The 71,734-nt window shown below is 45.2% G+C and overlaps 2 protein-coding genes and 1 non-coding gene across 3 annotated transcripts in view; 2 read left to right on the forward strand and 1 right to left on the reverse strand.

Moving 5' to 3' along the window:
- Positions 1–41,001: 41,001 nt before the first annotated feature.
- CSTL1 (cystatin like 1) lies at positions 41,002–51,506 on the forward strand. The gene is made up of 4 exons (XM_038750214.1): positions 41,002–41,074; positions 47,199–47,371; positions 49,119–49,235; positions 50,983–51,506. The coding sequence occupies exons 1-4, from the start codon at positions 41,002–41,004 to the stop codon at positions 51,058–51,060; spliced, it is 441 nt and encodes a 146-aa protein (XP_038606142.1). The 3' UTR covers positions 51,061–51,506.
- Positions 51,507–54,535: 3,029 nt separating this feature from the next.
- On the forward strand, positions 54,536–54,672 carry LOC119935332. The gene has a single exon (XR_005453222.1). It is a non-coding gene; the product is annotated as a small nucleolar RNA SNORA7 (small nucleolar RNA).
- Positions 54,673–63,827: 9,155 nt separating this feature from the next.
- The window catches only part of LOC119930774, a 21,134-nt gene continuing 13,227 nt past the window's right edge, over positions 63,828–71,734 (reverse strand). The window contains exons 15-23 of the mRNA XM_038749433.1: positions 70,855–71,021; positions 70,670–70,770; positions 69,609–69,739; positions 68,866–68,916; positions 68,592–68,781; positions 68,391–68,514; positions 66,493–66,595; positions 65,289–65,390; positions 63,828–63,972 (exon numbers count right to left, since the gene is read on the reverse strand). Coding sequence (XP_038605361.1) covers positions 63,845–63,972; positions 65,289–65,390; positions 66,493–66,595; positions 68,391–68,514; positions 68,592–68,781; positions 68,866–68,916; positions 69,609–69,739; positions 70,670–70,770; positions 70,855–71,021 — 1,097 coding nt within the window. The 3' untranslated portion in view covers positions 63,828–63,844. The remainder of the gene's footprint in view (positions 63,973–65,288; positions 65,391–66,492; positions 66,596–68,390; positions 68,515–68,591; positions 68,782–68,865; positions 68,917–69,608; positions 69,740–70,669; positions 70,771–70,854; positions 71,022–71,734) is intronic.

Raw genomic sequence — 71,734 nt, forward strand, 5'->3', positions numbered from 1 at the left:
TGTCTGGGACAGGAGGCTCCAGACCTAAGGGGGATAGGAGACTGTCAGCTCATTGTGGGCAGGGAATGTGTATGTTTAGTCTTATATTGTAATAATAATAATGATAATGTTGGTATTTGTTAAACACTTACTATGTGCCAAGCACTGTTCTAAGCACTGGGGGAGATACAAGGTAATCAGGTTGTCCCATGTGGGGCTCACAGTCTTCATCCCCATTTGACAGATGAGGTAAATGAGGCTCAGAGAAGTGAAGTGACTTGCCCAAAGTCACACAGCTGACAAGTGGCGGAGCAGGGATTTGAACACATGACCCTGACTCCAAAGCCTGGGCTCTTTCCACTGAACCACACTACTTCTCATATTGTACTCTCCCAAGCACTTAGTAAAGTGATTTGCACACAGAAAGGGCTCAATAAATATGAACGAATTGAATTGAATTGAGATACACTGGTCTCATCTGTGCAGTCTCTCCAGTTCCCTGGGCTACCATTATATTATTGTCTATTTCCCCTCTAGACAGTGAACTCATTGTGGGCAGGGAAAGTGACTGTCAATGCTGCTGCATTGTGCTCTCCCAAGCACTTTGTGCAGCCCTCTACACATAGTAAGGGTTTACTCAGTAGCATTAATGGTGAATAGAGATAATGCACTAATCCGCAGGGGTGAACAATGAATGGATGATTCCTGTCAGAGACCAATAGGATTTCTTTAAACATGAACTGTTATGGCTAGAATCAGAAAGGATCATTGCTGTAGGGTCTGGGTGGGTGAGGGGGCAGGGTGGTCAGATAGTAAGGAAGTGGGATTCGGGGTGAGGAGACCTGGGTTCTAGTCCCAGATCTGCCAGTGACCTGCTGTGTGACACTGGGGAAGTCACTGAATTGTTCTGTGCCCCTGTTTCTGTTTCTGTGCCCCCATGCCCCTGTTTCCTCATTTGTAAAATGGGGTTAATAGTACCTGTCTTTTCCTATGTCCCATAGTTGGATGACTAAAATGAGAAAGATGATATGAAAACGTTATGGGGAAAAAACAACAACAGAGTACACAAATCAAGGTATACTTACTATTAAAAAGAAGAAGCAGTAGGCCTGGGAGTCAGAGGACTTGGGATTTAATCCTGGCACCGCCACCTGTCTACTGTGTGACCTTGGGCAAATCACTTCCCTTCTCTGTGTCTCAATTTCCTCATCTGTAACATAGGAGTTAAATCTTATTCCCTCTACTGAAACTATGAGACTCATGTAGGACAAGGACTGGATCCAACTTGAATTTATTCAATCAATCATATTTATTGAGTGCTTACTGTGTGCAGAATACTGTACTAAGCACTTGGAATGTACAATTCAGCAACAGATAGAGACAATCCCTACCCAACAACAGGCTCACAGTCTAGAAGGGGGAGAGAGACAACAAAACAAAACAAGTAGACAGGCATCAATAGCATCAAAATAGATCAATAGTATTATAGATACATATACATCATTAATAAAATAAATAGAATAAATACACATCATTAATAAAAAAATAGAATAATAAATATGTATAAATATACACTAGTGCTGTGGGGTGGGGAAGGGTGTAGAGCAGAGGGAGGGAGTAGGGGCGATGGGGAGGGGAGGAGGAGCAGAGGACAAGGGAGGCTTACTCTGGGAAGGCCTCCTGGAGTAGGTGAGCTCTCAATAGGGTTTTGAAATGGGGAAGAGAGCAAGTTTGGAGGACGTGAGGAGGGAGGACATTCCAGGCCAGAGGTAGTATTTGGGCCAGGGGTCAGTGGCAGGACAGGCTAGAACGAGGCACAGTGAGGAGGCTAGCAGCAGAGGAGAGGAGTGTGTGGGGTGGGCTATAGAAGGAGAGAAGGGAGGAGAAGTGGGGGGGAAAGGTGATGGAGAGCTTTGAAGCTAATAGTGAGGAGTTTTTACTTCATACCAAGGTTGATAGGCAACCACTGAAGATTTTTGAGGAGGGAGGTGACAAGTCCAGAGTGTTTCTGTACAAAGATAATCCAGGCACTAGAGTGAAGTATAGACTGAAGCAGGGAGAGACAGAAGGATGGGAGATGAGAAAGGAAGCTGATGCAGTAATCCAATCGGGCTATGATAGATTGTAACAACAAGGTAGTGGTTTGGATGGAGAGGAAAGGGTGGATCTTGGCAATGTTGTGAAGGTAAAACCTGCAGGTTTTGGTTACAGATTGGATGTGTTGGGTGAATGAGAGAGCCGAGTCTAGGATGACGCCAAGGTTGCAGGCCTGGGAGACGGAAAAGATGGTAGTGTCATCCACAGTGATGGGAAAGTCAGGGGAAGGACAGGGTTTGGGAGGGAAGATAAGGAGCTCAGTCTTAGACATGTTGAGTTTTAGGTGGTGAGTGGACTTCCAGGTGGAGAGCGGACTTCCAGGTGGAGATGTCCTGAAGGCAGAAGGAGATATGAGCCTGGAAGGAAGGAGAGAGAACAGAGGAGGAGATGTAGATTTGGGTGTCATCTGTATAGAGATGATAGTTGAAGCCGTGGGAGCAAGTGAGTTCATCAAGGGAGTAAGTATAGATGGAGAACAGAAGGGGACCAAGAACTGACCCTTGAAGAACCCCTAGAGTTAGGGGTTGGCAAGGAGGAGGAGCCCACAAGGAGAATGAGAATGAGCAGCCAGAGAGATAACATGAGAACCAGGAGAGGAGGAGTCAGTGAAACCAAGGTTGGATAACTAGACTGAGAATGAACAGCCAGAGAGATAAGAGGAGAAGGGAGATTATCTACCCCAGCACTTAGTATACTGCCTGGTACGGTATAAGTGCTTAACAAATACCACAGTTATTATTATTCCTGGGGAGTCTGGCCACATGTCCTAGTTCAGCTGGAAGAGACCTGACTTTCTGAAGGTGGTACTGTGGGGACTGTGAGAGACAGCATGGCCTAATGGAAAGAGCATGAGTCTGGGAGTCAGGAGTCCTGGGTTCTACTCCCAGCTTTGTCACCGACTAGCCATCTGACTGTGGACCAATCACTTAACCTCTTTCTGCTGCAGTCATCTATGGAATGGAGAAAAGATGCCTCAATTCCCACTTCTTACATTCTGACTGCATGTGGAAAGGAACTGTGTTAGATTTTATTGTCTTGAATCTACCCCAGTTTTTTGGCAGAGTGTAAGGGCTTAATAAATATCATCATAATAACAATGATCCAATTTGATCAAATGAGATAAATGTCCCAGGACCGGGTCTGATCCGACTGCCCCTACTGCCCTTACTTACCAGAAGTGTTTGGGTGGCCATGACTGCTTGGAGCATGCTCAGTACATGCTCAGTTTAGGCTCCATGGCATTATGAGACTTGTAGAACAAAAATCCCAAGATTTATACTGAAGGTGTTTCATTCCCAAATCCACCCTTACCTCATTCCCTTCTTCCCTCATTCCAGATCCTGAAGCAAATGGATCCACCCTGTAGTTGGTTTTTCTTCTGTTTTGTTTTGTTTTTTAACAGAAGCAGAAGTGGAAAGAAACAGGTAGCCCTCAAATTTTCAGTGTGATTGGTATCTGAAAACCACATCTTGAAGAGGAATCTATTTTCTCATAGAAACATTATTATAAATAGGGAATCGTGCCCTCAACCAAGATGGGAGGGCCCTGCGTTTAACAAAATGACTCAGAGTTGTTTACTCAAACTAGTAAAGATTCACACTACCTCTACCATTATGTAATTATATTAAGTCAGAGAGGTTCCACAGAAAGGGTGTCAACTTTTCATTCAGAGGAAGGACAATGAGGCAGGTGTGTTAATGAGGTTTCCTGCCCCCTGACATCTCGTCCTCTTTAAACTTTCTTCCCTTCCCCTGCGATAATAGCTTGTTAAATTGCTTCCCCATTTCTCTGCAGCTCCTGTGCTCTGCCATCAAGCTGCAAGCCCTGAGCTGGTGCCATAAAGGAGGGTAGCACTGAAAAATGGTAGAGAAGCAGCTTGCCTTAGTGGATAAAACAAGGGCCTGGGAGTCAGAAGGAGCTGGGTTCTAATCCCAGCTCCACCGCTTGTCTGCTGTCTGACCTTGGGCAAGTCACTTAACTTCTCTGTGTCTCAGTTGCTCCATCTGTAAAATGAGGATTAAAAGTGTGAGTCCCACGTGGGACAGGGACTGTGTCCAACCTCATCTACTTGTATCTGCCCCAGCTCTTAGAACAGTGCTTGGCACAAAGTAAGTGCTTAACAAGTACCATTATTATTATTAGGTTTGTATATTTCAAAGTGTAACCGCCATTCATCATCACTCTAAATATCTTAGAGTGTGTCTGTTGTTTGACAGTTAAGAAGTCACTTAACTTCTCTGTGCCTCAGTTTCCTCATCTGTAATTTGGGGTTTAAATCTTACTAACTCCTAGTTAGACCATGAGCCCCATGCAGAGCAGGGACTATGTCCACCCTGACTATCTTGAATCTATTCCAATAGATAGTAAACCCTTAACAGGTACCTTTAAAATATCAGTGGTATTGAGTGTTTACTGTGTGCAAAACACTGTACTAGGCATTTGAGAATTTGTGTGGCCTATTGGAAAGAGCACTGGCCTCGGAGTCAGAGGATCTGGATTCTTATCCTGGCTCCACCACTTGTCTGCTGTGTGACCTTGGGCAAGTCACTTAACTTCTCTGTGCTTCAGTTTCCACAGCTGTAAACTGGAAATTCAATACCTTTTCTCCCTCCCCATTAGACCTGTGTGGGACAGGTGCTATGCCCAACCTGATTATCTTATATCTAGCCTAGAGTTTAATACAGCACTTGTCACATGGGTAGTGCTTAACAATGCCACAATTACTATTATTATTACAATACAATAGAGTTGGTAGACACGATTCCTGCTGGTAAGGAGCTTGCAGTCTATAGGAGGAGACAGATATTAAAATCAATTACAAATAGGGCTTCATTGGCTGGGCACACTGGTGGTTGCTCCAGCAAGTATGCAGAGAGATATTCTGTTTTGCTGGGATCTCTCTTCATCTCCTCCCCACCTACCCTTTTGCCAAACCTGGGCTCACACTGGTGTTTAGGGCTGTAGTCTGTAATCCCTAGGTAGATTGCCTGGGGTCCCTAATTTGAGAAGAGCACTGGGGCGCTCTCCTCACCATTGACTTTAAAGCACTCCTTCACCTTGCTCCCTCCTACCTCACCTTGATTCTCCCCTACTACAACCTAGCCTGCACACTTCGCTCCTTTAATGCTAACTTTATCACTATGCCTTGATCTTGCCTGTCTCATTGTCAACCCCTTGCACACATCCTGCCCCTGGCCTGGAATGTGAGCCCGCTGTTGGGTATGGACTGTCTCTATATGTTGCTAACTTGTACTTCCTAAGTGCTTAGTACAGTGTTCTGTACACAGTAAGCGCTTGATAAATATGACTGAATGAATGAATGGAATGTCCTCCCTCCTCAAATCCAACAATGGTTCTCCCCTCTTTTAAAGCCTTATTGAAGGCATGTCTTTAGGGAAGCCCCCCACTTTCCTCTTCTCCCACTCCCTTCTAAGTCACCCTGACTTGCACCCTTTACTGTCCCCCCCTTCCCAGACCCACAGCACTGTCTGGCCAAATGAATAGCTAGGAAAGGGGTCCAACTCTATTTTCCCTCCTGCATGGTGGGAGAGTGTCTCCCTCTGCGTACCCACACTGGGTTGTGACATTTCTTTCCTCACCCAAGTCAAGTATGTTTTTGTTTCAACAGCTGTGATCCCCACAGCCACAGACAAACAGATTCTCTTCCCATCCTGAAAGTCTTCCCTGGCCTGCCACTGTTTCCATTAACTCCCTGCAGTGTCACTCACTTTCAAGAATAAGCATATGGAAACCTGCATACAGGCCATTTACAGGTGGGATGGCCATATGGAGAAACAAAGTGGTGGGACAGATGGAGCTAGTGCACATCCCGAACACATCCCCTCCTAACACAACTATAACTATTTCTCCTCCCTTATTGACACCCATGCCCATCACCCCCGCCAGCTCTTCCGTACATTCAACTCCCTTCTCAGACCCCTGGTTCCTCCCCCTCCTCCTTCCCTCACCCCCAACGATCTGGCCTCCTACTTCATTAACAAAATTAAATCCATCAAGTCCGATCTCCCCAATGTCACTTCCCCCACTTCTCCAACCCCCCGGCTCTCAACACTCTCTGCTACTCTCCCATCCTTCCCAGCAGTATCCTCAGAGGAGCTCTCCTCCCTCCTCTCAAGTGCTACTCCAGCCACCTGTGCTTCAGACCCCATTCCCTCTCATCTCATGAAATCTCTCGCTCCATCCCTCCTCCCCTCCTTAACTTCCATCTTCAACCGCTCACTCTCCACTGGTTCCTTCCCCTCTGCCTTCAAACATGCCCATGTCTCTCCCATCCTAAAAAAAACCCTCTCTTGACCCCACCTCACCTTCTAGTTATCGCCCCATATCCCTCCTACCATTCCTTTCCAAACTCTTTGAACAAGTTGTCTACACGTGCTGCCTCGAATTCCTCAACACCAACTCTCTCCTCGACCCCCTCCAGTCTGGCTTCCATCCCCTACATTCCATGGAAACTGCCCTCTCAAAGGTCACCAATGACCTCCTGCTTGCCAAATCCAACGGCTCATACTCTGTCCTAATCCTCCTCGACCTCTCAGCTGCCTTCGACACTGTGGACAACCCCCTTCTCCTCAACATGCTATCTGCCCTTGGCTTCACAGACTCCATCCTCTCCTGGTTCTCCTCTTATCTCTCCGGTCGTTCATTCTCAGTCTCTTTTGTAGGCTCCTCCTCCCCCTCCCATCCCCTTACTGTGGGGGTTCCCCAAGGTTCAGTGCTTGGTCCCCTTCTGTTCTCGATCTACACGCACTCCCTTGGTGACCTCATTCGCTCCCACGGCTCCAACTATCACCTCTAGGCTGATGACACCCAGATCTACATCTCTGCCTCTGCTTTCTCCCCCTCCCTCCAGGCTCGTATCTCCTCCTGTCTTCAGGACATCTCCATCTGGATGTCTGCACACCACCTAAAGCTCAACATGTCCAAGACTGAACTCCTTGTCTTCCCTCCCAAACCCTGCCCACTCCCTGACTTTCCCATCTCTGTTGACGGCACTACCATCCTTCCCGTCACACAAGCCCGCAACCTTGGTGTCATCCTTGACTCCGCTCTCTAATTCACCCCTCACATCCAAGCCGTCACCAAAACCTGCCGGTCTCAGCTCCGCAACATTGCCAAGATCCGCCCTTTCCTCTCCATCCAAACCGCTACCCTGCTCGTTCAAGCTCTCATCCTATCCCATCTGGACTACTGCATCAGCCTTCTCTCTGATCTCCCATCCTCGTGTCTCTCCCTACTTCAATCCATACCTCATGCTGCTGCCTGGATTGTCTTTGTCCAGAAACGCTCTGGGCATGTTACTCCCCTCCTCAAAAATCTCCAGTGGCTACCAATCAATCTATGCATCAGGCAGAAACTCCTCACCCTGGGCTTCAAGGCTCTCCATCACCTCACCCCCTCCTACCTCACCTCCCTTCTCTCCTTCTACAGCCCAGCCCACACCCTCCGCTCCTCTGCCGCTATTCTCCTCACCATACCTCGTTCTCACCTATCCCGCCATCGACCCCCGGCCCATGTCATCCCCCGGGCCTGGAATGCCCTCCCTCTGCCCATCCGCCAAGCTAGCTCTCTTCCTCCCTTCAAGGCCCTACTGAGAGCTCACCTCCTCCAGGATGCCTTCCCAGACTGAGCCCCTTCCTTCCTCTCCCCTCGTCCCCCTCTCCATCCCCCCATCTTACCTCCTTCCCTTCCCCACAGCACCTGTATATATGTATATATATTTGTACATATTTATTACTCTATTTATTTATTTATTTATTTATTTATTTATTTTACCTGTACAAATCTATTCTATTTATTTTATTTTGTTAGTATGTTTGGTTTTGTTCTCTGTCTTCCCCTTTTAGACTGTGAGCCCGCTGTTGGGTAGGGACTGTCTCTATATGTTGCCAACTTGTACTTCCCAAGCTCTTAGTACAGTGCTCTGCACACAGTAAGCGCTCAATAAATAAGATTGATTGATTGATTGATCCCCCAGGTAGGCCAAGGACAGCATTCTCATCGACTGCATCCTAAAGTGAGATTATAACTCAGCTCCTTAGTAGTAGTAATAATAATAATAATGATAATCAATCAATCGTATTTATTGAGCGCTTACTATGTGCAGAGCACTGTACTAAGCGCTTGGGAAGTACAAATTGGCATCACATAGAGACAGTCCCTACCCAACAGTGGGCTCACAGTCTAAAAGGGGGAGACAGAGAACAGAACCAAACATACCAACAAAATAAAATAAGTAGGATAGAAATGTACAAGTAAAATAAATAAATAAATAAATAAATAGAGTAATAAATATGTACAACCATATATACATATATACAGGTGCTGTGGGGAAGGGAAGGAGGTAAGACGGGGGGATGGAGAGGGGGACGAGGGGAGAGGAAAGAAGGGGCTCAGTCTGGGAAGGCCTCCTGGAGGAGGTGAGCTCTCAGCAGGGCCTTGAAGGGAGGAAGAGAGCTAGCTTGGCGGATGGGCAGAGGGAGGGCATTCCAGGCCCGGGGGATGACGTGGGCCGGGGGTCGATGGCGGGACAGGCGAGAGCGAGGTACAGTGAGGAGATTAGTGGTGGAGGAGCGGAGGGTGCGGGCTGGGCAGTAGAAGGAGAGAAGGGAGGTGAGGTAGGAGGGGGCGAGGTGATGGAGAGCCTTGAAGCCCAGGGTGAGGAGTTTCTGCTTGATGCGCAGATTGATCGGTAGCCATTGGAGGTTTTTGAGGAGGGGAGTAATATGTCCAGAGCGTTTCTGGACAAAGATAATCCGGGCAGCAGCATGAAGTATGGATTGAAGTGGAGAGAGACACGAGGATGGGAGATCAGAGAGAAGGCTAGTGCAGTAGTCCAGACGGGATAGGATGAGAGCTTGAATGAGCAGGGTAGCAGTTTGGATGGAGAGGAAAGGGCGGATCTTGGCAATGTTGCGGAGCTGAGACCGGCAGGTTTTGGTGACGGCTTGGATGTGAGGGGTGAATGAGAGAGCGGAGTCGAGGATGACACCGAGGTTGCGGGCTTGTGAGACGGGAAGGATGGTAGTGCCGTCAACAGAGATGGGAAAGTTAGGGAGAGGACAAGGTTTGGGAGGGAAGACAAGGAGCTCAGTCTTCGACATGTTGAGCTTTAGGTGGCGGGCGGACATCCAGATGGAGATGTCCTGAAGGCAGGAGGAGATGCGATAATAATAATAATATGTTAAGTACTTACTGTATGCCAAGCATTATATAAAGCCCTGGGGTAGATAAAATACAACCAGATCAGACACAGTTCCCGTCCCTGCTCAAAGGGTCTGGGGGAACAAGTATTTAATCCTTACTTTACAGGTAAGGAAACTAAGGCACAGATAAATGAAGCTACTGGCCCAAGGTCAAACAGCAGGCAAGTGGCAGAGCCAGAATTAGAACCCAGGTTTCTTGACTCCCAGGTCTGTCCTCTTTCCACTAGACTATGCAGGAGCAGAGATTGTGTCTTTGTATATTATGGACTTGCATCTGTGACCTTTGGACATTTGATATTTGCCCCACCCTCAACCGCACAGCACTTATGACATCTTTAAATTATATACTATGAATTACTTATGTATTCATATTAATGTCTGTCACCCCCACTAGACTGAAAGCTCATTACGGGCAGGGAACGTTTCTGCTAATTCTGTTATACTGTTCTCTTTCAAGTACTTAGTACAGCACTCTGCACATAGTGAGCACTCAATAAATACTTTGATTGATGGATTGATTATATTCTTCCAACTTGCAATACATCGCTCTCTTCAGAGAAGACACCCATTACAGCACTCTGTACATAGTAGGTATTCAGTACAGTGCAAGACACACAGTAGATGTCCAGTATAGTACTCTTCATGCAATAGGTGTTCAGTACAATCCCTTCACAGAGTAGGCACCTAGTATAACTGTGAATACAAGGTAGGACCTCAGTATAGTGCTCCACACACAGTAGGTGATAAATATGGTGTTCTATCCATAAGTGCTCAGTACAATGTTTTGCATACAATAGTAATTATTGCCGTATTTGTTAAATACTTAGTGTGTGTCAAGCTCTGTATTTAATGCTGGGATAAATACAAGGTAATCAGGTCTTACATGTGACTCAGTCTAAGTAGGAGGGAGAGCAGGGATTGAATCCCCATTTTGCAGATAAGGGAACTAAGGCACAGAGAAGTTAAGTGACTTGCCCAAGTTTGCACAGCAGGTAAGTGGTGTCAGGATTAGAATCAATCGATCAACCTATCAGTCAATCCACTAATCATATTTATTGAGCACTTACTGAGTGCACAGCACTGTACTAAACACTTGGGAGAGCACAATAAAACAGAGATAGCAGACGTTCCGTACCAACAATGAACTTACAGTCTAGAAGGTGAGATGGGCATGAATATAAATAAATTAATTATTGATACATATAGAAGTGCTGGAGGGCTGAGGGAGACATGAATAAAAGGTGTTTATCCAAATGCAAGGGTGATGCAGAAGAAACTGGGAGAAGAGGAAATGAGGGCTTAGTCAGGGAAGGGCTCTTGGAGTAGATGTGCCTTTAATAGATTTTGAAGGTAAGGAGAGTGATTGTCTGTCAGATATGAAGAGGGAGGGCATTCCAGGCCAGAGATGGGATGGAAGTGAGAGATTGGTGGAGAGATAGATTAGATCAAGGTACAATGAGTAGGTTGGAATTAGAGGAGTAAAGTGTGTGGGCTAGATTGTAGTAGGAAAGCAGTGAGATGAGGTAGGAGGGGGTGAAGTGATTGAGTGCTTTAAATAATACTAATAATAATAATAATGATGGCATTTGTTAAGTGCTTACTGTGTGCTAAGCACTGGGGGGATACAAGGTAATCATATTGTCCCACATGGGGCTCACAGTTTTCGTCCCCATTTTACAGGTGAGGGAACTGAGGCACAGAGAAGTGAAGTGACTTGCCCGAAGTCACACAACTGGTGGTTAAGTGGGGATTAGAACCCACGACCTCTGACTCCCAAGCCCGGGCTCTTTCCGCTAAGCCATGCTGCTTCTGTGGGGAGTTTCTGTTTGATACGGAGGTGGATGGGCAACCACTAGAGTTTCTTGAGTGGGGAAATATAGCCTGAATGCTTTTGTAGAAAAATGATCTGAGCAGCAGAGCGAAGTATGGACTAGAGTGAGGAGAGACAGGAGGCGAGGAGGTCAGTAAGGAGGCTGATTCAGTAATCAAGGCCTCTGGTCCTATGACACCCAGGCCCATGTGTCTTTCCATTAAGCTCATTATAGGCAGGGATTCTGTTGTACTCTCTCAAGCACTTAGTACAGTGCTCTTCATAGTAAGTGCTCAGTAAATGCCACTGATTGATTGATTAAGCTGTACTGTTCATTTGTTAACTGTAATTCATTCATTCAATCATATTTATTGAGCACCTACTGTGTGCAGAGCACTGTACTGTGCACTGTACTGTGTGCAGAGCACTGTACTGTGCACTGTACTGTGTGCAGAGCACAGTCTGGAAGCAACTTGGCTCAGTGGAAAGAGTCCAGGCTTGGGAGTCAGAGGTCATGGGTTCTAATCCTACTCCTCCACTTGTCAGCTGTGTGACTTTGGGCAAGTCACTTCACTTCTCCTTGCCTCAGTTTCCTCATCTGTAAAATGGGGATTAAGACTGGGAGTCCCACGTGGGACAACCTTGATTACCTTGTATCCCCCCCAGCACTTAGAACAGTGCTTGGCACATAGTAAATGCTTAACAAATACCAACATTATTATTCTTAGAAGGGGGAGACAGACAACAAAACAAAACAAGTAGACAGGCATCAAAACAAGTAGACAGGTGACCCCAGAGCTTAGAACAGTGCTTGGCACATAGTAAGTGCTTAACATGCCATCATTATTATTGTATTATTATTAAAAAGCAAATTGCGTGGAAGGTGAGAAGAGGGGTGGAGTGGTGGGGATTTGGCTTGAGTTCAACCTGATTGCCTTGTATCTCCCCCAGTGCTTAGACCAGTGCCTGGCACATAGTAAGCACCTAGTAAATACCACATTTATGATGATGATGATCATGATGGTGGTGGTGGTGGCGGCAGCCCCCTGACCTCTTTCTTTGGCGGGAAGCGACGTCCTTCAACGGGTGATGACCCGTCCCACCCAACCCCGCGGCTTGGGCTGGACCATTGGCCGTTGGGGCGGGGACACCACGCCCAACACGCTTAGTAGTAATGGCATATACTGACCAACTCCTGAGAGCAATGCACTGAACTTTTGGTACTTGGGAAAGAACTGTAGAAGGTGCCCAAATAATTCTCACATACTAACTGCCTAATAAATACTACTCATAATTGTGGTATCTGGTGCAGAGCACTGACCCGAGCACCTACTCTGTGCAGAGCACTGTCCTTAGCTCTGGATGGAGTTCCCTGCTAAGGGGGTGACCGGACCTCTCCCTTCACCTCATCCAGTGAGAGGACCTTCCCTTACTTCCTGAGCAGGCTGCCTCTCTAGGCCTGCAGCCTCGTTGTGGTCAGTGGGTCGCTTGTAGTCAGGACATCATCATCATCATTATCAATCGTATTTATTGAGCGCTTACTGTGTGCAGAGCACTGTACTAAGCACTTGGGAAGTACAAGTTGGCAACATATAGAGACAGTCTCTACCCAACAGTGGGCTCACAGTCTAAAAGGGGGAGACAGAGAACAAAACCAAACATACTAACAAAATAAAATAAATAGACTAGATATGTACAAGTAAAATAAATAAATAAATAACACTCTTATTTACACTCTTCTGGTGGGTCAACTAGCATAGTGTGCCCTAGTGGAAAGAGCACGGGCTTGGGAGTCAGAGGTTATGGGTTCTAATCCCCGCTCTGCCACTGGTCAGCTGTGTGACTTTGGGCAAGTCACTTAACTTCTCTGTGCCTCAGTTACCTCAGCTGTAAAATGGGGATTAAGACTGTGAGCTGCAAGTGGGATAACTTGATAACCTTGTATCTTTCCCAGTGGTTACAATAGTGCTTGGCACATAGTTAGCACTTAACAAATACTATCAATAATAATAAATAAATATAGGTCCAGAAGTGTTCTAAGTGCTGGGGAAGATACAAGATCATCAGGTCAGACACAGTTTCTGTTCCACACTGGGCTCACAGTAAGTAGGAGGGAGAGCTGGTATTGAGTCTCTATTTTACAGATGTGGGAACTAAGGCACAGAGAAGGTAAGTTACTTACCCAAGGTCACAAAGCAGGCACATTGCAGAATCAAGATTAGAACCCAGGTCCTCTGACTCCCAGACCAATGCTCTATCTCTACTAATGAGTGAGTGAATGAAAAGGGCACTTTGGGAGCCAGTGTTGGAAGGTGCATTGAACACTGAGGAGGATCTTGGCTAGAACGAGCAGGGAAGCTATATCATCGATCGTATTTATCAACAATCGTATTTATTGAGCACTTACTGTGTGAAGAGCACTGTATTAAGTGCTTGGGAAGTACAAGTTGGCAACATATAGAGACAGTCCCTACCCAACAGTGGACTCACAGTCTAAAAACTAAATACTGGATGGCACACTACTGCTACAGCTGATGGCAAGACCGCACACTTCCACCTAGCAGGACCAGCCAGGACTGATGAGAGATTTTCTCCTGCCAGAGAGACAGCTGATCTGCACCCATCCACCACTTGTTATTTGTCCAGTCTATGTTGGGCTGAAGCTCCTAGGCCCTTTAGAAGAAGCCCCGTGAGGTTCTGAAAGTGGGCAGGCTCGGATTTTGTAGCCCAAGAAGCCCATGCTTTGTAACGATGAACACCCAGTCCCTCCTGGCTCTGGCCTTCGAGAGTCATGTTCCTAATCTGACTCAGAGACCTTGGAAATTGAAGAATGTCCTCAGAGCTTTCAGTCTCCAGGGTCTGGGTCTTCCCCCTTTCATTTCTACTTGTATCCTTCCTCTGGGCAGGGAGTTTCTCTTAAAGCTTCCTGAGAAGCTTCCTGGAAAGAGCATGGGCTTGGGAGTCAGAGGACTTGGGTTCTAATCCTGACTCTGCAGCTTGTCTGCTTTGTAACCTTGGTCATGTCATTTCACTTCCTTGGGCCTCAGTTACTTCATCTACAAAATGAGGATTAAGACTGTGAGCCTCATGTGGGACAGGGAGTGTGTCCAACCTGATTATCTTATACTTAGTATATTGTTGGGGACCTAATAGGCACTTAATAAAAGCCATAACAAAAGAGAGAGGCAGACCAAGAGGAAAGACAACTGTTAGAATAACCTTGCAGGTAGCCACCAAGTCAGGGAGCCAGGCCCCAAGGATTGAGAAGCATTGTTGGGTTCTGGACCCCTTGATGTGTTTGTTAATAATAATAATAATAATAACGATGGCATTTATTAAGCACTTACTATGTGCAAAGCACTGTTCTAAGCCCTGGGGGGGTTACAAGGTGATCAGGTTGTCCCACGTGGGGCTCACAGTCTTCATCCCCATTTTACAGATGAGGTAACTGAGGCCCAGAGAAGTTTAGTGACTTGCCCCAAGTCACACATTTGACAAGTGGCGGAGCTGGGATTTGAACCCATGACCACTGACTACAATCAATCAATCAATCAATCATATTTATTGAGCACTTACTGTGTGCAGAGCACTGTACTAAGCGCTTCGGAAGCACAAGTTGGATAATAATGTTGGCATTTGTGAAGCACTGACTACATGCAGAGCACTGTTCTAAGCATTGGGGGGGACACAAGCTAATCAAGGTGTCCCATGTGGGGCTCACAGTCTTCATCCCCATTTTACAGATGGGGTAACCGAGGCTCAGAGAAGTTAAGTGACTTGCCCAAGGTCACACAGCAGACATGTGGTGGGGTCGGGATTCAAACCCATGACCATTGACTCCAAAGCCCGGGCTCTTTCCACTGAGCCACGCTGCTTCTCAAAGCCCGTGCTTTTTCCACTGAGCCACGCTGCTTCTCTATTGATTTGTTTGTTTGTTGGGGGCAGGGAGTGGAAGAAGAAGGAAGGGAAGAGTAAACACACATCTGCCCCTTCTGGGTTAGAAGTAAGCCCACTAAGGGAAGATCATCTAGCAGAATCCAATGTTTCTGGCATGATTAGTCTTCTCAGGGCTCCTGGGTGGTCAGGCTGAGGTGGCAGTAGGTCTGTTTTAAAGCTGGAAAACTTGAGAGGCAGAGACACCTCTTAAGTTACAAACCACATCAAGATAGACCTGTAGCACAAACTCAGGAATTCTGGTTCCCAGAAACAGATTTGACCTACCAGGCAAGGTTGCATCTAGGCAACTGCAGGACTCACAACCCCTAGAAATTGTAAACTCAGTCCAGTCCAAGGAGACTCTCACCAGAGTCTCTAAAAATCGCCACACAAAGCATGGGAGGGAGGCTTGGGTTAAAACACGCACATGCAAACACAAACACACACACACACATTCACACACACTCACAAACCCACTCACAAAATTTTGGGAAGGTGGGCAATAATTAATTTTAACTCCTTCCTTTGGCATTCCCAATTTTAAAGTTATGGTGGTTCCCACGTTTCCTCAGTGTTTTTGCACAGGTGGGTAGCCTGCAGGGTGCTTTACAAACAGAGAATATACAAATTTCAGCTAAACATTTTTGAGCTTTTGCCCAGAATATAAATTGTGGTTTATCCACATTCACAGCTGTGACGCCAAATGTCCTAATTGGCTATTTCTAATCTGTGGTTTTTAATTTTGTCTTTGTAAGATGAGAATTGTTCATCCGCTTTGCTTACAAACTGAGACATAACATACACAGCCACTCATCTGAGCCTCTCAGCTCAACAGAGAACGTTCTCAGATCAATGGACCATGTGCTGTGTAGTTAGCAGAATTCAGTGACACCATTCATCTCTGAGCAGCCAATGGGGAAGATTTATGTAGGGTTTGGCCAGGTGCAGGTAGGAATATGACTTTGGTCTTCTTCATTCTCCTAACAATCCTTAGCATCCACTGCCTCCACAAAGTAATTCATATTCGTTTTTTTATGATGCTTCTTAAGCACTTCCTACATGCTAGGCCTTGTACTAAACAGTGGGGCTGAGGTAAGCTAATTAAAATGGACACAGTCTGTGTCCCAAATGGGGTTTAGCCTTAACTTAGTCTGAAACTGAGGCACAGAGAAGTTAAGTGGTTTATCCAAGGTCACAGAGCAGACAACTGGAGGAGTCAGAATTAGAATGCAGGTCCTTCTGGCTCCCAGGCCTGTTCTCGGTCCACTAGACCACATTCCTTCTTTGTATTTGCATGTCTTCTGCTATATGTGTTTACAGAACAGAGTCACCAGCCATTAATGCTGATGGGAACAGATTCTTTTCTTTTTGACTTACAACAATATCTAGAGGTTTTGATACTGGTGCAAGAATTTCTCCTCTACCTGATGCAGAGCAAAAAAATCCCGTTTTGTAGTCTGAAGTCACGCTGTAGTTCTGAGACTAAATGGGTAAAATGTTCTTCAGAAGACATTCCCCTAGTTAAATTCCATCGATCCTGGTGGTATCACCCCAACAACCATTATTTAGGTAACTCAGGTAAGTTATTCATGTAATGTTCATACCTAAGGTCGTATCTTCTAGACTGTGAGCCCACTGTTGGGTAGGGACATGTTGCCAACTTGTACTTCCCAAGCGGTTAGTACAGTGCTTTGCACACAGTAAATGCTCAATAAATATGGTTGAATGAATGAATCTCCTCCAAGGGGCCTTCCTTGATTAAGCCATTATTTACCCCTGGCTTTCTTTCCCTTCTGTGCCATCTCTGCACTTGGCTTTATGACCATTGGGCATTTGATATTTACCCACCCTCAACCCCACAGCACTTAGGTATATAACTATGAATTATATGTTATAAATTATTTATTTAAATTAATGCCTGTTTCCTCTTCTAATTAATGATGGCATTTGTTAAGCGCTTACTATGTGCCAAGTACTGTTCTAAGCACTGGAGAGATACAAGGTAATCAGGTTGTCCCATGAGGGGTTCACAGTCTTAATCCCCAGATGAGGTAACTGAGGCACAGAGAAGTTAAGTGACTTGCCCAACGTCACACAGCTGACAAGTGGCGAAGACGGGATTAGAAACCTCTCAAGCCCGGGCTCTTTCCACTGAGCCATGCTGCTTCTGGCCATAAGCTCATCGTGGGCAGGAAATGTATCTACCAACTCTGGTGTTATACTCTCCTAAGTGGTTAGTGCAGTGCTCTGCCCAGAGTAAGCACTCAAGAAATACCATTGACTGATTTATTTGTTGTGGGCAAGGAATGTGTCTGTTTATGGTTGTACTGTACTCTACCAAGTGCTTAGTACAGTGCTCTGCCCACAGGAGGTGCTCAGTAAATACCACTGAATGAATCAATGAATGTATTGATAGACAGTGTTACTCTCACACACGAAGCCCAATTCCCTTCCACAAAGGGAAATACCTCTCATCTTGGCATTTGCAAGTCAATTGATAATATTTATTGAGCGCTTCCTGTGTGCACAACACTGTACTAAACTCCTGGGAGACTGCAGCATAAAATATAGCCATAAACTAAATCCATCATCCTGGGATGGTTTATTGCTGTGGAAATGTATGAATCCTGAAAACAGTCAATGGGGCCAAAGACAAATGAACAGAAAGTTGAGGGCCATATAGAGATTCCATTGTATCCTTTTGAACATACCATTCTGGTGTTGTCATAGCAACCGGCTGAGTGCTTTTGATGACCAAGATGTATTAATCAAAGTTAAGAAGTTGGGACCTTTTTCGGGAATGTGTTCTCCAATGGAATAGAAACACGCAGCAAGATTCCAGCAATTACATTCTTCACGCTACTCTGGGTTTGATTTTGAATATCCATAGGGGTGGCAATCTTGTTTAGCATCAGACATCTCCTAAACACTGGAAAACAGGAAAATAAGGGGGAAGTAAGGAGCTTGAGTAATCTTTCACTTTAGAGGGAAAGAGGACTGTCTCTGCAGAAAGCCTGGTTTAATTAACTGATAAGCATCAGGCACCGCTTAAGTGGTGTAAACGAGTTCTGGGAACTTGTCTTGGTCTCTTGAATCGTGTCTTCAGGCTGTGAAGGACTCTGCCTCTCATAGGAACAACTTCTCGGGCATGAAATGGGATCGGGGCCAGGTATTGATCTTTTCATGGGGGCACTGGCGTTGGCCTGGGTCCAGTGACAGACAGAAGAAATACAGACCCAGCTTTTGGGAGAGTTGGACATTTCAAAGTGAGTCATGGCCCTCTGGAGGGTGATAGCATCAAACCTGACCTTTTTATGTTTTGTCTTTTCATTCTCTGGAAAGAACCAGAGAATCAGAGACCAGAGACCAAAACCAGACTTTCAGTCACTTTGAAGTGAGAAAAAAGAGCTGCTACCTCCCAGTGCCAAAAGATATGATTATTACTACTATAATTATTATTATTAGTAGTACCGTCATTATTATCATTATCGTTATCATCATTATCATGTTTGTTAAGCACTTACTACATGTCAAGCACTTTTCCAAGTGCTGGAGTAGGTATAAATTAATCAGGTTGGATACAATCCCTGCCCTGCATGGGGCTCACAGTCTAAATAGGAAGGAATAGGATTTAATCCCAATTTTACTGTTGAGGAAATTGAGGCACAGAGAATTTAAGTGTCTTGCCCAAAGTCACACAGCAAGTAATTGTCAGAGTCAGGATTGGAACCCAGGTCCTCTGACTCCTAGGCCTGTGCTCTTTCCACTAGGTCATGCTGTGTCTCATCATTATCTTACATTGGGTATGCATGCAGTGACATCCTAACTTCATTCATTCAATCGTATTTATTGAGTGCTTACTATGTGCAGAGCACTGTACTAAGTGCTTGGGAAGTACAAGTTGGCAACATATAGAGACGGTCCCTACCCAACAGTAGACTTTAGGCAAAATAATGTTTTTGCATCGCTGACCTGCCCCCAGGGAAGCTTATATTTGACAATCTAGACTTACACCACATGATCAGATTACTTCCATCTTTCTTGGGAGGGTAGCGGCATGGTGCCTCTCCTCCAGACTGTAATCTCCTCCTTCTAGATTGTGTAAGCTTTCTGTGGTCAGGGAACATGTCTACCAACTCCATTATGTTATACTCTCCCAAACACTTAGTCCAGTGCTCTGAGCTCAATAAGCACTCATTAAATACCACTGAATGAAGAAGAGTGGGGCAACTACCATCTTTGCAAGGGCTCATGTGGTCACCATCTTCGGGAGGCTTACTCGGCCCACTGAGGCAGGTCCTTAACCTTTGTCACTGTCAGATGTCAGCCCTAGAGAGACTCTCAGACCTCAAGAATCCCCCCACAAAGCCAACTCATTCATCTAGCTACTTCTAACACAACATCATCAGCTGAACAATGGAAATCTCTATGGGGAGCTGGGGTGCCTAGATAATATAGTGCTCACCTTCTCAATTAATTTTTCATTGTTTAGTACAGTACTCTGTATCAAAAAGTGCTTAATACATACTATGACAACTCCTGCTTAGGATGTGCATTGGCCTAGGTACACTGAGGCATGAAGCAAGAAACTGAGCCACCCAAAACTACTGCTCTCCCCTCTTGCCCACCAATGATTCTAGACAGTTCTAGAACCCCTCTAGATTTGTTGTGGGCAGGGTATAATAATAATGATGGCATTTATTAAGTGCTTACTATGTGCAAAGCACTGTTCTAAGCACTGGGGAGGTTACAAGGTGATCAGGTTGTCCCACGGGGGGCTCACAGTCTTTAATCCCCATTTTACAGATGAGGTAACTGAGGCACAGAGAAGTTACGTGACTTGCCCAAGGCCACACAGCTGACAAATAGTGGAGCCAACATTTGAACCCATGACCTCTGACTCCAAAGCTGAGGCTCTTTCCATTGAGCCATGCTGCTTCTCAAGTTGGTCTGTGTTTACCAACTTTGTTATACTGTACTCTTCCAAGCCCTGCAAAGAGTTAGCACTCAAGAAATAGGTTTGATCAATTGAAGTCAGAAAAGCAGAGATGACAATGGAGAGCCTTTTCAAGAAGACTGCCCTGTTGTTGCAGTTCCTTCCGGACTCTCCCCTGGGCTGTACTGGATCCAGAACCAGGATTTTCTCTTCCATTTTGTTGTATTTCCATCCTGCTCTAGCACCCAACTGACCTGCACCATCCACTCCCAAAGAAAGGCACAGATTTTTTTCTAATTCATTTTATGCACCTATCTGTCCATTACCAGTAAGTTCATTGTGGGCAGGGACCATGTCTGCAAACTCTGATGCATTGTACTCTCCCAAACAGAACAGTGTTCTGTACATAGTAATTGCTCAATAAATACCATTGATGATGATGATAATTATGATGATGATGATTAGAGTCGTGCCTTAGTGGCTAGAACATCATCATCATCATCATCATCATCAATCGTATTTATTGAGCGCCTACTATGTGCAGAGCACTGTACTAAGTGCTTGGGAAGTACAAATTGGCAACATATAGAGACAGTCCCTACCCAACAGTGGGCTCACAGTCTAAAAGGGGGCTTGGGTGACAGAGGCCTTGGATTCTAATCCTGGCTCTGCCATTTATCAGCTGTGTGACTTTGGGCAAGTCACTTAGCTTCTCTTTGCCTCAGTTACCTCATCTGTAAAATGGGGACTAAAACTGTGAGCTCCATGTGGGACAACCTGAGTACCTTGTATCTACCCCAGAGCTTAGAAAAGTGCTTGGCATATAGTAAGCGCTTGACAAATACCATCATTATTATTATTATAAGCATATTTCCACTGTCTTTCAATAAAGACACATGCAAGACTATCCACCACCCAATCTGTACAACACTTCAAAGAGATCATTACTGCCCTAAATTGCAGGGTAGTTATTTATCTTTTCATGGGACACATACTTTAAGATTGTGAAACGGACTGTGTTTAAATTCAACCTGTATTTTCTCCCTGTTCTTGGTAGTGCTCTGTACACAATAAGCACTTGATAAATACTATTTTAACTACTGCTTACTTAGAGACATAACAAAGCACTCATTTGGCAAAGATCACTTTTTTATGGTATTTGTTAAGTGTTTGCTATGTGCCTGGGACTGCTCTAAGCACTGGGGTAGATACAAAATAATCGGGTTGTACACAATCCATGTCCCAGAAGGGTCTCACAGTTTTAATCCTCATTTTACGGATGAGGTAACTAAGCACAAAAGAGTTAAATGACTTGCCTAAGGTCACCCCAGCAGGCAAGTGGCAGAGCCAGGTTTAGAAACCAGGTCCTTCTGACTCTCAACGCTGGGCTCTGTCCTCTAGGTCATGCTTCTTCTCCCAGGTAGCCCATCAGGATCCAATAAAGTCACTAAAATGAATTTAGCACCCTGCTCGAATAAGTTCATATAAGATATAAAAATAAGGCCAAATCCCATGCTCATTGCCCATGGACTTTTCCATTACTTGAGTCTTATTATTCCTGTTGGATGCACCTAATACATATAAGTTCTGTTCATTTAACAATTTTAATGTAAAATGTTGACAGAAGCAGAATAAGGAGCATTGTAATAAAATTCTAGACATCCATGATTCAGGCTTTATAAATGCAAAGTAATAATAGTATGCAATAGTAATAATAGATTTATTAAGCCCTTACTGTGTACAGAGCACCTTACTAAGTGCTGGGAAAGAATATACAGGTGGGAATTAGATGAGGACCCTGTTCCTTCAGGGGCTCAACAACTGACATTCCAAGGCCATGGACTTGCAAGGCAGAGCCATGAGGTTGAAAAAGAGCTTGGAAGATACTACTTGAGGAGGATATGGAAACTGTGCTGTCAACTCTTCTATCTGTAACCCACTACTCATTCCCATCTCCCCTGTCTGAAACGCTCTCCCCAATTCAAATCCACTAGACCATATCCTTCCCTACCTTCAAAGCCTCTAGAAAATCCCCCTCCTCCAGGGACGTCTTTTTTTTAAAATGATATTTGTTAAGTACTTACTGTGTGCTTGGCACTGTACTAAGCTCTGGGGTAGATACAAGCTAAACAGGTTGGTCACAGTCCCTGTCCCACATGGGGCTCACACTCTTAAGTGACGTTAAGCCACTTGTCCAAGGTCACACGGTTGACCCATGTTGAGCCTAGATTGGAATCCAGGTCTTCTGATTCCCAGGCCCGTGCTCTTTCTACTAGGCCCTGCTATTTTTCACAATATTTCCCAAGTAATTTCCACTGTCCCAGGTCAGGCAGAGAAGATGTCTGCTAATTCTGTTGTATTGTACTCTCCCAAATGCTGAATACAGCGCTCTGCATTCATTCATTCATTCAATCATTTTTATTGAGCACTTACTGTGTGCAGAGCACTGTACTACGTGCTTGGGAAGTACAAGTTGGCAACATATAGAGATGGTCCCTACCCAACAGCGGGCTCACAGTCTAGAAGGGGGAGACAGACAACAAAAGAAAACATATTAACAAAATAAAATAAATAGAATCAATATGTACAAATAAAATAAACAAATAAATGGAGTAATAAATACATACAAACATATATACATATATGCAGGTGCTGTGGGGAGGAGAAGGAGGTAAGGTGGGGGGATGGGGGGAGGGGGAGGAAGGGGAGAGGAAGGAGGGGACTCAGTCTGGGAAGGCCTCATGGAGGAGGTGAGCTCTCAGTAGGGCTTTGAAGGGAGGAAGAGAGCTAGCTTGGCAGATGTGCGGAGGGAGGGCGTGGGCCGGGGGTCGACGGTGGGACAGGCGAGAACGAGGGACAATGAGGAGATTAGCAGCCGAGGAGCGGAGGGTGCGAGCTGGGCTGTAGAAGGAGAGAAGGGAGGTGAGGTAGGAGGGGGCGAGGTGACAGAGAGCCTTGAAACCGAGGGTGAGGAGTTTTTGCCCGAGAGTAGAAAGGGCTCAGTAAATACAGTTGATTGATTGATTGATTGATCCCAGTGGTCACTGCTACATCTCCCAGGAGGAGGATTATGTAGAAAATACCCAAACAGCAGTTCATTTCAGTTAAAGTACCTTGACTCCCATGTACTCCAGGTAAATCCCAGCACAGGGTCATAGGTCCAGGAGCTAAGCAAGTTTTGCCTACCAATCTGAGAAGCAGCATGGCCTAGTGGCAAGAGCACAGGCTTGGGAGTTAGAGGATGTGGGTTCTAATTCTGGCTCCACCACTTGTCTGCTGTGCGACCTTGGGCAAGTCACTTTACTTCTCTGTGCTTCAGTGACCTCATCTGTAAAATGGGGATTAAGACCGTGAGCCCCATATGGGACAACCTGATTAACTCGTTATCTACCCCAGTGCTTAGAAGAGTGCTTGGCACATAGTAAGCACTTAACAAATACCATTATTATTATTATTGTTATTATTATTATCATTATGTGGCCATTTTTTGTTTTGTCCATTTACATATTCCCCTGCCACACAGTCACATCGGCACAAATCCTCCATGACCTTCCATTAGTTGCTGAGCTTTCCATCTGTTCTCTTAGCCAATAGTATGCTCTTGGTGGGGCACATGGGAACGCCCCATCCTGGGTTTGCTGCCACCTTCTCAGCAGAAAATGAGCCTACCAACTCTCTTATACTGTACTCTCCCAAGTGTCTAGTACAGTGCTCTGCAGACAGTAAACATTCAATAAATATGATTGACTGATTGAACATCTTCAAGCATCCATAAAGAAAACATTAGGGTACCATTCAGTCATTGGGTTGACGTTTGGAATGGTGAAAAAGTTCTGGGTGAGTTGGTTGGGGTGTTGGCTTGATTTTGTGTAAAAGTTACCCTTCCTTACTCCAACAGTCCAAAAGAGAGGAATCACTTACCCAATCAGATTACCAGTTACCACGTGAACCTTGGCCAATTCCAAATCAGAGGAAGCTTGGAGAGAAGGGACCAGCTTTCTGTAATGCTGTCACAGAGCAGGCTTCATCATCATCAGCAATTATCAATAACATTTATTGAGTGCCTATTGGGTGCAAAGCACTGTAGTAAATGCTTGGGAGAGTACAATACAACAGAGTTTGTAGATACTTTCCCTGCCCAAAATGAGCTTACTGTCTAGCCTCAGAGTACAAAACTCTTACTTGGGATCCCCTCCAAAAAGCTCAAGGAAACTTAAAGACATTCAAAATCCCAAGCAGTATCATCATCTTTTGTCACATAATTGCCAGTCTCTGCAGGATGGGCAGGATGAGAATCATTGTGAAAAAGTCAAACAGTGCATTAATCTTGCTTAAATCTCAAGCTCTCAACCTTTCTGGGTGATTGCTTAGCCTGGTCAGGTTAATATTTCAGAGCTGCGCACTTGCAATGGAACACAGTGGCATTTATGGTGGAATGAGGGCAGAGTGGCAAGTTCATCTCAGAGCAGCCTCTCTCCCCTCTACTTCCCTCTCTCTCTCTCTCTCTCTCTCTCTCTTTCCCTCTCTCTCATCCTCTGTCTCCGTCTTCTTCTCCCTTCTCCCTTCTCACTCTCTCTCTCACACTCTCCCTTTCTTTCTTTATACAGAAATATTTGAAAGCAATTCAGCAGGGCCATGTTGCTGAACATACAATCCAGTGGGGGGCGGGGCGGGGGTGGGGTTGATAAGCTTCACAGGCCTCCAAGCCCATGTTCTTCCTGCTTCATTAATATCACCACTGCTCTGCCTTGCCAGGTGAAGGGAAAGGCGGCTTGCACTGGTGTTGAATGTAAATGCCATCATAGCCTTGCTGGGAATGCAGAGGGTTTTTATTATTGTCCAGAATTTTCAGTCCTCCCTAATTGGACCTGATGCTATAGAAAAACCCTAATTCCTAGTTTTTGAAAGTAACATTGTTGGCATTTATTAAGCACGTACTATGTGCCAAGCACTGTACTAAATACTGAGGTATATATAAGCTAATCAGGTTGGACATAATCCTCACCCCTCATTGGATTTACATTGTTTTGTTGCACTCAACCCCAAACCCTAGAACCTTCTAATCCTTTTTTATGAGAAACTGTAAGCTCGTTGCAAGTGGGGAACATGTCTACCTACTCTATTATATTGTACTCTCCCAAGCACTTAATACAATGCTCAGCACAAAGTAAGTGCTCAATAAATACCATTGATGGATTGATTGAGAAAGTGCACACTTTGTATCATGACATTATGTAGAACTCCCACAAAGGAGTCATTAGTCCAGCCCTCTATCCAAGATTGAACCAGTATTAATAATAGTAACAACAACAACAATAATAATAATAATAGTAATTGTGGTATTCATTAAGTGCTTACTCTGTGCCAGGAACTATATTAAGTCCTGGGATGGATACAAATGAATTGGGTTGGACACAGTCCTTGTCCAACATGGGGCTCAGAGCCTCAATCCCCATTTCACAGATGAGGTAACTGAGCCATAAAGAAGTGAAGTGACTTGTACAGCAGACACGTGGCAGAGCCGGGATTAGAACTCAGATGCTTCTGACTCACAGGCCTGTGCTCTATCCACTAGTCCACACTGCTTCTCAGAGATTTGCCAGAAAGGAGAGGCCACCATTTATAGAAAAATTCTTGTTTGCAGTATAAATCCCAGCAAGCCTATATTTCCTCTGGCTCTGTCCTGAGGAATAGTAGGGTGACTATTTGTTTATTCTTAATAAGAGGTAATGGACCTGAGCAAAGTCATTATTGTAGACTGTAAGCTCCTTGTGGGCAGGGATCATGTCAGTCAATTCTATTCTTCAGTAGTACATTTCCAAGTGCTCAGTACAGCTCTGCAAAAAGTGTGCACTCCATAAATATCACAGATTGATTGATTGTCCCCATGGCCATGTTCCGATTTTCCTGTGGAATGCAATATCTCAGGCTACATTCATGTTCAGCCTTGCTAGAATGAGGAAGGGTGTGACCTAGGGCAGAGGACAGAGAATATGGCGGGAGGGTCTCTTCAGGGTCTATCCATCCAAAGCAGTTTGGACTTCTTCAACAGTGGGGTTGGAGAAGCTTTGGAAGTCATGTCCAAGGTCCTATGCATCATTATTCTGGCAATTCCCCTACTACCTTCTTGCCAGGATGAGATGGAATCCAGACCCTGACGCTGTGCTACAATAACCTTGAAGCAAAGGGCAATCTCTAGAGGCAACATGATGCCAAAGGTAGAATCAGTGTCACATTGGTTCCTCAAAAATCTCCAGTGGCTACCAATCAATCTGCGCATCAGGCAGAAACTCCTCACCCTGGGCTTCAAGGCTCTCCATCACCTCGCCCCCTCCTACCTCACCTCCCTTCTCTCCTTCTACAGCCCACCCTGCACCCTCCGCTCCTCTGCCGCTAATCTCCTCACCGTACCTCGTTCTCGCCTGTCCCGCCATCGACCCCCGGCCCACATCATCCCCCAGGCCTGGAATGCCCTCCCTCTGCCCATCTGCCAAGCTAGCTCTCTTCCTCCCTTCAAGGCCCTACTGAGAGCTCACCTCCTCCAGGAAGCCTTCCCAGACTGAGCCCCTTCCTTCCTCTCCCCCTCGTCCCCCTCTCCATCCCCCCATCTTACCTCCTTCCCTTCCCCACAGCACCTGTATATATGTATATATGTTTGTACATATTTATTACTCTATTTATTTATTTATTTATTTTACTTGTACATATCTATTCTATTTATTTTATTTTGTTAGTATGCTTGGTTCTGTTCTCTGTCTCCCCCTTTTAGACTGTGAGCCCACCGTTGGGTAGGGACTGTCTCTATATGTTGCCAACTTGTACTTCCCAAGCGCTTAGTACAGTGCTCTGCACACAGTAAGCGCTCAATAAATGTGATTGATTGATTGATTGGTTTTATAATCTATACACTGGTGTAGTGGATAAAGCACGGGCCTGGAGGTCAGAAGATCATGGGTTCTAAGCCCAGCTTTGCCACGTCTGCTGTGTGACCTTAGGCACGTCACTTCACCTCTCTGGGCCTCAGTTACCTCATCTTTTAAAATGAGGTTTGAGACTGTGAGCCCCACAAGGGAAAGGGACTGTTTCCAACCCTATTTGTTTGTATCTACCCCAGCACTTAGTACTGTGCTTGGCACATAGTAAGCCCTTAGCAAATGCCATTATTATTATTAATTAAAAATATTACCATCTAGAAGGGCACATAGCGCTTAGCAAATATCATTATTATTACTAATTTAAAATATTACCATCTGGAAGGTGATGCTGCCTATGGTGATGTTGTCTGTGTGTGTGGGTGCACGAGCTCGTGTGTGTGTGTGTGACTGATGCATGAGGGTTAGTTCCTCCTTATCTTTTTTTATGGTACTTGTTAAGTGCTTACTAGGTGGCAAGCACTGTTCTAAGTAGTGGGGTTGATACAAGTTGCTATATGGAGCTCATAGTTTAAGTAGGAGGAAATAGGATTTAATCCCCATTTCACAGGTGAGGTAACTGAGGCTCAGAGAAGTTAAGTTATTGCCCAAGGTCATACAGCAGAAAGGCGGCAGAGCTGGGATTAGAACCCAGGTGCTCTGAGTCCCAGGCCTATGCACTTTCCACTAGGCCATGCTGCTTCTCTAAGAATAGAGAAGACCAAGTCTAGTTTAGACAACAAATGCCTTGCCTCCCCTCCCCTTCAATCCCATAAAGTTAGCTTCTCACTTAAAATCTGAATGTAAAGGCCAGTAATAGCTGTCATTGTTTGCTTGAGTGTCACAGCAAAATGGATTAAAATGAGTTTTTACGAATGAATAATTAGTTGCTTTCAGTGTCAAATCTCTTAGGTTTTTTGCTTACTGAATTTGTGGATCAAGTAATCAGTCAGTCAGTCAATTGTGGTGAGCCCACAGCAAGCCACTTTACTAGAGGCTGTGATTCCGGAGAAAAACAACGAAGAACAAAGAAGACACTTGAGAAGGCACTGATGTGGTCTGCTTGAGGGCAGGGGTTTGCCAGCATGGACCAAGAAAATATGGCCATCTCTCCCTGCTCTACACAGTACCTGGCCTGGACCAGTCAATGACTGCCATGTAGAGCCACAGCTGTGACACCTAATGCAGATAAAAGGCGCTCATTTTGAATAACGAGAAAGCAGCTAAAGCAGCAGGAGAGTAGTACTAGAAAGCAGCAGAAGGTAGCAGTACTTAGAAGCAGAAAGAAGAAGCATCAGCAGAATGGACTCTCTAGACCAGCAGACTGGTACTGGACCCTCGGTGGAGTGAGTGTGTGTGTATGTGTCACCCCCTTGAATGCTGGTAAAACTAAGTAAAAAATTTTTCACTGTAACCTTGGTGGTCGGTGGTGTGGTTTGACTCTACTACGTGTCACTGAGGCTCCCCCGGTCCAGGAAAGTCCTGGTTGGTGTGACCTGGGGGCTTACGGACAATAATCATATTTATTGAGCACTTACTGTGTGCAGAACACTGTACATAGCAAGAGCTTGGAAGAGTACAATGTAACAGAGGTGATAGACATTTTCCCTGCTCACAGTGAGCTTACAGCCTAGAGAGGGATACAGACTCATCTATATAAATAGAGGAATTACAGATGTGTAAAATAAATGCTGTGGGGCTGAGGAAAGGATGAATAAAAGGTGCAAGTCCAAGTAAAAGGGTGATGCAGAAGGAAATGGGAGAAGAGGAAATGAGGGCTTAGCTGGGGAAGGCTTCTAGGAGGAGATGGGCTTTTAATAAGACTTTGAAGATGTGGAAAGTGATTGTCAGATATGAAGAGGGAGGGCATTTTAGGTCAGAGGCAGGTTGTGGGCGAGAGGTCAGGGGTGAAATAGACAAGATGGAGGTACAGTGAGTATGTTGGTTTTAGAGGGTTGAGTTGTAGTAGAGGAATAGCAAGGTGAGGTAGGAAAGGACAAGGTGATTGAGTGCTTTAAAGCTGTTGGTAAGGAGTTTCTATAACAATAACAATAAAGATGATATTTGCCTACTATGTGTCAAGCAATTTGATGCGGGGATCGATGGGCAACCACTGGAGGTTCTTGAGGAGTGGGGAAACATGGACTGACCCCAAAGACTGTATTACAACTACAAAATGCATAAGCAAATCTAAATCCAGCTTTCTTATTGTGGCTTAACTATGTGATGATGCTCATTTTTTTAATCAATCATTGCTCTTAGAAAGGTTCCTAGATCAAGATCCCAAGGTCTGAGGTGACCACACACAGTTAAGGTTGGGATGGTGTTTTGCTCCGGGTAGAGAACAGAGTGTCTGGGGCAGAGGGAGAGAACTGCAGATAACTTGTTGAAAATACGATGTTATGGAATAGGTTCCACTCCAGGAATGTGGTAATAAACTGCTGATTCTATCTGCCAGACCATCTGGGCCTGGGGACCTCATTCTCAAATAGACAATACACACTCTGCATAGCCAAAGTAATCATGCCAGCTTCTAACATTAGGGCTTTTTTTTTCAGAACAAATTCCCAAAACATCCATGGAGAGAGAGAGAACCCACGTCTCACTCCCTTTATTGGAGACAGAGTTGGGAGGCCGGGCTGTTGTGGGAAGATTTCAGCTAGAAAATCTATGTGATATTACTTTCCCACAATAACATCTGTGATATTTTAGTTTAAGAGCTTTCTCCCACTCATTTGTGTCGCCCATCACACCTTCCCAGCCCCCATGGCTCTATCCACTAGGCAACACTGTTTCACACAAACACCAGAGTGCTGGGGAAGGATCCAGCTGGGCTGCTCAGAGTCAGATGCTGCATTTGGCTTCTCTTCTTTTCCTCTTGAAGCAGCATGGCCTAGTGGAAGGAGCATGGATCTGAGCGTCAGAGAACTTGGGTTCTAGTCCCCACTCTACCACTTGAATGCTGTGTGACCTTGGATAAGTCATTTCAATTCTCTGTGCCTCAGTTCCCTCATCTGTAAAATGGGCATTAAGAATGTGAATCCTATGAGGGACAGGGACTGTGTCCAACCTGATTATCTTGTATCTACCCCTGCATTTATACTGTGCCTGGTGCATAGCAAGTGCCTAACAAATACCATTTAAAAAAAAAAAAATCAGGGCACACCTTCAAATCCTGCCCAAGTGGGACCACCCTGTCCTGCTCTGATTCTGTTGATGGCCCCAAAGGATCATTTAGTCCACCCTTCTGTCACAAAATGACTGTACTAAACCATCCCACCCAATTTTCCACCAGGAGAGGGTTATCACAAAGTAGTAGTAATAATAATGGTATTTAAGCATTTATTACATGCAAAGCACTGTTCTAAGCTCTGGGATAGGTATTAGTTAATCAGGTTGCCCCACGTGGGGCTCACAGTCTTAATCCCCATTTTACAGATGAGGTAACTGAGGCACAGAGAATAATAATGATGATGGTGTTTATTAAGTGCTTACTATGTGCCAAGCAGAGAAGTGGCTTGCCTAAGGTCACATAGCAGACAAATAGCAGAGCCAAGATTAGAACCCACATCCTCTGACTCCAAAGCCTGGGCTCTTTCCACTAAGCCATGCTTATAAAATGTGTGCATACTATACATGGGTGCCAAGACTCTAGCCAATGAGGAGCACAGAGCCAGAGACAGAGCAGTTGGAATGTAGACTGTAAGCTGGTTAGGGCCAAGGAACATTTCTGCTAATTTTGTTGCACCATATTCTCCCAAACACCTACTATAGGGCTCTGCACATAGTAAAGGCTCAATAAATACCATTGATTGATTGAATGATCTGAGGCTACAGATGGTTTCTTTCCTGGGCCCTGGAGCTACAATGATTAATAGGTAGTTATGATGATTAATAGGCAGAAAAGCAGCATGGCTTAGTGGATAGAGCATGGTCCTGGGCGTCAGAAGGCCCTAGGTTCTAATTCTGACTCTGCCACATGTCTGCAAGTCACTTTGCTTCTCTGGGCCTCCATTTGTAAAATGGAGATTAGGAGTATGAGCCCCATATAGGACAGGACTGTGTCCAACCTGATTAACTTGTATCTACCCCAGGGCTTAGAACAGTGCTTGGCACATAGTAAGCATTTAACAAGTATCATAATTATTAAAAGGCCAAATCAGGGAACATGGACCAGAGTTTACATGCTGAGAACCATCCAGGAAGTTTTCCCACCTACACTAAAAAAATGATAATTCAATCACCAGAAATCTTCTAAAAAAACATTAAATTAGTGAATGTTTGTTTTAAATACCTTAACCACCATTGCAGCATCCTACTCAGAAAATCCTTTTGCAGCTAATGGAAACTGTGCCAGGCATGAATATCCATTTTAAACACACGTGTCTCACTTCACAGAAAGGTCAAGATTAATGTTAGACTGAAAACATTTTTCGAAGTACAATTATCTTGACTCACGAAGCGAACCAAATTCCTATTAGGTTTCCAGTCTAGGGCTCAAGTCTTGCAAGTTTCATCTGAAGAGGTTCACCAATTAAATTGAAAACTGAATTAAAGAGACATTGTAATGACCTTCTATCCCACCAGTTGACTCAGTGTCCACAGTCATTGGTCACAACTTAACCTCCAGGGAAAACTGAAACAATGATGTGGAGATGCAATTTTTTAATCTGTTTACCATAGGACTTTGGGTAAACGTACAGAACTATCATGCCACCTCCCCAGTGACATCTTATTCTCAGTTTTCCAGCGCATATCACCTCCAGGGTGGCATAATGGAAAGAGCACTAACTTGGGAGTCAGGGACCCTGGGTTCTAATTCCCATTTTGCCACTTGCCTGCTGTGAGATCTTGGCCAAGTCACTTAATTACCTCAATTTCCTCATCAGTAAAATGGCACTTCAATACCTGCTTTCCCTGCTACTTAGACTGTGAGCCCATGTAGGAATTGAACTGTGGCTAACCTGATTATCAGGTAATAATAGTAATGATGGTATCTGTTGTATTTAAATGATTTTATGTGCCAGGCATTGTACTAAGAACTGGGGTGGATACAAGCAAATTGGATTAGACACAGTTCCTGTGTCACATGGGGCTCACAGTCTCAATCCCCATTTTACAGATAAGGTAACTGAGGCTCAGAGAAGTGAAGTGACTTGCCTAAGGTCACACAGCAGACAAGTGGAAGAGCTGGGATTTGAACCCATGACCTTCTGATTCCCAGGTCTGTGCTCAGTCCACTACAGCATGCTGATTCTGGGTTGTATCTACTCCAGTGGATATTACAGTGCTTGGCACCTAGTAAAAACTTCACAAATACCATCCTACTTATCATCATTGTCACTATCCAACCCAGCAAGCTAATGCCCAAATCCCAAACTCAGCTGAACTGAACTGGGTGACGGGTCAAGAGCAGAAGCACTTGCAGGCATCACTTTAGTTCTGGTCCTAGAAATTCAGAGAGTCAAAAGAGGAAACAGGACCAGGCCCTACAAACATTAAGAATGATAACACATCGAGGGACAACATTTTTGTGCACACAATGTGACCAAGACTATGGGTTCTGCCTTGGCCTTTTCAGATACATAGACACTCATAGATGGGCTTCACCATCAGTGGTGTCTTCTTCTTAAAGCAAGGCAATTGTGTATGTATATGTGTGTGTTTATGTGTTTAATGTATATAATTAATAACAATAATAATTATGGTATTTAAGTGCTTTCTATGTGCCAGGAACTGTACTAGGCACTGGGATGGACACAAGCAAATAGGGTTGGAAACAGTCCCTGTCATACATAGGCTCACAGTCTTTAATCCTCATTTTACAGATGAGGTAACTAAGTCCCAGAGAATTGAAGTAATTTGCCCAAGATCACACAGCAGACAAGTAACTGAGCTGGGAGTCTACTCCCAGGACCGTGCTCTAACCATTATACCATACTGCTTCTCTATGTAGGTATAGTTCTGGCCCTGCTTTAACACTCTATTTTTGTTGCTGTTACTACAACTAGTACTACTAATAATAGTAATGGTATTTGTTAAGCACTTACTATGTGCCAAGCACTGTTCTAAGCACTGGGGGAGATACAAGGTTATCAGGCTGTCCCACGTGGGGCTCACAGTATTAATCCCCATTTTACAGGTGAGGTAACTGAGGCACAGAGAAGTTAAGTGACTTGCCCAAAGTCACACAACTGACAAGTGGTGTGGCAGGGATTAGAACTACTACTATTACAGTTGAAAATATTTGCTGCATGCCTGTTTTGGGCAGTACACTGTACTATGAATTTTGGATTATCACAAAAACATATGCCTTGATCTCAGCCCTTCTCTACAAGAAGCTAACAATCTAGGGTAGAGGCAAACACAGAAAAATAAGCAACTTTGAAACATCCAAATTCACTCTCCTCTTATATTCCAGTGTAGAAACACCAAAGACTTCAACATTCTTTGCCAGTTCAGGAAGGTTTCATCCTTCCCTGCTATACACACTGGGGTGGCATGATGGCGGCTGCTAGATCTCAGCAGAGAAGACCCAAAGCCATGTACTCTGAATGTCCATTTAAATTGGTGGAAACACATGCTGCACTGTGCTGCCTGCTTCTCCAGGTGTCTGATCTTAAGGACAAAGTCACTGGACATCTAGACAATTTAAAAAAAAAATCCCTCCTCCCCCCAGTCATTAAAAGTTGAGTTTTAATGGACAAATTGTACTAGCTTTTTGGTGAATATTTTTAGGGATTTAGAAACAAGGACTGTCACCCACGTTCCAGCCAGCAAGAAAGTTGTTGTTGGTTATTGACAGACACACTGGTTGCAGGGAAGAGAACTTATGGGAATACACAGGGAAATCTCACTTTGCAGCTTTGAGCATCTTCAAATTCCAACCAGGCCCCTGGAGGTTCCCCCACTCCAGTCCAAGGGCCCAGGTAAGATGCAAACAGCCAGATTTCACACAAGGCTGGGAGTCAGAAGGACCTGGGTTCTAATCCCAGCTTCGCCACTTGTCTGCTGTGTGACTTTGGGCAAGTCACTTCAGCTCTCTGTGCCTCAGTTACCTCAGCTGTAAAATGGGGAATAAGACTGTGAGCCCCCAAGGGGGACAGGGACTGTGTCCAATCTGATAAGCTTATATCTACCCCAGCACTTAGTACAGAGCCTGGCACATAGTAAGCACTTAATAAAAGCCATTAAATAAAAACAATGAAAAAATGCTCCAAAGCTCTCACCAGGTGGAACTGCTCCCACAAGAATGAGTTTTAGATTCCATTGGCATGGGGCAAATGGGTTGGATCTTAGTGGAAGATAGGATTCAGAACTTTTCTGGTGTATCCCCTCTGCTTTCAGCAAGCAGCATGACCTAGTGAGTCGAACCTAGTCCTGGGAATCAGAAGGACCTAAGCTCCTTATGGGACTACTTGCTCCTTCTGTTCTCTTTGGAAGGAAAAGTCATATATCTTGTAAGTTTTGTTTAATTATCCCTGAATCTTCTCTAGGGAATATAATAATAATAATAACAATAATTTTGGTATTTATTAAGCACTTACTATGTGCCAAGCATGTACTAAGCTCTGGGGTGGATACAAGCCGATTGGGTTGGAAACAGTCCCTCTCCCATAGAGGGCTCACAGCCTCAATCCCCATTTTACAGATGAGGTAACTGAGGCCCAGAGAAGTGAAGTGACTTGCCTAAGGCCACACAGCAGATAAGTGGCAGAGTTGGGGTTAGAACCCATGACCTTCTGACTCCCAGGCTCATGCTCTATCCACAATACCGTGCTGCTCCTATGATGCTGGCCCCCCTGCCCTGCTGAAGAAGTGTGCTGTCCACGATGTAAAAATCTGGCTCATGAGTTAATCTCCCAAGGCACCCAACACTAACCCAGGTGGCTGCTGAATTAACACAGATAATAATGATAATAATAAGAATCATAACAATAACTGGTATTTAAGTGCTTCCTACATGCTGGGCACTGTAATAAGTCCTGGGGTGGATACAAGCAAATAGGGTTGGACACCGTACCTGACACCAGAGGGCTCATGGTCTTTATCCCCATTTTAGAGGTGAGGGAACTGAGGCCCAGAGAAGTGAAATGATTTGATGAAGCTCACACAGTAGACAAGTGGCAGAGCTAGAAATCGAACCCATGTCCTCCTGACTCCCAGGCCTGGGCTCTTTCCACTAGGCCATGCTGCTTGGTTAAGGGTGGGTACAAGCCAGGGAACAGTGGACCTGGAAGTGTGGACTGGTCTCCTCCCAACTAGCCAGAGAGAAGACTGGGGGACAGTGAAGTAGGGAGTGCTGAGGGCCTCTTGTCTTGCCTTATGCTTTTGAGTCATCTCTGACCCATAGCAACTCCATGGACACATCTCTCCCAGAACACCTCACTCTCTATCTGCAATCTTTTAGGTAGTGTATCCATGAGGGGCTGGAATACATTGTAAATACCCACTCTCAAATATCCCAGATGGAAACCTAAGTAGTTCCACATCAGAGGGGAGAGATCACTTCATTGTGAATTCAAAGCTGATTAAATATCTGCTTCAGCCCAACTGACCTTGTTCTGTCATACTTCTCCCTCACCTCCATGCTGACCTTAATGGAGAGAGCTGTCTGTCTCCCTCTCTAGATTGTAAGGTCATTGTGGACAGGAAATGTGGCTGTTTTTTGTTGCACTGTACTCTCCCATGTGCTTAGTACAGTGATCTGCACACATAAAGTGCTCAATAAATATGATTGACTGACTGCTGGGATTGGAAGCTGGGAAATCTAGGTTCTAAGTCCACTCCACCAATTGCCTGCTATATGAATTAGGGCAGGTTTGCCTCAGTTTTCTCATCTGTAAAATGGAGATGAAATACTTGTTCGCCCTGCCCCTTAGACTGTAAGCCCGATGTAGCACTGGAATTCTGCCTAATCTGATTGTATTACACCTGTCCGAGGATCGAGCACAGTGCTTGACACATAGTAACTGCTTAAACAAATACCATGATCATTAACTCCTCCTGGGAGCACAGGTAAAAGGGAGGCGTTGGTATAAGCTTCAGTCTCCCCTATGCTGCAATCTGCATCCTTGTGGTCATCTGGATGCCAGATGGTTTCAGGGTAACATTTCAAGTATTCTGTTCTGACTTAATCATATTTAATTCATATTTATTGAGCACTTACTGTGTGAAAAGCACTCTACTCAGCACTTGGGAGAGTACAATACAACAACAAACAGATACATATCTTGCCCACAGGGAGCTCACAGTCTAGAGGGGGAGACATATGCATTGAGTGCTTACTGTGTGCAGAGCACTGTACTGAGTGCTTGGGAGAGCACAGTAGTACTCTAAAGTACTCCACTAGTCTGTAAGCTTGTTCTGAGCAGGGGCCGTGTTTACCAACTCTGTTGTATAGTACTCTCCCTATTGTTTACTAAAGTGCTCTGCAGACAGTAAGTGCTTAATAAATACCACTGATTAAGTGATAGATTGACTTCCCAACTCATTCCCATCCCCCAGGCTCAACCAGAAAGACCTCAGTGAGTCTAGCCTGACTTAATCAATCAATCAGTCAATAGTGTTTATGGAGCACTTACTGTGTGCAGAGCACTGTACTAAGCACTGTATTGAAGAAAGTTCAATACAACAAGAGTTGGTAGACGTTATCCCTCAATGCATCAATGTGGCCTAGTGGAAAGAGCATGGGACCTGGAAGTCAGAGGACATGGGTTCTAATCCAGGAGTTTTAATCTTGGGCAAGTCACTTAACTTCTCTTTGCCTCAGTTATCTCGCCTGTAAAATGAAGACTAAGCACTGTGAGCCCTAAGTGGGATAGGGACTGTGTCCTACCTGATTACCTTGCATCTACCCTAGCTCTTAGAACAACGCTTGGCACATAATAAATGCCCAACACATATTGCAGTGATTATTATTATTACCAGATTCTCCTGCCTGTGACTGCGGTGGATTGTTTTGGTTGGTTTGGGGCTGAAACCTTCCCTTGCTTAATTCTTTTTAAACCTGAAGTTTTTTATTCTGATTGTTCAGCTAACAATAAAAAATTGTGTGTCAGAGTGGGTGTGTGTAGGCGTCCAATTTGTCCTCATTTCCAGAATGACATGTTATGATTCCAGGTTATTAAGTTGTGCTGCAAGACTTTCCCATCAGAGGTGGGAGAAAACAGCTCTTTCTGAAGACAGCAGAGGCTAATTTGGCTTCCTTGGTAATGAGGGAATCATGAAATGCTCTGCACACAGTAAGCGCTCAATAAATACGATTGAATGAATGAATGAAATCTCATGACCAGAATGTCTGACAGAACTTAGGCTGTTTGAGAAAAGTGTCTTTTCCATGACCATCTGAACAGCTTAAACCACCAGACAGCAAGCCAAATTTCATTGACAATGGGTACTCTACACAAGGTGCAAGTCCAGAGAGGGAATGGCCATCTTCCTTGCTTACCAACTGTCTCCTCTGCAGACATTTAGGTAACAAGAAAGCAATGTGTCCTAGTAGATAGAGCATGAGCATGGGAGTCAAAGGACCTGAGTTCTAATCCTGACTCCACCACTTGTCTGCTGTGTGACTTTGAGCAAGGTCACCACTTCTCTGTGCCTGAGCTACCTCATATTGAAAATGGGGTTAAGGACTCCGAGTCCCATGTGGGACAAGGACTGTGTCCAACCTGATAAGCTTGTTTCTCCCCCAGTGCTTAGTACAATGCCTGGCACAAAGTAAGCACTTTACAATTACCATAAAAAAGAGACTACAGTGTTTAATAGGAAATGGAAGGAAAAATGGATCAAGGTTTAATCTGAGTCAGGAAAACAATGCTAGAGGGCCATTGGAAGGATTCTGTTAACTAATCAATCAGTCAATCAACAAATCAATCAAGTATATTGATTAAGCACAACACAGGTAATAGGCATGGCAACACTGGCCTTTGGTCAGCTTTCAATCTAATGGGGGAGACAGGCAGAGAAATGATTTACAGCTATTGGGAGCAAGAAGGAAGAACAAAGATGTGACTAGTAATCACAGGATCAATCAATAGTATTCACTGAGTGCCTATTGTCCATTCATTCATTCATTCATTCAATCGTATTTACTGAGCACCTACTGTGTGCAGAGCACTGAGCACTTGGAAAGTACAATTCGGCAACAGAGAAAATCCCTGCCCACGGTGGGCTCACAGTCTAGAAGGGGGAAGACAGACATCAAAACAAGTAAACAGGCATCAATAGCATCAATTTAAATAAATAGAATTATAGATTCATTCATTCATTTATTCATTCGTTCAATCGTATTTATTGAGCGCTTACTGTGTGCAGAGCACTATACTAAGCACTTGAAAAGTACAATTTGGCAACAGATTGCCAACGATGGGCTCACAGTCTAGAAGGGGGAGACAGACAAGTGACAAAACAAGTAGACAAGTGACAAAACAAGTAGACATCATTAATAAAATAACTATAATTATAAATATGTACATATACACACAAGTGCTGTTGGGCAGGGACGGGGGTAGAGCAGAGGGAGTGAGTGGGGGAGATGGGGAGCAGAGGGGGAGCAGAGGAAAAGGGGGGCTTAGTCCAGGAAGGTCTTCTGGAGGAGGGGAGCTTTCCACTAAGTTCCTTTTTTGTATAGAGCCCTGTACTAAGCCCTTTGCAGAGTACAAGAGAATTAGCAGATATGATCCCCTGCCCTCCAGGATTATACAACCTAACATAGTTTGTCCTCTGCAGCCTCCTTGATGGCTCTAGTTAACCACAGAGCAACCCTTCGAATAGTTTTGAAGCTTTTTATCCCAGGGGCTCAGCAATCTTTCCCAGTGTACTGGCCAGTCTCCCCAAAGCTCTCTGGACAGGCCTCAGCAGGTCTGGGCATCCCCAACTCCTGCTGATTTCCATTTCAAGTGGGCCCCATGCCGTGGGAAGATAGGCAAATGAGGTAATGTAGGAAATGCTGCTTTAATGGTGGGAGCCTCTGGACTTGGTAATGGACAGGGCCTTAATAGGTATGCCATCTGGGCTACCGGGGAAAGATTTTTAGATAGCAACCCCAAGCTTGGAGCAAAGCCCTGTCAACAGATGAATGACAATGCCATTAGAACACTTAAAATCTGAGCACCACCTGGTCCCTGATTGAAGACTGTGGAAAAATGAAATGGCTGCTTCATTCTTTTCTTTTGAATTCCATTTGAGACTGAGCCTCGGACTAAGATCCGAGACCTGAAGAGATGGTTCTCTCCTGAGTCCTGCTGTTTCTGTGACTGGTGGCTATAGGCTATCTCCAGTTATTCATTCAGTTGTATTTATTGAAAAATTACTGTATGCAGAACACTGTACTAAGCACTTAGAAAGTGTACTTTAGCAATAGAGACTCCCTACCCAATAACGAGCTAACAGTCTAGAAATCAGCTTGTCCATTGGCTACTTTGACCACAGTCATGGTGGAGTCAGCAGAGTGAGAACAGCAGGAGGCAGAGTCTATGACACCAAGAAACAAGAGCCTCTTGAGGTATCTGATATTTGGTACTAGTGATATATGGTATTGATATATCTGGACCAATAGGAAAATGGTGGGCGGGGGAAGAGAAAGAATTTATTTTTCAACACTGGGAGAAGGGTGGTGACGGATAGATTTTCTGAATGTCCAAGTTATACTCTCTCGCTAGGAAACCTTCGGGGTCCAGAACAACTGTGTCTCTGGAATGTTTGATGCAGCAGTGTGTGGGGGAGGTGATGGGGGAGGAAGGTGGCGGGGTGGTATGGCTGGGTGCACTGTTTCACTGGGAAGAGCTTAGGACACATAGATTTTCAGTTAAAGTGCCCACCTCAGCTGTCCCAAATGTTACTCTGCATTTATCTCCTTGCTTATTTGTTCCAACTGAATTATCCATTTGTGTATATATTCACACATACTCTTTCTCACTTCTAATTTCTGGGCATTGGATCATCTGGGATGATGCCTGAAGCTGGTGAAGTCTGCCCGATGCCAGGCAGGACTCTGGAATTATGCTCAGCTTTAGAAGGTCAGAAGGGGAAAATCGCCTCTCAATGAGGGGTGCCACCACTCAGGGGTTTGGAGTGTGCAGAGACTAGATCCCGTCCCCCACTAGGATCCTTTTTCTCTGCAGCAGAGAGTCCAACTGGAGTGCAGGAATAGCTTCCATCTTGCCCCATCAGGGCCTTGGTGGTGCAGGGTTTGTTGAGTGGGAGTCTCCGATTAACCTCAGTGAGTCATTTTCCCCCTAGACTATAAGCCCCTTTGGGCAGGGAACCTGCTTGCCAACTCTGTTATGTTATACTCTCCCAAGTGCCTAGTACATTGCTCTGCACACAGCAAGTACTCAATAAAAACGATTTATTTTCTTTCTGGTCAATTTCTTTCTTCATGTGGGACAGGGACTGTGTCCAACCTGATTAAACTTGTATTTACACTGGCACTTAGAATAGTTTACCCACAGTAAGTGCTCAGCAGAAATAATAATAGTGACAATAATGATAATCAATAGTATTTACTGAGCAAATACGGTGTGCCAAGCACTGTAATAAGCATTTGGCAGAATACGATAGAGTTGGTAGGCACAATCCCTGCCCGCAAGTAGCTCACAGTCTAGAGGAAAAGCTTTTTAGCTTTTTTTTTTTTACAGCTTTCTGCCCAGAATCGTTGTGTTTGTCTCCCCCTTCTCTTTCCTACCCATCTCTGGCTGCATTCCTGTATCTCAGGGGGAATCTCAGACGTGCCAGTTTTGGTTCCGTTTCCACTTCCTGCAGCACGGAGTTGGCATTTGGTTGTCTCTGAACGGTCCCCCTGAGGGAGGGGTGTCTTACTCTGGGGTCTAACCCGCCCATCTGGAGGGGCGTCCCCACCATTGAGAAAGAGCAACTGTTCAAAATGACTCAGCGAGAAAGTCCAAACCGTCGCTGGAAGGGGTTAGAGCAAGATTCATGCTGATGTAGAGTTAAATATCAGAGCTGTGGGCCATGGGTGGGTTTTCTTATTGGCCAATGAGGAGCCTCGGGTCCCTCCCCGGCCCCTTCCGCTGAAGCTGTTCACAGGGGTCTGTCTGAATGCAACCAGCCAACCTCCACCTGGCTTCTCCTCCAGTGGCCAGGATGATGTCTCCCTGGGGCTGGATCATCTTCCATTATTTAATAACGTCGGGGGACCTGACCAGGGCTCCCAATGGTAAGAACCACCCTTTCTGGGATAGTCTCTCCTCTGCCTCCCTCAGCTGAAAGGAAAGAAGGGTCTGGGGTTGTTCTGCAGGTGCTTGGATCAAACTTCCCTCATTACTTCTGCAGGAGAACTCAACTTCCCTTGTCACTTATTCAGGAGAACTCCTAGCTTTCCACCCCTGGAAAGAGCTCCAAGATTTTCCTCTCTCTTTCTCTCTGAAGCCTGTATTCCTGAAACAGCAGCTCCTATTAGTTCTCCGTGACCAATCCGAGGACAGGAAAGTCAGTGTTAAGCCTGGTTCTGACCCACTAGTGACTCTAATTCCCTTCTATTTCTGGGCTATGTTATCTTCCTCGCCCCGATCAGCGGAGATTCGCTTGAAATATGCCGGGAAGCAGAACGTAGAAGCATTGCTGGAGGGAGATGCGGGTTGGGTGGCTTGACTGTTGGTGTAAAAGTTGTGGTTTCCTTTTGAGGCAAACAGCTTCTAAAGGCATCAGTTCTTCTAAAAGGTCTCCAATTAGGCAGCTTATATGTGGGTTGCTGGACAAGAACAGAATGTGTCCTTTGAGGCTTTCTGTGCCTGATCCAGGCTCTAGTAGCTAAGAAATAAATGTATCCAGCTCATCTTCTTCCTTGCCTGTCTGCGAGACTATGATATTACTCCCACAGCCTGAGAGTGTCGGGCAGCTGCTCTCTAACAATGTGGTTGTTTTCATCTCTTCTTCAGCCCAACAGAAAAGAGCTGGTGTTTCTCCATTTCCTAGAGGTGTTTTTAGATCAGCCGTCCTCTGTCTTCAGCAGAGATCTCTAACTCCTGGGTTTTGTTTTTGTTTATGGTGTTTGTTAAGCATTTACTGTGTCAAACACTGTTCTAAGTGCTGGGGTAGGGACAAGCTAATTAGGTCAGACACAGTCCCTTGTGTCTGACCTAACAGACAGTTAGAGCTCACAGTCTAACAAGGAAGGAGAACAGGAGAACTGAGGCACAGAGATGTGAAGGCCACACAGCAAGGAAATGGCAGAGCCAAGATTGGAACCCAGGTCATCTGACTCCTAGATCCGTGCTCTTTCCGCTAGGCCTCTTTACCTCTACGTTGTTGTGGCAAGTTAGGAGAGGAGGGCAGACTCCATAGGCCCCGGCCTGGTAAAGTAGCTGAGCTGATTGTAGGTCTCCTAGATGCATCATGAAAGCATGAGAAAGCCAACTGCCCACTGTATTACATGACTTCAAATGATTCGCTGCGGTGTGAGAGGTGGGAGATCTGGAGGGTAGTCAGGTCTAAAGAGGGGAACAGGGAGGAAGTTTCAAATCAGGCAAGATCTGCGTAGATTGGTGTGAGCACTACAAGCCTTTCCCCCGGGCAATGTGGAGGCAGCTCTGAGAAAGCCATACTGCTGGGGATCTGGGAACTGGCCCAGATCTCCATGAAACCATAGCCAGGGCTAGGACCTTGAAAGCTTGGGAAGAGGACAGGCCTCCAGTCCTCAGAGCCATTGGCCGGTGTGGCCTCCTGCCCCTTGGCACAGGCCTGTGAGTGAGAATCCATTGACTGTGACATGACTCCCACCCCGACCCTCCCACCAAGCACGCCAAACCCATCCTGCTGTGTTAGCTGTAAGAGTTGCAAAACCTGTAAGAGTTGCAAAACCTTAAAGAACTACGTGGAGCTATTTCAGGCAGGCTGGGCAGTCTGTCTTTCAACCTACCACTCCCAAGATTCCGTGGCCACTGGGCCAACCCCATGAACCCTGACTTAGCCTTCCCATCACCCAATGACTCCTCTGAACCTGGTGCTTTTTTTGGAGGCTCCAGTTTGGGCTCCAGACCCAGGCCCCAGGCCCCAGCCCAGCCTTTTCCCTGCCTGGCCTCATCCCCTACCAGTCCAGCCCCACAGGTTTTCAGTGCTGGGCATAGCTCTCCAGGAACAGGACGCTGGTCACTCTCTCCTTCTCCAGGGTGGCCAGGGCACTGACCCTTGACACGGTTGTCTGGGATCAGGGTTTAAGAGGCAAGGAGAGGAGGAAATGTCCATCCAGGCAGGTTCGGTCATAGTATAACATCACGGGAGAGATGGCCTACGCTGTTGGGTCGCTGGGCTGGAGCTGGGGCTAGGTTGGGGTGGTCTGGGGTAGGACTGGAGTTGAGGCTGCAGGTGGGGCTGAGGTGACCTGGGTTGGGGGCTATTCGGCTCAGCTGGGCTGGACTGGGCTAGGCTGGGATAGGCTGGACTGGGCTGGGGCTAGGGGTTTGCTGGGCTGGAGCTGGGGCTAAGCTGGACTGGGGCTTGCTGGGACCAGGGATGAGTTGGGCTGGAGCTGGGATGGGCTGGGCTGGGGATTATTGGTCCCGGGTTGAGCTGTGCTGTGATGGACTGTGCTGTGTTGAGCTGGGTAAGGCTGGGCTGGAACTGAGCTCCACTGGGGCTGGACTGAACTGGGTTCATCTAGCAGGGGTTGGGGCTGAGATGGGCTGGGCTGGACTGGGCTGGAGTGGACTGGGACTGGGTTGGGGCTGGAGATGGGTTGGAGTTGGGGTGGGCTGGGCTAGGGGCTTGCTGGACTGGGGCTGATCTAGGCTGGGGCTAGGGTTGAGTAGGACTGGGCTGAGCTGGTCTGGCCTGGAAATGGGCCTAGTTGGGGCTGGAACTGGGCTGAGCTGGGCTAGTGTGGCTGGGGCTGAGGCTGGAGTTGGGGCTGAGCTAGACTGGGCTGGGCTGGGGCTGAGCTGGGCTGGGGGATCATTAGGCTGGTGTTGGGGCTGTGGGATTGTTAGGCTGGGGGTGAGGCTGAGGGGGCTGGGAATGAGGCTGAGTTGGGCTGGGCTGGTTTGGACTGAAGCTGGGGTGTTGTTGGAACTGAAGCTGGGGTGTTTGTTGGACTGGACTGGAGCTGGAGTGTTGTTAGGGCTGGGTTGAGCTGGACAGGACTCGACTGGGATGGACTGGAGCTGAGGGGTTGCTATGCCACAGCTGCACTGGACTAGACTGAAGCTGGGACATTGCTGGACTAGGACTAAGCTGGGCTGGACTGGAGCTGGGGGGTTGTTAGGGTGGGGCATTGCTGGACTAGCACTGGGTTGGACCAGACTGGTGCAGGTGTCCAAGTGTCCTGGCTGACCACCTGGAGGCGAAGCCGGGTGCAAGGCCAGGGGCCGTTAGACCACTGCGGCACAGCAGGGAACCAAGGCTGGAGGGACACCCCCCGGGGATCTCCGACTCATTCATTCATTCATTCATTCATATATATGAAGCACTTACTGTGTGCAGAGCACTATACTAAGTGCTTGGAAAGTACAATTCAGCAACAGAGACAATCCCTGCCCACAACGGGCTCACAGTCCAGAAGGGGGAAGACAGATATCAAACAAGTAAACAGGCCTCAGTGGCATCATTATAAAAAATAGAATTATAGATATATGCACATCATTAATACAAATACATAGATTATAATGATAAATAAGCACATATATACCCAAGAACTGTGGGGCGGGGAGGGGGGGTTAGCAGAGGGAGCTAGTCACGGCGATGGGAAGGGCAGGGGAAGTAGAGGAAAATGGGGGCTTAGTCTGGGAAGGCCTCGTGGAGGAAGTGAGCTCCGCTTCCCGCTCTGCCCCGCGGGAGCAGGGTGACCGGGGAGAGGTCCGGGGGGCGGGGAAAGGAAGGGGGCGTGGCTGGGAGCTCGTTGTGGGAGGGGAATATGTTTATTGTTAGGTTCTACTCTCCCCAACGCTTAGTACAGTGCTTCGCACACAGTAAGCGCTCCATAAATAGGATTGAATGACTGAGTGAACGCACGGAAGGGGAGGGGTCTGGAGAGGTCCGGGGCCGGAGGGCGAGGGTAGCAGGGTGCGGTGCGACTCCCTCCGTTGCCCTATCTGGCCCTGGGCTCACTGGTCCTGGGCTCACTGGACCTGGGTTGAGTCGGTCCTGGAGGGCTCCGGGCGCGGCCGTCTGCAGGGCTGCCTGAGGGGCCGGGGTCTGGCTGTGCGATTTTGCCCTGCCCCGGACATCCCCTCGATGCCCAGCCCAGCTCCCGCCGGGAGGTGGCCAGTCCGTGCCCACAGCGACCAGCTCGGGTAACAGTGATGGTATTTGTTAAACGCTTACTATGTGCCAAGCACTGTTCTAAGTGCTAAGGTAGTTACAAGGTAATCACGTTGTCCCACATGGGGCTCACAGTCTTTAATCCCCATTTTACAGATGAGGTAACTGTGGCACTGAGAAGTTTTTGCCAAGCACTGTTCCTTTAGAACAGTGCTGGGGTAGATACAAGGTAATCAGGTTGTCCCACGTGGCGCTCATAGTCTTAATCCCTATTTTATAGATTAGGTAACTGAGGCACAGGGAAATTAAGTGACTTGCCCAACGTCACACAGCTGACAAGTGGCAGAGCCGGTATTAGAACTCATGACCTCTGACTCCCAAGCCCGTGCTCTTTCCACTAAGCCATGCTGCTTCATGCTGCTTTGGGTCAATGGCCCCTGCCCGCCTCCCCAGGGCTGCCGACACGGTCCGGTTGCTGGGGCCTGGCCTCTCAGACAGCCCCCCACAGACCCAGTTCCCCTCGACCCAGATGGAGAGAACATCCCACGGACCCTCCTGGGCAGGAGAAGAGTGGGGACCCTGGAAGCATGTAAGGGGTGAGGCCAATCAAGCAGTCAATCAATCAATGGTGTTTATTCAGAATTCACTGTGTGCAGAGCAATACACATCAACTTACAATAATTATGGTAGTTGTTAAGTGCTTACTATGTGCCAGGCACTGTACTAAGTGCTGGGGTAGAAACAGGCAAATCGGGTTGGACACAGTACCTGTCCCACATGGGGCTTACAGTCTTAATCCCCACTTTACAATTGGGGGAACTGAGGCCCAGAGGAGTGAAGTGACTTGTCCAAGGTCACATAGCAGATAAGAGGCAGAGTCTGGATTAGAACCCATGACACTTCTGACTCCCAGGCCCGTGCTCTATCCATTAGGTAATACTGCTTCTCCAACTCATTGCATTTGTTAAGTGCTTATTATATACCATGTGCTCAGGCACATATAACATTGTATGTCCTAGTGGATAAAAGCATTGGCCTGGGAGCCACAGGACCTGAGTTCTAATCTCAACTCCCCCATTTGCCTGCTGTGTGACCCTAAGGTCATGCAGTGTGCAAAGCCCAGCTCAATTGCGAAATGGACATTAAGGGGATGGAGAGGAGTCAGGCTGTGGCTGAAAAACATCTCAGGGGAAAGGTTTAATTTTTCACCAGTCCTATTCTAGAAAGAAAGGGGTAGTGCTTCCCACAGCTGGGCATCAGTCCTTTATCTCACTGCCTGCTCTTTTCCAGGTCAGGGCCGGGGGCCAGGGGGCCATTTATAAACAGCATGGCTTAGTGAAAAGAGCACGGGCTTGGAAGTCAGAGGATGAGGGTTCTAATCCCAGATCTACCAATTTTTTTTTTGATGGTATTTGATAAGTACTTACTATGTGCAAAGCACTGTTCTAAGCGCTGGAGGGGACACAAGGTGATCAGGTTGTCCCATGTGGGGCTCACAGTGTCTGCATTGTCACACTGTCAGACCACTTGTCTGCTGTGTGACCTGGGAAAAGACACAACTTCTCTGTGCCTCAGTTACCTCATCTGTAAACTGGGAATTAAGATTGTGAGCCCCACGTGGGACAATCTGATAACCTTGTATCTACCCCAGTGCTTAGAACATTGCCTAGAGCATAGTAAGCACTTAACAAATACCATAATTATTGTTATTATTATTATTATCTCCTGGAATCACTGGCTGTTACTTTTTCATAATGTTTCTCATACTTGAAAAAAGCATTACATTTTTCTTGTGAAGGGGTCCTTCAAAGTGAGAATGGCAGAAGGGGCACCTAGGCTGGTGAGAGTATGGGGGAATCTCCTGGTGCTGTTGGCCTCCCAGTTCCATTTCATTGCTGGAAAGCCTTTCCCTGACCTCATTTCCCTCTCAACCCCTTCCAAATGGGTTGGTCAGAATCCATCTGTAGCTTTACTTCAGAAGTGGCTCAAGTCCAAGAACCTTGGGGTGGGAACTGAGTTTCCAGTGTGTTCCAGCTCATGGGATTAGTGATTTCCCAGATTCCCTGAATTGGTGGCTTTCTCAACAGGTCTCTGCTCCCGAAGTCAGAATTTGGTGGTGAAGCCTGGATTCCCCAAAGTCATAAAGACCAATGACCCTGGGGTCCTGAAAGCTGCCAGGATTGGTGTTGAAAAATTCAACAACTGCACCAACGACATCTTTCTCTTCAAAGAGTCTCGTGTCAACAAAGCCATGGTGCAGGTATGAGGGTCGGTTTGGTGGAAGAATTGTCCGACCTGATGCCCTTGGTGAACAGAACAGGAAGGGTTAGTTCAGTCTCTTCCTGCGGCCCATCCTCAGGGGATGCTAAGTGCTTTTTGCCATAATTAATAATTGTGGTATTTGTTAAGCACTTACTATGTGCCAGGCACTGTCCTAAGCCCTGGGTGGATTCGAGCAAATCTGGTTGGACCCAGTCTTTGTCACACATAGGGCTCATAGTCTTAATCACCATTTTACAGATGAGGGAACTGAAGCACAGAGAAGTGAAGTGACTTGCCCAAGGTCACACAGCAGAGACGTGGCAGTTCTGGGATTAGAACCCAGGTCCTTCTGACTCCCAGACCCCTGCTATATCGACTAGGCCGCGCTGCTTCTCATTCTGGCCGAGGTATTAAAATGCCTAAAGCCAATTCATGGGAGCCATTGTAGGACTGGGACACAAACATTTACTCTTGGCTAGCCCAATCCATGAGAAAAGCAGCAGGAAACCAGGGTGGGTAGATATATTCTGCTACCGGCCCAGCCTATCTTCAGGTACAGCCCATATCCAATACAGAGGGCAACTATGGCTTTGGTATTTTCACCTCCTGTACCCCCAAGCCCCCCTCCCATTACCACGATCCGAAGGAGGCAATAAAAGACCCAGAGTGCCAGATTGAAACCACTGTGGTTTTTCTGGACAGAGCCCCTGGCACTAGCCAGAAGGAGGCAGGCAGAAGGCAAGGACAGGAGTCAGGCAGGTCCTGCCCATTCCCCATAAGTGAATACTGCAGAGCAGAAAGAGCCCTGTCAGGCTGTCCTGCTCCCAGTGGGCAGGATAAGAGCATCAAAGGGAAGGGGCTTGGGCAGTGTGGGGACATGGTGACCTATTTGGATTGGCAGCAGCCCAGAGCAAATGTTTAGGAACAAGAGTTAATAATATTAACTGTGGTATTTGTTAAGCACTTACAATGTGCCAGGCACTGTACTAAGCTTCGGGGTAGGAACAAGCTAATCAGGTTGGACACAGTCACTGTCCCACATAGGAGTCACAGCCCCAATCCCCATTTTAAAGATGAGGTAACTGAGGCAGAGAGAAGTGAAGTGACTTGCCTAAGGTCATGCAGCAGATAAGTGGTGGAGCTGGAAGCCCGGGCTTTGGAGTCAGAGGTCATGGGTTCAAATTCCAGCTCCGCCAATTGTCAGCTGTGTGACTTTGGGCAAGTCACTTAACTTCTCTGTGCCTCAGTTACCTCATCTGTAAAATGGGGATTAAGACTGTGAGCCCACCGTGGGAAAACCTGATCACCTTGTAACCTCCCCAGCACTTAGAACAGGGCTTTGCACATAGTAAGCGCTTAATAAATGCCATTATTATTATTATTATTATTATTCTGACTTCCAGGCCACACTGCTTCTCTCAGCACAGGCACGGCCTGAGCTGGGGACAGTATGGTAATATGGTAGGGAGGCCAGTTTGCTATTCCGCAACACCCCCAAAGCTCGGGCTGGAGGGGAGGTGTCTTCCCGGTAGGTTCTGCGAGTCAGTTGCTTGATGCAGCCTGACTTTCCTGGGGGTTGGGTGCGTGGTGGGGCAGGATTGTGGCAGGATGCCAGAGCCTCCTCTCCCCACCCCACCCACACAAGCACGAACACACATGTGTGCATATGCGTACACACACACACACACACACACACACACGCACAGTCACGCCCCACTTCTTTTTGACTGTGCTCCCTTGTTTAGATTGTGAAGGGGCTGAAGTACATGCTTGACGTGGAGATTGGCCGCACGGTCTGCAGGAAGAGCAACTATACCAGTCTGGACAATTGTGACTTTCAGACCAATCAGCCCTTAAAGCAGGTAAACCAAGGAACTTTCCCTGTTACTTTCTCGCCCCTCTCCTCATCTTGGCCCCTGTCCCCACCCCTGTTTCTACCTTTACTTTTTCCCCTTGCCTTGGCCTTGCCCTCATCCTATCCCTGACCTCATGTTAGCTCTTGTTACTGGCCCCCTTAAGGTTGGCATCGCAAAGTCTAGATTTGCTAGACATTGAGTAGGCTGGAGTAGATCAAACCACTGACATTGTGCAGAGCACTGCTAAGAAGTACTTGGGAGAGTACAGTATAATAGTTGGTAGATTGGCTCCCTGCCCTTACGGAGCTTACAATTTAGTGGAGGAGATAGATATTAAAATAGATTGCAGATAGGGGAACTGACAGAGTATGAGGATGTAAATGAAAGTGCTATAGGAATGGGGGTATCAAATATTTAAGGGGTACAGAGAAGCAGCATGGCTCAGTGGAAAGAGCATGGGCTTTGGAGTCAGAGGTCATGGGTTTGAATCCCTGCTCTGCTAATTGTCAGCTGTGGGACTTTGGACAAGTCACTTAACTTCTCTGTGCCTCAGTTTCCTCATCTATATAATGGGGATGAAGACTGTAAGCCCCCTGTGGGACAACCTGATCGCCTTGTAATCTTCCCAGCGCTTAGAACAGTGCTTTGCACATAGTAAGTGCTTAATAAATGCCATTAAAAAAAGTGAAAAGGTGATGCAAAGGATAGGCAAATAGGTTGAAGAGATGAGGGGTTAGTCAGGAGACATCTCATAGGGGAAATATGATTTTTGTAGGACTTTGAAGATGGGGAGAGTAGTGGTCCATTGAATATGAAAGGGATGGGAGCTCCAGGCCAGAGGGAGGATATGAGCAAGGGGTCTGCCATGAGAGAGATGAGATTGAGGTACAACAAGTAGGTTAATGTTAGAGTGAATTGTGCAAGCTGGGTTTTAGTAGGTGATCAGAGAGGTCAGAAAGCGGGGGGGGGAAGCTGATTGAGCACTTTAAAGCTGATGGTAAAGAGCTTTGTGATATGAAGGTGGATAGGCAACCATTAGAGGTTTTTGAGGAGTGGGGAGACATATGCAGAATGTTATTTTTAGAAAAATGATCTGAACAACAGAGTGAAGTATGGGCTGGAGTCAGGATAGACTGGAGCCAGTGAGGTCGATGAGGAGGCTGAAGCAGTAGTTAAGTTGGGATACAAATGCTTGGATCAGCGAGGTGGCACTTTGGATGCAGAGGAAAGGGCAGATTGTAGAGATAATGTGCAGGAAGAACAGATGGTATTTGGTGACAGACTAATATGCGAGTTGAATGAGAGATGACTTGATAATGTCAAGATTACAGATTTGTTAACCTGGAAGAGTGGTGGTATTGTCTTCAGTGATGGGAAGGTCTCAGGGAGGACAGAGTTTGGGTGGGAGGAAGAGTTCTCTGTCAGATTCAGTTTAACATTTCCAGGCCTCATCACAGGCTCCACTGATTCAGAGAAGGAGGAGTCCAAGGAGAACTCTTGCCCACGTGTGCCTACCTTGTGGTGCAAAGCGGGCAACAGAGGAGAAGATATGCAGAGTGCCAGGGCCACTCTCCCCACAACCCCCAACTCTCACGCTGCCAAACAAAGCCAAGTGATAAAGGGAAGGAGGATCAAGTTTTAGGGGTGGCCCAGGGTCCCCACCTCGATGGCTCCACTCTCAGCATGACTTCCAGTTAACTAGCCTTGCTGACCCAAATGTACTCACTGAACTCCCAAATGTATCCTTTTACAGATGTTTAAGTGTTACTTTGAAGTCTGGATAGTTGCCTGGCTCCAGAAAGCAGAAGTGCTACTTCTTCATTGCCAGTGACATCCCCCTTCAACCTAAGATCACTTTTGGCTCCCGGACGCAACCAATCCAGGAACAACACTGTCCACTGACTGCCCGGCGTGCCTTCCACTGACCCTCCGGACCCTTCCAAATCAGCCATAGAACATCTACATCTGATCAATGGCTTACCTTATTTTTCTTCATGGGTCTGTCACCCATCCCTTCTCCCCTTCCTTCTTCGAAGATTGTGAGTCCTTTGAGGACCAGGAACGTGGGTCTAATTGTCATCTGTGGATTTTTTCCCAGCACTTAAAAGAGTGTTCTGCAAAAAGTAAGTGCCAAATAAATAGCATTACTACCAGTACAAATACTTCTACTGCTCCTACTGCCACTGCTCCTTCTGCATCAAGTTGAAACTCCTGAAGATAGGTTTCCAGGTTTTAATAATAATAATTGTGGTATTTGTTAAGCACTTACTATGTGCCAGGGACTGTACTAAGCACTGAGGTAGATAAAAGATAATTGGGTTAGACACATTCCCTGTCCCACATGGGGGCTCACATACTTATTCCCCCAATTTACAGATGAAGTAACTGAGGCACAGAGAGTTTAAGTGATTTACCCAAGGTCACACAGCTGAGAAGTGGGAGAGCTGGGATTAGAAGCCAGGTCCTTTTGACTTCCAGGCCTGTACTCTATCTATTAGGTAATACCACTTCTCTACCCATTTTACCTGTTCTCTTCCTATCTGCTCTCTTCTCCCACTGCACAGGCCCCTCATTCTCTCCCATGGTTTCAACTACCAACTTTTCATGGATGATTCCCAAATCTACCTCCCCAGCCCTCATTTTTCTGCTTCTCTGCAGTCCTGCATTTTCTCCTGCTTTCAGAAGATCTTTATTTTTGATGGCCTACTGACATTTTAACCTTAACATGTCCAAAGCAGAACTCCTAATCTCCCACACAAACCCCATCCTCCCCATGATTTTCTTATCATCACCATCAGCACCACCATCCACCTTGTCTCATAAACCTTGGCATTATCCTCAACTCATCTCTCTTGTTCAACCCACACATTCGATCGGTCACAAAATCCTGTCTGGTCTACCTTCACAACATCACTAAAATCCATCCTTTCCTCTCCACCCTAATTGCTATTACGCTGACCCAAGTCTTTATTGTATCCTGCCGTAACTACTGCACCCTCCTCTCTTACTTCACTTCCTCCTCCTGACTCCAGTCCATACTTCATTTTGTTGCTTGGATCATTTTCCTAAAAATAATATTTTGTACACAGCTCTACTCCTCCTGCTTTATCTTGTGGATCTTCAACTACAACCCAGTCTGCACACTCCACTCTTACAATGCCACCCTACTCACTGTACCTTAATATTGTCTATCTTGTCACTGACCCCTTGCCCATGTTTTCCCTCAGTTCTGGAAATCCCTTCTGCTCCTTAGTCAGCAGTCCACCACTCTTCCCACATTCAAAGCCCTCCTAAAATTACATCTTCTCCAAGAGGCCTTCCCAGACTAAGCTTTTTATTTTCCCTATCCTCCCATCCTTTTGCATCTACTTGGCTCTTGACTGGGTACCCCTTAAGCACTTTGAAACTCTCCCCAGCTCCACCACACTTAAATATTCTTATACCATACTATCTCCCCTATACCTAATTAATATCTGTATCCCCCTATAGATTTTAAGTTCTTTGTGAGCAGGGAATGTGTCTACCAACCTTGGGGTATTGTACTTCCCCAAGAACTTAATATAGTGCTCTGCACCCAGTAGGTGCTTGATAAATATCATTGTTTTTGCAACTCCAACTCTTTGCTCCTCTCAAATGTGCTTCATTCTTGATTCTTGCAACCTTAGATCCATTGTATAAGCCTTGCCCCAGCATGGAACTCCCTCCCTCTTCAAATCCGCCACACCGTGGCTCTCCCTATCTTCAAAGCCCTCTTGGAATCCACCTCCTTCATGAAGCTTTCCCTAACTCATTTCCAATGATTCAAGTCACATCAACTCAAAAAGCCACCTTTAGCTTTTTGGTACATATGTCACTGAATGTAAACTATTTTTTTCACTAATTTATTCATCTAGTCATCTTTCCATATTACTGCCACAACTAACTATGGCTTTGTTCTCTCTCTTACTGCTACTTTTTGTAAATAATTTATGTCCACCTGTATTCCTCAATAGATTATAAGCTCCTCAAGGATAAGGAACATGCTTTTTGCTTTTATTGTATTCTCCCAATTATTCAGTGCTGTACTTTGCACATGATAGTCACTCAATAAATACTACTGATGATGAAGATGGTGTTGGTGATGGTGATGATATTTTTTAGGGAAGCAGTTGAGGAAGAGGAAATTCAGTGGTGTAGTATTTTATTGTTTTCTTCTACAGGAAATATTGTTTCTGACTTGGCTAGCTTTGGACTCCAGAAGCAGTGTCTGGGCACCACTGTGGCCACCAATGAGAAAGCCACTGTGGCTTCCTTGGGGCCACCGGGGAGGAGGATGTTTCAAGAGCAGGTCTGTGTCCTGTTGGGCTCATCAACATTCTGGGACAAGCCAAGAGAACTCCAGAATCTGGGGTGAAGAGAAACTGTTAGTCCTCATCCAGGTGAACCCTGTCTTCCATGAATAACCTTGGCTTATCCCCCTGTGATGACATCAGCCTCCTCTCTGATCCTGCCTCCAGTCTCTCCCCTACCACGTCTAGACTTCAGTCTGCTGCTCAGATCATTTTTCTAAAACGTTCCACTACACACACTTCCCATTCATCAAAAACCCTACAATAGTTGCCCATCCAGCAGAAACTCCTGACCTCTGTCTGAAAAGCACTGAATCAGATCTCTCCCTCTTCATTAACCAGTCTCTCTTGTAGACTGTGAGCTCCATGTGGGACAGGGACTGTGTCTGACCTGTTTAGGACAAAGTACAGTATGGTACTTAGCACAAAGTAAGTGCTAAGTAATAATAATACCATTATTACACTGTTACTCTTCTCTACTACACCCAAGCTGGCACTCATCATTCCACTCAAGCTAGCCTCACAGTGTCTCATTCTCATCTCTCGCCACTGACGTCTTGCTCCTTCCTCCCTCCCACCTGGTCCTACTTCTCCTTTCATATCTGACAGACCACAACTCCCTTCCTCCTCTAAAGCCTTTCTAAAATTGCATCTCCCTAATCTCTAATCTCCCCACTTTTTATTCCCTCACTGTTTCTTCATATCTATACACTTAAATACATTAACAGCCCCCATAGCACTTATGTACATATCCTTACCTGTATTTTATTTTAATGTCGGTCTCCCCACTGGATTATGAATTCCTTCAAGACAGACAGCATGTCTACTAACTCAATTGTTCTTTCCCAAGTGCTTAGTAGAATGCACAGTATACAGAAGATGCTCAATATATAATACTGATTGATTTATTGACAGATTGAAGAGTTTGCTCCTCATTTAAGATCCGATACTATATTAAAGGCTCTCTATCTTGGGCTGACCCTCTCAGGGTCACACCTGGAGAGTTTCCAGTACTCTACAAGTCTTGGCTACAGGAGGGAGAGTCAAGCAAAGGCCTACCCTTTCCATTCCTAGCTTGGGCAGTGGCTAGCGAGTGGAAGGCGATCTGCCCATGTTGCTGGGCAGCTGCAACATGGGAGAGAGTCGAGGGCAGAGACTCAAGTATATTGCATGGAAGGTGGCAATGGTTAACCACTTCTCTATTTTTACCAAGAAAACTGTATGGATACACTACCAGAATGATTGCAGGTGGAGAGTGGGGCATTCTAGGAGAGGTGTCCATGGTGTCGCTATGGGTTGGAAACTACTCAACAACATAAGACAAGACAAGAACTTGAGCTTGGTTCACTTGCACTTTCCTTGTTACAGGAATTTTTTTGGAAATAATTTCAGGATATCTATAGGCTGTTGAGTTTTGCAGTTTTTCTCTATCCTTTGCCAGGGAAAAGCAATCGGCACTCTAGTGTATTGAACTCATGGGCCTCTGGTCTTAGAAATATCATGAAGGAAAAACAGAGGGTATATTCACCACAAATAAAGACACAGAAAAACAAGAGTGATGAGGTCTGTCTTTCCCCTGGCAGCTCAGACATAGAATAAATGCCTTTTTATAGGAGATTTTCACATTTATTTTGGATGTTTGATTCTGGGTGAGCTTTTTTAGAGATTCAGTCACAGTTTCATTTAAAGGGCAGAGTCAATTGTACTGTTTGAAAGTTTGAATTGAATGTGTTGGAGTGGAATGAGATACACTGGGTCAAAACCATCTAGTTTTATAAAGTGTTGAGAAAATCATGGAAAAGTAGTATAAATATTCACTCATTCATTCAATCATATTTATTGAGCGCTTACTGTGTGCAGAGCACTGTACTAAGCGCTTGGGAAGTACAAGTTGGCAATATATAGAGATGGTCCCTACCCAACAACGGGCTCACAGTTTAGAAGGAGGAAACAGACAACAAAACACGTGGGCAGATGTAATCAGAATAAATAGAAATAAAGCTAGATGCACATCATTAACAAAATAAATAGAATAGTAAATATGTATGGTAAAATAGAGTAATAAATCTGTACAAACATATACACAGGTGCTGTGGGGAGGGGAAGGAGGTAGGGCTGGAAAGATGGAGAGGAGGAGAGGAAAAAGGTCACAGATATTAGTGGGCAAGATAAATGAATACCACTGATTGATTCACATCCTTCAGAGCAAAAAAAAGTCCCAGCCCTAGCAGCCAGTGTGACCTAGTGGATAGAGCCCAAGCCAGGAAGTCAGAAGGGCCTGGGTTCTAATTCCGCCCCATCACTTGCCTGTTGCGTGAGCTTGGGCAATTCACTTCCCTTCTCTCAACCTCAGTTACCTCCTCTGCAAATGTGGGACTAAGACTGTGAGCCCTGTGTGGGTCAGAGACTGTGCCCAACCTGATTTTCTTTTACCCACCCCAGCATTTAGTATAGTACCTGATATAGAGTGACTGCCTAACAAATTCCATAACCCCTTTCTCCCCCCACAAAAACACAAAAAGAATCCTCTGCTCTGCCTGATCACTGCCTTTCCAGCCCCATCTCTAGATCACCTTGTGTTAGTATCTCAACACAAGAGGACCACAGACATGTTGCTTCCAGAACAGGAACACTGGTACCAAATTATGTTGCTATGCAGATTATGACACCAAATTAAGTGGTCTGGCACTCCAAACAATAAATATCAGAGCACAATAAGGGGCAATCAATGTCCCTGGCAGAGAACAATAGAGTTAGTAAACATGATTCCAATCCTTAAAGACCTTACTTGTTAGTACAGGAGACAGACTGTAAAATCAATTGCAGGTAGAGGGAAGCAACAGAGTTTAAAGTCATGTGCATAATGCTGTGTGTGGGAGAGATGAGGTGAGCCTTTACTAAATGTGCATAATGGGTACAGGGTGGGGGAAGTGAATGGTCTGAAGTGGTGGTAGCTGGGGAGGCGAATGGGATGGGGAATAAAGGGATTAATTGTGGAAGGCCTCTTGGAGAAGTTGGGATTTTTAGAGTGACTTTGAAGATGAAGAGAACAGTGAACAGGAGGATGAGAAGAGGGAGGGAGTTTCAGTTTCAATTTCAGTTTCAGCTATATAGCCTTTGTGTATATACAATGTGGCTAGGACTGAAGGTCACACATTAGCCTTATTGGAAAAACATGGACGTCTAGGTGAATTTCACCTAAATTAAAGTACAAAGTATTTAATTAAATTATTATTTTAATAATTATTTAATTACTTTACTTTAAGAATTAAAGTACAAAGATGGCTTTCTACAGATATATGTCATCGGTAGTAGAGAAAATCATTTTCAGGATAGGGGCTTAATGTTGATGCTTGTATCTCATTCTTTTTCATGCTGGAAAATTGTTTCTATGGAATTTAGGAAGACTTCCTGGCTGTTTGCTTGACATAACTGGCTAAGCATTTGTTGATCAGAGGTCAGAGACAAGCACCACTCAATTCTCTGACTGAATGGAAGGCTGGTGCTAACTTGCTTGTACTGTCCCAAGTGCTTAGTACAGTGCTCCTTGCACAGTAAACACTGTACCAATAAATCTATATTATAAATCAATAAATCAATACTACTGATTGATTGACCAGTTTGACTTTCAGCAATGGCCAGAGGATTCTCAGATATAACAAATTTAAAAAATAGCTTTTTTTGGAAGATTTTCTTCTTACAAACAAATCTTGTCAGCTTCCATCACCATCAATTAGTATTTCATTCATTGAATCATATTTATTGAGCGATTACTGTGTGCAGAGCACTGTACTAAGCGCTTGGGAAGTACAAGTTGGCAACATATAGAGATGGTCCCTACCCAACAACGGGCTAACTGTCTAGAATTTGTTAATAATAATAGTGATAATAATCTTGGTATTTGTTAAGTGCTTGCTATGTGCCACTGTAATAAGCACTGGGGTGGATACAAGCAAATAGGGTTGGACACAGTTCCTGTCCCATGTGGAGATCACAGTCTCAATCCCCATTTTACAGATGAGGTAACTGAGGTGCAGAGAAGTGAAGTGACTTACCCAAGGTCACAGAGTAGACAAGTGGCAGAGCTGGGATTAGAGCCCATGCCCTACCCACTATGCCATGCTGCTTCTCTGTTATTGACTGAACCCAATAAGTACCTACTGTAACACAAAAGTGCACGACTTGTACTTCCCGAGCGCTTAGTACAGTGCTCTGCACACAGTAAGCGCTCAATAAATACGATTGATTGATTGACTTGGCCCTGTTCCAGAAATTCTTGTTGCAGCCTTATCAGTCAATCAATCAATAGTATTTATTGCATGCTTACTGTGTGCAGGGCATTGTACTAAGTGCTTGGGAGTGTAAAATACAACAGAGTTGGTAGACCCATTCTCTACCCACAAGGAGTTTACAATCTTGAGGGCAAGAGTCTTATGTTAGCTTCAGTGACTTTAGGAAATTGGTTAAATGTAAAGGCATCAAGTACAGCAGTCATTATGGAGCCTTTTAAAAAAGATGACACACACACTTGCAGATCATACTGCCCTTTATTATTGGTTGTGTGGTATTATTAAGATTGTGGTATTTACTCTGTGTCAAACACTGTTCTAAGCATTAGGATAAATATAAGATAAAGACGTTGGTCAGAGTCTCTGTCGCCCTCAGGGTCTTGGTCCTTACAATGCAGCCAGCAAACTCTCTCCCTGCCCCTGGCATGCTCTGAGCATAGTGGGCTCGGTATAAGAGCCTCTGCTCTGCTTCATCAGCCCTCTTCACCCCCAGAGCTTAATGCAATCAATCAATCATATTTATTGAGTGCTTACTACGTATAGAGTACTGTACTAAGCACTTGAGAGAGTTCTAATCCCAGCTCCATCATTTGTCTGCTGTGTGGCCTTGGATAAGTTACTTTACTTCTCTGGGCCTCGTCCCCCCCTTGTCCCCCCCCTCGTCCCCCTCTCCATCTCCCCCATCTTATCTCCTTCCCTTCCCCACAGCACCTGTATATATGTTTGTACATATTTATTACTCTATTTATTTATTTATTTTACTTGTGCATATCTATTCTATTTATTTTATTTTGTTAGTATGTTTGGTTTTGTTCTCTGTCTCCCCGTTTTAGACTGTGAGCCCACTGCTGGGTAGGGACTGTCTCTATATGTTACCAACTTGTACTTCCCAAGCGCTTAGTACAGTGCTCTGCACACAGTAAGCGCTCAATAAATACAATTGATGATGATGGTGATGATGGGCCTCAGTTACCTCATCTGGAAAATGGGGATTAAGACTGTGAGCTCAATCCTGGACAGGGACAGGGTTCAACCCAATTTGCCTATTTCCCCCCCAGGATTCGGTACAGTGCCTGGTACATAGTAAGCGCTTAATAAATACCACAATTACTATTACCATAATCATTATTATTATTATTACAGTACAATAGAATTAGCAGACACATTCCCTGCCCATAAGAAGCTTACACATCTGGCATTTGCAGCCTTGCCTCCTTGCATTTCATTCATTCAATCATATTTCTTGAGCGCTTCCTGTGTTCAGAGCACTGTACTAAGCGCTTGGGAAGTACAAGTCGGCAACACTTAGAGACGGTCCCTACCCAACAATGGGCTCACAGTCTAGAAGGGGGAGACGGACAACAAAACAAAACATGTAGACAGGTGTTAAAACCGTCAGAATAAATAGAATTATAGCTATATGCACATCATTAACAAAATAAATAGAATAGTAAATATGTACAAGTAAAATAAATAGAGTAATAAATCTGTGCAAATATATACAAGTGCCGTGGAGAGGGAGAGGAGGTAGGGTGGCGGGGGGGGAGGAGGAGAGGAAAAGGGAGGCTCAGTCTGGGAAGGCCTCCTGGAGGAGGTGAGCTCTCAGTAGGGCTTTGAAGGGAGGAAGAGAGCTAATTTGGTGGATGTGTGGAGGGAGGGCATTCCAGGCCAGGGGAATTACGTGGGCCAGGGGTTGACTGTGACACAGGCGAGAACGACTGTGGTCAAGCAGTCTGCCTCCCTTGCCTGCCACTCGGGGTCGACTGCAGCTCCCCTCCACACTATCAAAGAAACCCCATCCAGTCCTGCCTTCCACCGCCCCAGTGGGAATGAGAACAGCACCTGCAGCACAAGACTTCACAGAAACGAGGTAAAGCTAGAGGCAGTAAAAGTCGTTGCTGTAAGAATTGCATCATGAGGAGAAATTCTGCTCCTCTAGCCACAGCTCCCTACTGATTTTTGTTTGTATTTTGTGGATTTCAAAGCCTTATTGAAGGCACATCTTCTCCAAGAAGCCTTCCCTGACTAAGCCCTCATTTTCTTTTCTCCCATTCCCTTCTGCGTCACCCTGATTTGCTCATTTTATTCACCTCCCCCACCCCACCTCAACCCCGTGGCACTTGTGTACCTATCCATGATTTCTTCATTTATATTAATGTCTGTCTCCCTCTCTAGACTGTAAGGTCAATGTGGGCAGGGAATGTGTTTTTTATAGTATTATAGTATATTCTTCCAAGTACTTACTATATATAGTGCTTTGCATATAGTTAGTGCTCAATAAATAGAATTGATTGATTGAGATTTGTCCTTGTAATAATGATGGAATTAAAGTTCTTACTATATGCCAAGCACTGTTCCAAGAGCCTTGTCTTATGCTACTTAAATATTTTAGTACTTCATCATCTCCATTACCCGCATGCACCAACTTATAGCTATAGATTGTGAACCCGTCAAGGGACAGGGTCCAAATCTAATTCCCACTTGCATTCTCTTTTTTAGTGTTTAGTTCAGTGCTCAGCACATAAGAATAATGATAGCGATAACAATAATAATCATCATGACGTTTGTTAAGCACTTATGTTCCAGTCACTTTACTAAGCACTGGGGTATATATAAGCAAACACTGTCCTTTATGGATAATCCCCATTTTACAACTGAGGTAACTGCAGCCCAGAAAAGAGAAATGACTTGCCCAGGGTCACACAGCAGACAAGTGGCAGAACTGGGATTAGACCCCAGTACTTCTAACTCCCAAGCCCGTGCTCTATCCATTAGGCCATGCTGCTTAATAACTATCATTACTACTTGTTAGGCTAGCTAAGAGATAGTAAGCATCCAATGCTGTGAAAAAGAAAAGAGAACTATTTAAAGGGGCCAGCCTAATTTTAATCACTAAGAAACGATCACTAGAGATAATGGTAAGCAGTGAGATCATATGCATGGTTGAAAATTTATGACTGACACATCCTTCCGCATTGTTTGTTGTTCCTTGTTGCACTTTTCTGCACTTGTTGCAGAGAAGCAGCATGGCTCAGTGAAAAGAGCACGGGCTTAGGAGTCAGAGGTCATGGGTTCTAATCCTGTCTCCACCTTTTAGACTGTGAGCCCACTGTTGGGTAGGGACTGTCTCTATATGTTGCCAACTTGTACTTCCCAAGCGCTTAGGACAGTGCTCTGCACACAGTAAGTGCTCAATAAATACGATTGTCAGCTGTGTGACTTAGGGAAAGTCACTTAACTTCTCTGTGCTTCAATTATCTCATATGTGAAATGGGGATTAAGACTGTGAGCCTCACGTGGGACAAACTGATTACCTTGTATCCCCCCCCAATGCTTAGAACAGTGCTTGGCACATAGTAAGTGCTTAACAAATATCAGTATTATGATGATGATGATGATGAATGTGTTTGTTGTATAAGAGGCCAGGCTTGTATTTCAGATCTGTTTCTTGATGTTCTGATCTTTGTTAAAGTCTCTGATTGAGGAAAACAACCCCTTTTTTTATTAAAATTACTGTATTTGTTAAGAGCTGAATGTGTGTCCAACACTGCACTAAGTTCTAGGGTAGATATGAGATAATCAGATTGGATATAGTCCCTGAACCACATGGGACACACTGGGAAGTACCCATTTTACAGATGAGGAAACTGATGCACACAGAGAGATAAAAAATGGCTTGCCCAAGGTCACCCACATGGCCAGTGGCAAAGCTGGAACTAGAGCCTGTGTCTTCTGAAGGTGGTTGTCAGACCCATAGTCTTTCCACTAGAACATACTGAATCTTGGGTGATGAGCCTCTCCCTCTTGAAGTCAGTCAGAAATCCATAAAGTCCCCTAGAATTTCACCTTCCCCTAGTCCCAGAAGTTACCCTTAGTATTTTTCATACTTCATTTACTCAATTTTTCTTACTCTTGCTTTTACCTATTATGCTCATTTTCCCTCCTACTTGGTATGCAATGTGTGTCTGTCTCACTCTCCTCCAGTATGTTGCAAGCTCCTTGAAGGTAGGAACCTTACCTTTTACTTCTGTGATATTCTCCCAAGTGCATTGTTCAGTGCTTGGCTAGGCACTAGTTTTCAATAAATGTTATGTAACAAAGATTATTGATTATAGATGTAGGAGGCTATCACAAGGTAGTTTGAGGAAGTTAAATTCCTAGGATCACATTTCAACTTTGGAAATGGGAATAGAGAACCAGCTGGGGTTTTTTTCAGGGACTATGTTAAACCCCATGACGCTTATAGATGTTAGTATGCCTCATCACTGATTTTTCAGAAAAGAGAATTGCACTCATATGCTAAGAGGAAGAAGACAGCTATCTTATGGCATCACAGAAATCCTGAGTATGTAGTTGGGGGTGGAGGTGGGAGTAGTGTTCTTTCAGGTCTATTTAAAGATCACTTGGTCCTAGCAAGACAGGGTCTGAAAAAGAGTGAACTTTAAATGAGGGCCAACTTAATGACAATAGCAGAATGAGAAAAAGACAGCCATTGGCCACAGAAAGGATTGTCTTATGTTGTCCCACAACACTTATGTATCTCTAAGATATACTATACATCATTTATTCATACTAATGAATATCTTCCCCCCCCGCCCCCAACTGTAAGCTTGTTAAGGGCAGGGAAACTTTCTGCTAATTCTGTTGTAGTAGACTTTCCCAAGTGCTTAGTACAATGCTTTGCACATAGTAAGGGCTCAATGAATATCATTGATTGATATTTGCATTCTAACCACCTAATAAGTGAGCAGGAAAAGACAATGGATTTGGAAGGGAAATTTACTTGAGCAAAAGAATGTAGAAGACTACACTGTAGAAAAATGTCTTTGAAAGGATTGTCAAACTGTGGCATGAAGAGGGAGCCTAATACCTAGAAAGGCAGCAGGTAATGATTTTGGCAGACCTTGGTCACAATGAACCATATGATGCTATTCAAAGGAGAAGAAAATAGCTCTGCACCCCACTGAATAGTTGAATGAGTAGAGTACCTATTGGAAGCCCTTTGTTTAAGAAAGGCAGGTTGAATGCAGTCGCACTGACAGGCCTACAGACTTAGAAAAAGGAAGTGGGCTCCCTGACAGCTAACAGCTCCAAACCAAAACTTTAAATGCCAACAGATGTGTGTGAGAAAGACAGGCCACTGAGCCCAGACTCATTGCCACAAGACTGAAGGGGTAGGGGTTGTGGGGGGGGGGAAGAAAGGTATAGAAGAAGAAGTACAACAGAATTCTGAAGAGCTGGACCAAAAATAAGCAGGTGACAGCTGCATTATGGGTAATGAAGGGAAACCACAGTGGAGTTTGGAGCAGTGGAATACAAGAATTGGAGCAGATAAGCAGGAGGGCTGCAGTAAGAATACCAGCACACTGAAATTGAGCTTCCTTATTTCCCCTTTCATCATGCTAAGAGGCTCTAGCAAGCTCCTAACTAAGCATTTTCCTGGGGACACTGTCAGAGTATATGCAGAAAGTTTGAATTGGATTTTGTTATTGGAAGAGAACTGATGGAACTAGTTCCATGGTGGCGAGGGAACTAGCTAGCTCTCTAGCTAGCTAGTGAGGGAGCTAGCTCTCTTCCTCCATTCAAGTCCCTACTGACAGCTCACCTCCTCCAGGAGGCCTTCCCAGACTGAGCCCCCTCCTTCCTCTCCCCCTCCTCCCCCCTCCATCCCTCCCACCTTACCTCCTTCCCTTCCCCACAGCACCTGTATATATGTTTGTATGTATTTATTGCTCTATTTTACTTGTACATATCTATTCTATTTATTTTATTTTGTTATTATATTTTGTTTTGTTCTCTGTCTCTCCCTTCTAGACTATGAGCCCACTGTTGAGTAGGGATTGTCTCCATATGTTGCCAGCTTGTACTTCCCACGCGCTTAGTACAGTGCTCTGCACACAGTAAACGCTCAATAAATACGATTGATTGAGGGAAGTGAGTGGTTGGAATAAAGAGTATAGTACTGAGGGTTCAGTCCAGGCTGGTTCTGAATACATTTTTATTTCTGCAAATTGTTACATTTCTTTAACTGAATGCAGGCCATTTGGTGTAGTATGACAACCGCCACAGTCATGGAGGTGATGATTCCCACTGCAACCCAAAGGCCAGGCATTTGGATGGTATTTTCTGTAAGAGGGAAAGATCTGTTTTAGTGCAAGTACTCGGATAAAATTCAGCCGTTAGTCTTATTTGAGCTTGGTAGAAGTGGAGGCTGCCCTTTCAGCTGTAGAATCTGGGCAGAGAAGCGGCGTGGCCTAATGGAAAGAGCATGGGCCTGGGAATTTAGAGGATCTGGGTTCTATTCCTGGCTTTGCAACTTAGCTGCTGTGTGACCTTGGGCAAGTCATGTCTCTGTTCCTTCATTTGCAAAATGGAGATTTAATACTATTCTCTCCTCTCCTGCTAAGAGCTTATACCAAGAGTACAATCACTCATCCTATCTCTGACTGGATTACTGCATCAGCTTCCTTTCTGACCTCCCAATCTCTTGACTCTCCCCACTCCAGTTCAAACTTCACTCTGTTGCCTGGATTATCTTTCTATAGAAACGTTCTGGGCATGTCACTCCCCTCCTCAAATCTCCAGTGGTTGCCTATCAGCCTCCTTATCAAACAAAAATTCCTAACAATTGGCTTCAAAGGTCTTCACCACCTTGCCCTTTATCTCACTTCCCTTCTCTCCTAAGTCCCAGCCCACACATTCCGCTCCTCTGGTGGTAACCTTCTTACTGTGCCTCAATCTCTCTTGTCTCATCACCAGCCCCTGGCCCATGTCCTCTCTCTGGCCTGAAGCACTTTCCCTCTTCAAATTTGCTATCACTTTTTGCCCCTTCAAAGGCCCATTGAAAGTGCACCTCCTCCAAGTCCCCTTTTCCTCAGCTCCCCCCACTTCCACATCACCTTGACATGCTCCCTTTGCTCCCTCTCCCCTGCCCTACAGCACTTATAATTCTACTTATTTGTACTGATGCCTGTTTACTTGTTCTGATGTCTGTCTCTCCACCTCTAGACTGTGAGTTTGTTGTGGGCAGGGATTGTCTATTGCTGTATTGTACTTTCCAAGAACATAGTACAGTGTTCTGTACACTGTACATATTTCATAGTGCTCAATAAATATGATTGAATGAAAGAATCTACCCCAGTGCCTAGCACATAGTAAGCCCTTAAATGCCATTATTATTATTATTTTATCTGTCCCCAACTCAGCTTTTTAAACCTGCCCTCTGAAGACAATAGGATCACATAGCTAGAATCAAATTCTGAAACATGGACTAAGCCACAGTTACAGGTGCAATTTCCTGGCTATGAAAGTAGATCTTCATGACACCAAGAAAGCATCTTCTAGTTTCAAGAAAATAGCATGCTGGAAGCCCTGCTTCTTACATAAAAGATGACTGTCTGGCTAGTTGGACTATAACTGCAGCATTATATGGTAGAGCTTACCTTGATTAGCATTTACAGTGTCTCTTCCATTACTGCGGGTTAACAAGATGGGTCCTGCTGCTGTATATCCATGAGGCCTGGAGTGCAATTCAGTAAATGTGTCTGAAAGGTTCAAAACAAAAATAGCTTTAGTGACTTCAAAACACATCCAGATAGAGAAAACAAATTTGTCCCACTAAAAGAAACCCCAGCAAGGAAGTCCCTGAAGATCCTTCACTCTCCCCACTTTAGTGAGTTCGACAGGAGCAATCAATCATATTTATTGAGCGCTTACTGTGTACAGAGCACTGTACTAAGCGCTTGGGAAGTACAAGTTGGCAACATATAGAGATGGTCCCTACCCAACAGTGGGCTCACAGTCTAGAAGGGGGAGACAGAGAACAAAACAAAGCATATTAACAAAATAAAATAGGATATGTACAAGTAAAATAGAGTAATACGTACAAACATATATACAGGTGCTGTGGGGAAGGGAAGGAGGTAAGGTGGGGGGGATGGAGGGGGGAGGGAGAGAGGAAGGAGGGGGCTCAGTCTTGGAAGGCCTCCTGGAGGAGGTGAGCTCTCAGTAGGGCCTTGAAGGGAGGAAGAGAGCTAGCTTGGCAGATGTGGGGAGGGAGGGCATTCCAGGCCAGGGGGATGACCTGGGCCAGGGGTCAACGGCAGGACAGGTGAGAACGAGGCATGTTGAGGAGATTAGCAGCAGAGGAGTGGAGGGTGCGGGCTGGAGAAGGAAAGAAGGGAGGTGAGGTGGAGGGGGTGAGGTGATGGAGAGCCTTGAAACCGAGGGTGAGGAGTTTCTGCCTGATGCATAGGTTGACTGGTAGCCACTGGAGGTTTTTGAGGAGTGGGGCCTAGTGGAAGTAGCACAGGCCTGGGATTCAGAGGACCTAGGCTCTAATCTCAACCCCGCCATCTGCCATTTGTGTGACCTTGGGCAAGTCACTTATCTTCCTCAGTTTTCTCATCTGTAATATGGGGATCCAGTGCTTACTCTCCTTCCATCTCACACTGTTAGCCCCTTCTGGGATATGGACTGTATACTAACTGATTAACTTGTATCTTCCCTAGTGCTTAGAACAGTGTTTGACACAGAGTGGGACATCAATAAATCACACTTATTGCATGCAGAACACTGTACTAAACTCTTGGGAGAGTAAACAGGGTTGGTAGACTTGTTCCATCCCAAGCACTGCTCCATACTTACCCAGTGTATCTTCCCCTGCAGAAGGACACTGTCTTCCACAAGAAGCAAGATTGTTGGGTCCAGTGAGAGAGCTGCAAACTTGAGTCAAGCAGTGCAGATACACCTGAGGAGAGAGAGTTTAAGAGGCTCATTGCAGAAAGTTAGCATTTGACAGGGTCTCTTTCCTGTCATAAGGATTCCACTGTGCCAAAAAGGATTGAAACCCTAGGCCAAGATCAGTTTTGTATTGTGGGCCAGTCCTACTCAAACATTTGAGTCTCATAAGATCTCTATTCTTATTGGTCAGAGATTGAGGAAAGTTAGGGGGTTGGGGGCATGGGACAGAGGGGAAGGGTGAGCCATAGGGAATGAGAGGACTTCAAGTTAATTGAGGCAGTTAATTACTTTGGAAGGGGCTGGAGGTATCAACTTCTGTGCTCAAATTTGACAGGAGAGTAGAGATTTCTCTGCCACCCAGAGAGGTGGTAGGTTTGTACCTCAATGTTTTGGTACCAGTACTGGGCCCAAACTGGTGTGCACTTCAGTTCCTAAACCCAGGCCTTGTTTTCCATGGACAGATAAACTTTGCTAATTAACCAAAATATCTTGGGCAGCCAAACTGGTTGTCCTCTCCAAATGCAAGCCAGACCTCTCCAGGTTTAAAGCCCACCTCCTCCAGGAGGCATGATAAGTTTTTTCTCCCTAGGTTGCATCCTATCATCTCAAAACACTTCTGCACTCAAACTCTCACTCAGACTTATGTAATCGAAGTTTATATCTTCAATTTGAACACTTCCTCCTACGTACACATTTTATGTCTGTTAGATTGGGAAACTCCTCGTGGTTTAAGATTGAACCCTCCCAGCACTTAGTTCAGTAGTCTGCCTACAGAAATCACTCAAATACTGATGATTATGGCTATTTTGAATGAGAATGATCAAGGTAATTCAGGGACAAAGCAACATTAGCATGGTGGTGTGGTTTGCTGCTTAATGCCAGAAAGAGGAAAAAAAAAAAAAAAAAAAGAGAGATCATAGTGCTTTGGCATTTGCCGATTTAGGTGATGACTGGTTGTACTCACAGCTAGGGGAGACCTCAGTCCTTAAATATCAGTAATATTACAGACAATAAATGCTTACTAAGTAGGGAGCACTGCATTAAGCACTGGGTTAGATACAAATTAATCAGACTGGACCCAGCACCTGGCCTACAAAGGGCTCACTGTTTAACTAGGACGGAGAAGAGGTATTGAATTACCATTTTACAGAGGAAGAGACTTGACCAACATCACACAGCAGGTAAGTGATAGAACTGAGATGAGGACTCAGACCACCAGGACCATCTTTTCACTTTTCACATTGCTTCTCCATCTTTGGTCACCAGTGGCACCAGGCCTATCTGTTCAGTATTGTCTGCTGGCCATTTTCTTCCCTTCCTCCTCCCCCCATCAAGGCAGGACCGAATCAGACAACCTTTCTGGTGCTTTAAGTGCAGCTGCCCTCAGGAACAGATGCTATTAGAGATTTCATCTTCTTTGTGGGAGCTTCTCTATCCAATTCCCTAGTGGTTTCTGAGGGACTACTGTACTTTGATTTGTGAAGTGATTTGGGCCAAATATCTCTTGCTATGCTGTGAAGTGCCACTAATGGTGATAGCCTTTTAGTAGCCACCTTATTACCTGCCCTATTCAGATCAAGGGAATTCTAATAATTGAGAGCATTGCATTTTTGGGTGGAAGTTACAGGAGTTTTACCCCACTGTGGGAGAACTGAATGATGCAAAATGGGTTTATAGTCAGCCAAGTCTGCAATTTAATATCTTGTCTATTTTTCCGCTGAAGTCTGTCAGAAGTGAACCCCACAAACTCCAAACATTTCTTGTGCTAGTTTTTGTTGCAGCCAAGTGATCACTGGTCTTACCCTTTCAGGGCCAGGCGTCAGTCGCCTCACCATCAGCCTTTTGACAAGAGAAGGATTTTGGACTCTGATGTTCTTGATTACTGGAAATAACTGTGCCAGAGAGCTTTTCGTCTCTCTCTCACAGCTGAAAGACAAACCAACAAAGAAAATTGACCCTCATCACTGGGATTCCATTATTTGTTCCCTAACTTTTATACTTGCCTTCTCTCAACAATGCTCCACTGTGGGTGGCCATCAAATTCTGGAGACTGTGATATCCAACACTTATCTAGGAATAACTCAGCATTGGTATCTTCATAATGCAACAGCTCTATCTCAAAGTACATGGGCTCAAACCATTGTTTCATCACCATCCTATTTCTGTCATTGTAAAATTCAGTGAAAGTATGATCTTCAGAGAAAGAAAGATTCCATAGTTAAAAGATGTGCAAGTGAAATATGTTCCCCACCTAGACCCTTTCAAGAAGGACTTTACCTTTGGATATTCTTGATTTTATCTCCAGTGTTTGTCTAGTTCTTCTTGATCCTAAAGAAAGAAAGGAATCAAGTGAGGGAGATGGAGGTTGATATTTTTGTTTTTTGTTTTTTTTAAGAGGGGATGAGGAGAAAGCAGAGTCAGTAATACTGGAGTGCATAACATCCTACTAAATGCTTCAGCGAATACAAGACTGAAGGACATGGTTCCTGGTCTTATGGAGCTATTTGAGAGAAGCAGGATGGCCTAGTGGAAAGAAAATAGTACTAGGAATCAGAGAACCTGGATTCAGATCCCAACTCTGCCACTTCTTTGCTGTGGGATCTTGGAAGAGTCACAACTTCTGTGCCTCAGTTACCTCATCTGTAAAATATGGATTAGGACTAAACACCAGGTGGGACATGGGTTAAGTGCTTAGTACAGTGCTCTGCACACAGTAAATATGATTGAATGAATAACATGGATTGTGTTCTGCCTGATTATCTTATATCTATCCCAGTGCTTACTGTTGTGCCTGGGACAGGACACAGTAAGTGCTTAAATAAAAAACAAAGGGACTGGCATAGGATTTACAAATAGGTGGAGCCAGAGTAAGAATATATGATGAATATGGAAGAGGAATTAGCCACTGATCTAGCTGAAAAGGGTTAAGATGGGTGTAAAAGCTATCAGTGTGGGATACAAAATAGGGATAAGGTTACTTCTTGCAAAAAATAAAAATAAAAAATAAAAAAGTCACTTACCTCTGAAGGTCGATGGGAGCATTACAGTCCCATCACCATAGGGCAAAGGAGATCTGTTGCGAGATTTGCTTCTAATACTAGCCTTTTTTACCAGCGTCTCTTTGGCTAGATAGTAGCACAGAAGAGTTAATCTGGAACCAAATAAAGGGGTAAGACATCCCAGATTGTTCCCTGTGCCCCAGTCTAATTTGTCTTGCCCCCAACTGCTTTCCTACATCCTCCTCCTAGCCTGAACTCCCTCCCACTCCATGTATTCATTCAGTCATATTTATTGAATGCTTACTGTGTGCAGAGCACTGTACTAGGTGCTTGGAAAGTACAAGTCGGCAACATATAGAGACAGTCCCTACCCAACAACGGGCTCACAGTCTAGAAAGGGGAAACAGACAAAACAAGACATGCAGACGAGTGTCAAAATCATCATATATGCCAGACCACCACCTTCAAAACCTTAAGGTCACTTCAAGAGAACTTCCCCAGGTCAGCTCTCATTTTCCCTGGCTCCCTCTCCCTTCTGGTGTCATCTGTGCACTTAGATCTGTGACATTTGGGCATTTGGTATTCACTCCATTGTATTTATGAATATCTACTATATATTACAAATTTTATATTAATGTCTTACCCCCTCTTTTCCAACAGGTCTGCCAACTATTGAATTGTATTCTCCTGACCCTTAGCTCTGTACATGGTAATTCCTCAATAAATAACACTGATATTCCCCAGAGGGGTAGTTGCCTTAGGACTCACCAGTAACTGTCCAGACACCTTACAATTCAAACACTATAGACATACTTGGCATAAGTTTGCCATACAATCTTCCCCAAATGCAGGGTTTCCCCGCCCGTACACCAGGTCCCAACCTCCCCATTGGTCTCCCTCCCAGCCTTGTATTCCTTTGTTCTTTCCCCATAGGACCTGGATCCTCCTCTTGTCCAGCAAGCTGTCTCTTGAGATATATAAAAAGACAGTGTTAAAAGCCTTTGTGTATTGAAGTAGCCCTTTGCAGTTTGTGGAGGACACTTGAGTAGGATTTGTGCAGGAGAGAGTACAGTCTCTTTTACCTGTAGGCTGGATCCCTTGTAATTGTGGGATGACCTCCAACAGGAAGGGTCTCTTGCTCTAAAGAGATCTCATTTTCATAGATCATATAATCACCTTCAAACTGAAAAAGGCAAGGATTTCATCTCAGGTGGTTTTTTGAAACTTAAAGGAAGGGGGCAAAGGATAACAGAGAAGTATGTTTTACCCTCAGAGAGGTGCCACAGCTGGTCACATGGAAGCGGAAGTAGGCCCGATCCTTGGTGAATTCTCTCGGCTTGCAAGTGCGGTCTTTCAGAGTGGTCTTACCCAAATCGACGGAAGGGTCAGTCAGCATTAGGGCAGAGACTGCTACAGTTCCATTGGGAAAGCACACTAAGAGAGCAAGAAACACAGTTAACTATTACAGTACTTTCCCAGAGATGTCTTCCACCCATATCCAGAGATATTTTGGAGAAGTGCTGGTCTCAGATTTCTCCTCTACTTCAAGAGACCTGACTGAGGTGAGTTTGCACAGGCCAGTCTCTGGCTCAGGCCTAGACAGACACAACAGCAAATCTCTAGACTTATTGTGGGCAGGGAATGTGTATCCACTTTGCTGTATTGTACTCTTCCAATTGCTCAGGACAGTACTTTGCACATATAGTGAGCAATAAGTGCCATTGATTCATCAACTAATTTAAGAGAAAGTGTAGTTCACAACTACTTCAGATCTTATGTGGTCTGGATAAGACACAGGATCAAGATAGAGAAGCAGCATGGTCTAGTAGAAAGGATGAGACATGGGTTCCAGTCCTCATTCTGACAATGGCCTGCTGTGTGAGAGTTGGCAAATCACAAGTTCTGGGCCTGTTTCATTTGTAAAATGGTGCTAAATAGCAGTTATTCCATACAATATGAGCCTCATTTAGAACAGGGGCTATGTCTGATATGATTACCCTGTTTCTACCCCAGTGGTTACCACAATTATTAAAAACAGTAAGAATTCCAGCCTCCATCCCAAGGCTTGTGGAACAATGTTGTATGATTTTATTCCGGCTCCATTAACATTATTACACTCCGCCCTCTGCTGGTTATCTAGTAGAATA

Source organism: Tachyglossus aculeatus, chromosome 1, assembly GCF_015852505.1.
Source record: "Tachyglossus aculeatus isolate mTacAcu1 chromosome 1, mTacAcu1.pri, whole genome shotgun sequence".
Classification (NCBI taxonomy): Eukaryota; Metazoa; Chordata; class Mammalia; order Monotremata; family Tachyglossidae; genus Tachyglossus; species Tachyglossus aculeatus.

What these genes read in the sequence shown, in the direction of transcription:
- CSTL1 (XM_038750214.1), top strand. Translation starts at nt 41,002, where the DNA reads ATGATGTCTCCCTGGGGCTGGATCATCTTCCATTATTTAATAACGTCG. An exon ending in TCAACAAAGCCATGGTGCAG is followed by an intron (nt 47,372 to 49,118) that starts GTATGAGGGTCG and finishes TCCCTTGTTTAG; the next exon opens with ATTGTGAAGGGGCTGAAGTA. An exon ending in CCAATCAGCCCTTAAAGCAG is followed by an intron (nt 49,236 to 50,982) that starts GTAAACCAAGGA and finishes ATCCTTTTACAG; the next exon opens with ATGTTTAAGTGTTACTTTGA.